This window comes from Euphorbia lathyris, chromosome 4 (assembly GCF_963576675.1).
Source record: "Euphorbia lathyris chromosome 4, ddEupLath1.1, whole genome shotgun sequence".
NCBI lineage: Eukaryota > Viridiplantae > Streptophyta > Magnoliopsida > Malpighiales > Euphorbiaceae > Euphorbia > Euphorbia lathyris.
This window is the reverse complement of record NC_088913.1, coordinates 18,406,867-18,478,955: the sequence shown is the minus strand read 5'-3', so window position 1 is coordinate 18,478,955 and position 72,089 is coordinate 18,406,867. Positions and strand designations below refer to the sequence as shown.

Below are 72,089 nucleotides of genomic sequence, written 5' to 3'. Positions count from 1 at the left end.
GATGGAAAGCTTGGTGTTCCTCGGGTATGTGGTCAGTGGGAGTGGTATCCGGGTTGATGAAGAGAAAGTTAGAGCAATTCGGGAGTGGCTGACTCCGAAGACCGTCGGGGACATTAGGAGCTTTCACAGGTTGGCTACTTTCTACAGACGGTTCATCCGGAATTTTAGCGCTATTGTGGCCCCCATGACCGAGTGTTTGAAGAAGGGTAGATGTTTCAAGTGGGGAGATGAGCAGGAGAGCAGCTTTGCCTTGATAAAGGAAAAGCTAAGTATCGCTCCGGTTTTAGCATTCCCAGATTTTGATAAGCTTTTCGAGGTTGAATGTGATGCAAGTGGAGTAGGAGTTGGGGGTGTGTTAATGCAAGAGAAGAGGTCTATAGCTTATTTCAGTGAGAAATTGTGTGAGTCAAGACAAAAATGGGCCACCTATGACAAGGAGTTTTATGCGGTAGTGCGGGCTCTCAAGACGTGGGAACACTACCTCATCGGGAAGGAGTTTATGTTGTACACCGACCACCAAGCCCTCAAGGACTTGGGAAGTTAAAAACAACTCCGGAGCTCCATGTATGCTAGATGGTCCGCTTTCGTGGATAAGTTTCCTTATCAACTTCTTCACAGGGCGGGTCAACAAAACAAAGTGGCGGATGCCTTGAGCCGTAGGATAGCCCTCTTGAAAACAGTGGCTTTGGAGTTAGTGGATTTTGAGCACATCAAGGAAGAATATGAGGAGGATCCGAACTTTGGGCTTGAATGGGAGAAATGTAGGAGAGGTACCGAAGAGAGTGGGTATCAATTAGTGGATGGGTTCCTCATGAGGGGCAGCCAATTGTGTCTTCCAAACACATCCATATGGGAAAGAGTGATCCGAAAGTTACACGGAGGGGTGTTGGGGGGACACTTTGGAAGAGACAAAACCTTTGAAACGGTTAACTCCCGTTACTATTGGCCTAGAGTAAGGAGGGATGTGGCGTACATCATGGAGCAATGTGAGGAGTGCCAATCTTCCAAGGGGCATGCTACTAATGCCGAATTACGCATGCATCTTCCAATACTGGAGACCATTTGGGAAGATCTCTCCATGGACTTTGTGTTAGGGTTACCGAGAACGCAACGAGGTATGGACTCCATCTTTGTGGTGGTAGATAGATTCTCGAAGATGACCCACTTCATCCCGTGTAGGAAGACTAATGACGCCACCGCCATCGCCAAGTTGTTTTTCCGTGAGGTAGTGAGGCTACATGGGGTTCCGAAGAGCATAGTGTCGGATAGGGATACGAAGTTTGTAAGCCACTTTTGGCGGACTCTTTGGGCCATTCTTGGAACCACATTGAAGTTTAGCACCACGGCCCACCCCCAAACGGATGGACAGACCGAAGCGGTAAACCGGACTTTGGGAAACTTATTGAGAACAAGTGTCGAGACAAACCCAAAATGTGGGATTATGTGCTTGCCCAAGCCGAGTTTGCCTACAACTCCGCCGTGAGTTCTACTACCGGGAAGTCCCCTTTCGAGATAGTATACACCAAGGCACCCAACCACTCACTTGATTTGAGCGAAGTTCCTAAGGGGGAGAAGAAGAGCGTAGCCGCACATAACTTGGCCAACGACTATCATAAAATGCACCAAGAAGTACGACATCGCATTAAGGAGAAGAATAGTCGGGTCAAAACCAAGGTGGATGAGCGCCGACGGGATGTATAGTTTGAGGTGGGGGATGAGGTGATGGTATACTTGGGCAAAGAACATCTTATGCATGCCCCAAGGAGTAAGCTGAGGCCGAGGAAGTATGGCCCCTACCGGATCACGAAGAAGATTAGTGCCAACGCGTATCAACTAACCCTTCCCAATTGGCTTGGGAAAATGTCTTCTTCTTTTAATGTGCAGGATCTTAGCTTGTGGAAGCTGGAGGGAACGTTGCCAACCAAGGAATCGGGGGCGGAGTCCGACTCTTTCAAAGAAGGGGAGAATGATGAGGGCATCCTTTCACTAAGCCCGAGCCCGGAGCCAAGAGACGAGAATAGTAAGAACTGGGAAAACCAGCCCAGTACGCGGGGCATACTCGCCAAGGAGCGGGGAGTGAAGGAACCAATTCTCGAAGATTTGCCCAGAAGCTTAGGAACGCGGGGCATCCGCCTAGGAGCGCGGGGCGTGGATTCGGCGTCGGAGGAGAAACCAACCCAGGAGGACAAGCACGCGGGGCGTAGTCCCGAAGACGCTCCGCGTGAAGTTCACCACCCCTGGTCACCAGAAGCAGAAGCTCCAATACGCGGGGCGTGACTCCAGGAACGCCACGCGTAAAGTCCTCCGCGAAGATTCTCCCGGATCAGGAGCCGAGTGACGCGGAGCGTACCAAGACCCACGCAGGGCGTGGACTGCTGAGAGAATACTTCTCCTGCAAGTTCTTACTAAGAGGGGACCAATACTGTTGGTGTTTATTTACTGTTTTGCCACCAACCCTTATTTACTAAACTACCATGGACTCTTTCCTTTCCCATCCTACCCTTAGGCACATACTTTGCCCAAAACCCTATTCATGGATTTTTGTTCTTTATCCTTGTTATTTTGGGGAGTATTTAAACCCTCCTCTTTGTAATGTTCCTTAATCTTGAATGAATTAAAACTAAAAGCCTCCATTGGAGCTTGGATTATCAATCTTTGGGTTTACTCAACCTTCTAGTTTAGCTAGAGAAGTTTGTATTCTTTGTTGGTTTACGATTAAAACCTTCAGTCGATTTCAATCTACATCAAATAAACATCGTATCAATTGCATTAGACGCTTACAATCTCTTTGTCTAGAGAACTGAGAAAAAATAACTTCTTGATAATAATAATAATATAACATAATTTATAATTGAAATATTGTAAGTATTTCAATACATCTTTAATATTTTATTCAATATGTCCCCAACTTCAATGAACAACTATTGTGTGAAACTTTATATATATTTGTACCAAAATGCATAAAAATAAAAATACAATCCATATCCGTTAGATAAACTCAAACTAAAAAATGAGTGGATTTCAACAGGTTCCGAATTAGAAAAATAAATCTAACTTCAATTAAAGCTAAAAAATTGAGTTCATATAAAACCGGAAATCTAAATTTTAGTTAGAGTTAACAATCGAAACGATAACACCTAGCAACATTGTTGAAAAACGAAGCTAAATAAAACAGAATTAATCAAGCAGAGATCGAACACAATGATTTGTTAACGAAAGTTAGGCAGTTTTGAATTGCTTACGTCTCGGGGAGCGATGAGCGGTTTATTTCTTATTGATCGTGTAAAAGAGATACAGTTTTACATGTATTTATAGTGTGTAATAAAATTACTCAAACAACAACTCCCTGAACTTGTCCATAAAACTAGATTAGCTCCTTGAACTTTATAAGTGTCTCGCCAACTCCTTAAACTTGTTTATTCCGCAACAACTAAATACAAAAACCTATTAAACCTAAATTCTTAAAATGTATCTTCATCTATTCGAGAGGTATTTTTTTCTTCTCCCATACATTTCAACCTATTATAAGAGTTAGTGTTGCAGGTTTGAGAGATCGAATGGATGAGGACTGAGAGTTAGTATTATATGGTTTTTGTATTTAGTTGTTACCGAATAAGCAAGTTTAAGGAGTTGGTGAGACACCTATAAAGTTTATAGGGCTAATATACTTTTATAAACAAGTTCAGGGAGTTGATGATACGAAATAATTAAGTTCAATGAGCTGGTGAAACACTTCAAGGAGCTAATCTACTTTTATGAACAAGTTCAGAGAGCTGGTGATGCCCCGTTAATCTGAGGAGAGCGTTACACATATACCAAGTCCAAGAGAGTTAGCTAGACATTTAATAGGATAATATTTGTTTTGAATTTTGAATTATAAATAGGTGTAACTACTTACAGCTTATTAATAGCTCTCGAACTTAATGTAAATTATTGAGATTGATTCCTATCCTTCTCATGATTAACTCAATTTTCACAACACATTTTCTAGGAAAGTCTATGTTATAATGTGGTTTAGTTAATTAATATCCCCTTGCAATTTACAATAATAATATTTCGTGGACCAAACCTATATTAAATAAATTTTCATAAAAAGATTCCATATAACTAATCAAGTCTTAACCTATGCATATGTCCAGCTAGGCTAAATATGTATTCTACTAATTATTTAGTTAATTAAACTGAATTAATCTGTACTTGATTGTCTGCATCCACATACTTGAAGCGTCATATTACATTAATCTGAAATTTCATTGAAGAAATGTCAATGGAGGAAATAAGCAGTGTCCATAACTGTAGTTGCTGCCAACATATACCTCCATTGGATTTCTTCTCTACTCATCCATTCCATTGCTGCCAATGCTGCCCTTCTTGCCCTTATTGCCAACAGAATAGACTTGCTTTTGGTTTCTGTGTCCCTACATGTTCTTCTTGCCCACAACAATATCCTCCATCTTCAACTAATATCACTGGAGGAACCCCGAACAGCGGCGGAAGTCAATCTTCAGGTAACACGGGAGGAACCCCAAAGGGCGGCGGAGGTCAACCTTCAGGTAACACTGGAGGTCAACCTTCCGGTAATGCTGGAGGAACAAACACCAACAAAGGTCAATCTTCAAGTAATATTGGAGGAACCGGTACTAGCGGAGGTCAATCTTCAGGTAATATTGTACGAACCATCATTAACAAAAGTGAATATTGATGTTGAGATATTTCAATTAATTCAGGTTATATGTAATAATCATATAATGTTAGAAGTATAAATAATATATATAAATGCAATAAAGAATGATAATTAGTTCAGTTGATACACCTTTGAATTGTTGTAGGTTTGAACTCATTCTTTTAAAAAAATAATTATGATATTATGTAATTATATTGGTATCAGAGCCAATCGAGCCTACGGGCAAGCCACTAAGATATGCGTTTAGGGTTTCTAAAAATTTAAGGGTCAACTCTTATTAAGTTTAATAATTATATTATTAAATTAAAAAAAGCTAATAATATTAGTGAAAATAAATAATAAAATTTTAAATACTATTTTCCCTCTGGGATTGTATAATTAATATTGTTTTGTTTTAAAATCTATTAATTATGGTTAAAGTTAAAAAAAAAACCTTCATTAGCTATATAAATTTATTAAATTGGTTAAATTGATGATATGGTTATATAATTAAGGCTATTCGTATTGGTCCTCATAGCATGTTACTAAGATTATGGTAAATTATTAGAAGCATCTGGTTCTCTATGTCATTCAGATGACTTTTCATACATATTTTGACACGTGTAACATGGATCCATACATATTATAAGATGTCCTACTATTTTAATTATTACGTGGGGTCACAATACACATGTCCAAATGTGAATTGGGGGATCCTCCGAGTGACATGGAAGACCAGGTGCTTAATATAAGAGCATCACCAATGGTTTATACTCTCAACCACTCAATGTACATGCCACATCATCAATTTAATAAACTTTATTTTATTAAATTATGTAACTCCAATGGTTAAACTCTATAACTACTCAATCATTATGGACCCACCAATCACAAAGGATTCACTAATTAATTAAACCAATCATAATTGATCCACCAATTAATTAAACCAATCATATTATTTTAAAAATAAAAAAAAAAATATATATATATAAATAAGTAAAAGCTCAATAGACATTGAGTGGTTGATAATCATTACTTTTTATCATACTCTCTCCAATGGAAGAGTATGATACAATGGAGTATATTGAGTGGTTTATTATACTCCATTGGAGATGCTCTAAGAACTCATCAGATTAGAGGCTCGTAATTTATAGTTAGAATAAACACCAAATTTAATCTAACATTTAAAAAAAATGTAGAATTTATCTTAATATATAAAATGATGTAAATTTAACATTTTCAAACAAGATTAATTTTAGTATTACGTTATCAAAAGTGAAAAAAAAAAACTGGTTTGACTAGTATTTAACTGTCACTGCAGACCTTCCAAATATCAATTATGTCTAAGATATTTAGTGTATTACTAACAAAACTAAAAAAATTATATTAACACGGTAAAACTAAATTTGCTAAGTACAAGTTAATCAAATTTGTTTTTGTCAAACTGTCTATGTTATTAATATAGTTAAAAGAAAACAACAACAAAAATGTATAAAATTGTTTCAATAATTTGAGAAAACTTGTTTGGAATGTTAAATATGATAGTTACATAACAGTCAAACTAGATTTTTCAAATTTTCGATAACAAATGGATAAAATTAATTTTACTTAAAAACGTTAGGATAAATGAAATGGACTAAATCTGTTCTTCAGTAAAAAAAATTAGAGTTAAATTTGTCCCTTTATAAGTTTCTTAAGTCCAAGATTAATACAAAGCTCAATTTTCAGGTGATAAAAAAACTGGTAGAGGTCAATTAACGTCTGGTGATGGAGGATCTGGAACGCCTGATAAAAAGGGTTCGAGTACTTTGGAGGGGAGGAATAAAATTCAATCGAAGCTGGAAATCAAAAATCCTATAGGAACAAATCGTTCTTGGAGTAATAAATCTCTCTCTCTCTCTCTCACTATACTTGAATAATATTGCATGCTGCTCTTTGTAAAATATGTGCACGTTTTTAGAATTAGAATGAAATTTACTTTATTTTTTTTCTTTAAAGTCTTTGTAAGATATTTTACCAAGCTTCAATTTGTAATAAAAGAAGTAAAGAATTTATTAAATCTATGTTTTTACATATATATTATATATACTAGCGAGTTTTTATGCTTTTAGATATAATTCGATGATGCTTTCTATGGTTACTTTGTTTTTTACAAAGTAAAGCTTACTTTGTTTTTTTAACTATTGGATGATGGTGGACTTTAACAAAGTAAGTTCATCCAATGGCGGTAAAAATAAAATAAAGCTTACTTTGTCAAAAATAAAGTAACCATAACCTAACCCATAATTCGAGTTAAATTAAATAAAATTTAAAATACAAAATTACATTATACTCTATTTTATAATGATAAAATATTTAGTTTTTCTATTTTATATTTTTTCCACGTATTCCTGACAATTTTCGAATAGTAGTACTCACATGGACCCTGACTATTAGATCCAAACTTATTAAATTTAAACTTTAGGATGATTTGCATTTCCACCACATGTTCATAATAAGTTTGGATCTAACGATGAATGACCAAAACTTAATAGTTAATTCATTAATTTTTATATAATTGTAAAAATTAATGTAGTAAAATATAATTTATTTATTAAAAATAAATAATATAAAATTAAAAGTAGAATTATATAAAATTGTAAGAGTGAAGCTTTTATTTTTAATAAAAGAATTGGATAAATAAATAAAATATGATTTTATAAAATTAACAAAACATTTATGATAATTTTTAATACTCTAATTGAAAAAAAAAATAGGCAAATGACAACCCTTGAAAATATATGTTTTAAAAAAAATTAAATGATTATATTAAATAATATAAAGAAAACAAATAATAGAATTTTGAGTTCAAAAATAATTTTGGAAGATAATATCTTGGATTACGAAGGTTAGACCAAAAGTATATAAAGAGCTTGGATTTGAACAGGTGATCCAAAACTTTATGCGTCCGGAGTTCAGACTCTGGTACCGACCTTCGCGGCGGCAGCGGCGGTTCCGTCCCTAATCGTACGCGCGGTGGGCGGAAGCAATGTAAGAAATGAATACTTCCACTTAGCAATGGCAGATGTTATATTACTGTAAATATAATTGAAATCAGGATCTGATATCAAATTTCGGAATCAGGTAGAAAAAGCTCAAGTGATTCAAGCTTCCCTCTTCACTATGGGGATAAGCACACTTCTCCAAGTTTGGTTTGGTACTCGCCTTCCTGTATTGATGAAACCATCCAGAAATTTCACTATTCCTGTTATTGTCATTGCTTTGTCATCAGCTAGCAGATACAGCACAGGAAGATATAGTAAAATTGATAACACGCTTGATTTTAATGCTCAGGTCGGTTGATTGCTTCCTTGTTTTTGTTTGTGTTTATCTATTTCGGCCTTTGATTTTCATTTCTGGTTTTGGTTTAGATTTTTAAAGAATCCATTAAACGCCTGCAAGGAGCAACCATAATTGGGGCAATTTTTCAAATCATCATTGGGTTCTCTTGTTTAGGGGAGATATTTGCGAGGTGAATTGATACTGCTAAGAGAATAATAAACTTTTAATTCACAATTAACTAATTAATGTGATGAATTGACAGGTATCTCAGCCCTTTATCTACTGTTCCTCTTCTAACCCTAACCGGAATTGGGCTCTTTACGAGTGCATTCTCAGTGGTAAAATTGCTATTGGCCCTAATTCAAATCCTTTTATGAGAATTCAGTGGAGCATTTTGTTTATTAACTTGTGATTGATTTGCTTGAAGCTTGCAAACTGTAATACTGGTCTTGGACTTCCAGCTTTGGTTGTTCTGGTTTTCTCAACTCAGGTCAGTATTATGCTGACTAGCAAATGGATTCTCTGTTGATTCAGTTAATATTTATTACAAGGGGAAAAAAATACAGAAATTTTGCATGATTCTATTAACTCAAATTCATCTTTATCATATTTAAATTTGAGAAAAAGAACTCTGTTAACTGATATTGTCTTGTTGGTTGCGAATCTAAATTCAGTATCTTCCCCAAATATGGAAATCAAAAAAGGAGTTCCTTGATCAATACTCAGTGTCATTCTCGGTTGCAATTTTATGGGGCTATGCAGAGATTTTGAATCGAGCTGGTGCATACAATAATGCTGCAAGTTATACAAGTCAAGGAATAGAATCTAGTTGTGCTAATAATTCTGGGGTAGTTGATGCTGCTCCTTGGTAGGCTTGTATTTATCAACTACAACTTAATATAGACTTCAGACTTTACATGTTTCATTGTGAATTTCATCATTTCCTCAAACTGAATATCATGTCCTGATTCATAATCTCAATTATCAATTTGCTGACAGACAGTTGTATGAAACTTATGTTTCACTGTGTGGGAATTGTCTGAATGATGAAAACCATCAATGATATTTTTATTTACTGTATACAGGTTTAAGATTCCGCTTCCATTTCCATATGGTGGTCCAACTTTTGAAGTTGGTGATGCCTTTCTAATCATGGCTGCTTGTTTTGTGGATGCTATTGAGGTTTGACTTATTAAGGATTCAATTGTGATGATGCTTCCCTTTCTTCCTTGTATTGATATGATTTTCTTTCCAGTCCGCTGGAACCTATATTGCAACTTCGAGATTAGCAGGTGCAGCTCCTATTCCACCCTTTGTGCTGAGTCGTGCGATTGGCTTGCAGGTAGCAAATGTTCCTATGATACTGTTTTATTTTCTTTTAGAATGTTTCACCTCTTGTAATTATTTGTTCTGGACTCTGAACATCCAGGGAATCGGAACTTTGGTAGATGCATTACTCGGTACAGGAGGTGGATCCACAGCTTCAGTGTAATGACCTTAAAAAAGTTTAGAATATTTAGGTATTATAATACTTGGTTTTGTGTCTTTTCAATACGGCAATTATGACTTTCGTGTGCTGATAGTGAACAAGCAGGTCTTGTGGGATTAACACAAATAGGAAGCAGGCGGGTCATTCAAGTATCGGCAATTGTGATGCTTTTATGTTCCATCATAGGTTTAGTATTCCATTTTGCAATATTTGTACTTCTGCAATATTATAATATGAATGCTATGTAGTTTGATTCAGTGATTGATATGGCTTCCAGGGAAACTCGGGGCTCTTCTTGCATCTATACCGTTGCCAATTGAGGTAGCTTTGCAAATGGTGCTATTACCCTACGTCGGTGCGTCTTCCTTTTCCTGCTTTTCCATTTAAGTACTCTTTATATGAAAAGCTAAATCGTAGTATTCTTAGCATATATCTTTAGTGGAAGGAGAAGTACTTCTTGTAGTGAGTATATGGTACCAACTAGTAAAATGATGTGCAGCTACGTATGTGAATTAAGATCTAGGATTTTTTGTCGTGCTCAAATGGTATTATGGTAGCATTAAATCTGCTGAGTTTTCCTATTATTCGTCTCTTCCGCAAATATTTATGTTATCGTTAACTTACGTCCATTACATGATTGTGCATTTACAGCTTCAACTGGTCTTGATTATCTTCAGTTCTGCAACATGAATAGCTTCAGATTAATATTCATCATAGGTTTTTCTGTCTTCATGGGCTTGTCTGTGCCTCAGTACTTTTACGAATATGTCGTACTTACAGGCCAGGGCCCTGTTCGATCCAGCTCCACCTGGGTGCGTAAATGTGATATGCTAGTGTAAGCATTGTTTACTATAACATATAAAAAGATTTCAAGTCCTAATGTAGTTCTTCTAAAAAATTCTTCACTTGCAGTTCAACGACACAGTGCGAGTGACTTTCTCATCAGCACCGACTGTCGGGGTTATTGTCGCATTCATTTTGGATCGCACTCATAGACCTAAAGACTGCTCAACTCAAAGGGATAGTGGCTGGGATTGGAAGGATATATGGGATGAGACTGGCCATATTGATTCAACCTATTCAATAATTTCCAGTGTAGATGATTTATGCTCCTAAATCTTCCATGGGAGATATTACGGGTCTGTTTCGTTCGTCTATTGTTGTTTTCTGTTTAGCATTTGTTTTTCAATTCTAATCAAACACTTTATATCTACTGTTTCGTGAAACAGCAAAAAGGAGTTACAAAAAGGAGAAACAAACGGGCAATATGTCTGTACGGATCATAACGATGCATTCGATAAGAAAAACAATTAGTGATGTGAGTATTTGTCCATTCTACATTATATTCAACAGTTCAATTTTGTAATTTATTTTATTTTATAGCTGTCTTTCCTTTTCACCCATTATTCTTTTGTCTTGCAGTTTGAAATGTCAGAATTTCCATGTTTTGATAGTAAATATTCATTCTTGTGTGGCTGTGGAGGGGAGGGTTCTGTGACTTGGCATGTGACTGATTTTGCAGCAATCTGGAAGGTTCAATTATTTATATTTCTACCATATACTATAAATGAATAATGTTAAATTTTTGTTTATATTTTTGGAACGTTATGGGATTTTTTATTGTACATGATTTGACTATGGAAGATCCACCTGATGGATGGTGTATTTATAACATCCATTAATAGGCCATGCCCCAAGTCTTGAATGAGTTTTGAGTATATTTTGACTATGGAAACCAAACCAGTCAATTTTGTTATAATTCAGCAGCTAATAGATCCTGGAACCATTTTGAAATGACATGTTGAATCTAGGACCCATTTGCATAGGAATTTAAAACAAAATAACTTTTTAACGTTTGTGGATGAAGCTTGTAATCTTTCAATTTGAGTCTTTGTTAGTGTGGGTTGCTAAATACGGCTCTCAAATTATTTATCACCGCCTCCATTTGGACTTTTTTGCCATTCTCATAATTTTGATCAAAAAACTGAAAATTCTCTCTCCAAAATCATAAACCCGAATAACAATGATTCAAATTATGAAAATAATTAATGTGTAACAACCCGAACCCCAGAAATGGATGATTATAAGTCTGAAACATAAAAATTTACATTTTTTTTTATCAAAGGACTCATGAAAATAATATAATCTGTGAATGCGGAACAGTGATCTGGATCTTCGTCGGGCAGGTCTGGCTTCTTCGGGGATCTGCTCTGCGCGGGGAACGGTCCCTGCGGATACTCCGAAGATTAAGACATTTAGTGGTTCAAGAGAGTATGGTAATCAAATGTGAGTGAGGTAGGAAATTAGTTACCCGATCCCTTCTTCTTCCTTCATTCTCATATTTATAGCGGATTGACTTGGGCCTGTGGGCCTCCTGTTGTCCTTGCCCATTTTGCTGGTCCAACAATATTGGGCCTCTTGGGCCTAAGTGTATTCCGAATCAAGTAGTCCCCCCCCCCCCCCCCCCCCCCGGCGAGGTTATCCGAGTATTGCATGCGAGGAGATGCGGATTTAATAAGATTATTCCCTTCTTATCAAGTGGTGGACAGCTGGATGGAAGGTGCTCGACTTCCTCATAGAGACCTTTCAGATGGATGCATGCGCTTGCGGGTTTTAGTGCACAATTTATTGCCCCTTCATTAAATGCTCCTGCACGCGCCGTAAAAAAGACTTTGAATATCGTGCCTTGCCGGCGCCTCCACTTTTGGTTAGGTATAAAATGCAGGGGGAGGCTCCATTGCTGTCTTATTTCGTCAAATTCTCCTCCCATTTTGGCCGTTTTGCTTTTGTTCTGGAGCCGCTGTTTTTCGTCGACCGTTTCTTCGGTGCTCCGTCGTTTGTTCGCGCTTGCTGAGCGCCGGGCATACTGATTTGACGGCGTTCTTCTGAAGATTCTCCACGACGCTTGTCGTAACTTTTTTCGAGGTCAGTCGAAACGCTTATCTCTTCTGTTTTTAGTTCCTTTGTCTAGTTTGTTTTCTTTCTAGGGAGGGGGAGTATGTCAGAGGGTTCTTCGCGAGGAGCCCTAAAGCGACTGCCGCCAGTGACACCGGGCGACTTTACACTCCGTGACGCTTCCCGAAAACGATCTGTAAAGCGAAAAAGGCGAGTAGGGACAGCGGAGGAGGGCGGTGCTGCTGCTGGAAAGAAAAGGAAAACCGTCGTTGTACGCGCGTCGCCCAGCGTTGAGCGCCCGCCCGGAGGGCCTGCGGCTGGTGTCCTTGAAGTAGTTGTGGTTGTACCAGAGGGAGTGATTACCGAAGAGCGACCTTTGGCCTCTATTTACGAACAAATGCGGGAAAAGGTATGGACAAGGTCGGCAGGTGTGACGAGTGTGGACGGTAAACGCTTTGAGGGGAGGCACCGTCCGAAGAGGCCGGAATCCTTTGCGGTGGACGATGCCTATAGTATCATTGTGTCCGCAGACTTGGCCGCTATTTCTGCCGTGTATCGACTAGGGCAGCCTTATGAGGTGGTGGCGCTGGAGGAAGATGATCGTGCCCATCACGTGGGCGGGGCAAACGAGCTGGTTGTCTATGAGGAGCAGTTGGAGTCGGGGATGCGGCTACCTCTGCTTCCCTTCTTTGTTGAGGTGTTAAAAGAGTATGACTTGTGTCCTGGCCAAATTCATCCGAACGGGTGGAGGATGATGGTGGCGTTTTATTCTTTGTGTCGGTCGGCCGGATACCGAGCTACTGGGCTAGTGTTTCGCGAGTTCTTTCGGCCGAATAAAGGACCCCGCTCTCAACACGTGACCTTCTCTCACCAGAAGTTCAAGGTACTTGGTGGCTTGAAGGATAAGATCCCCGAGTTTAGACATCGGTACTTTTTAGTGCGGAAACTGGATGGCGACTTTTCGTTCCGCGTGACATGGAATGACGATCCCATGGATTCGGATAGGTGGCTAAAAATGCGACAAAAGTTGCCATCGGAGGAGCTTCTTATAAAGTACTTAAAGGAGTTGCCGACGGACGAAGAAAGTAAGAAAGATGTCGATGAGCTCGTGGGACATTTTCTGGCCGCTGGATATTATATCTGGAAACAATGGCGAATGGCCCAGCTAGCTGGCTGGTCGCAAATGGATTTCGAAAAATGGAAACGCGGGTATAATTTCTCAGACGAAGAGCTAGCGGAGTTGGAGGCGATAACCGTAAATGTTGCCATCGTAGGTGGGGGGTCCGGGTTGTAACTTTTTCATTCCGTAGTTCTAACGTGCTTGTCTACTTTGAAATATGTATTTACCATGATGTTATCGATGCAGGTCCAGGTAATCCTCGTGTTAGCATGGATTTTGATCCGAACGAGTTTGGTGTTGGCCTTGAGACTGCGGAGGAAGCCTTCGCTATTCCATCCGGATCCTTGGCCTCGTTCTCTTCGCTTGAAGATGCGAACCAGGTGGTGCAGAGTATGGGGGGCGTGCTGGCCGTGCAAGCTGACACTGATGTTACTGGAGATATACCACAAGGGATGCCCGTTGAAGGGGGTGAGGCCGAAGAAAATGCGGAGGTGACTGCTACGGAGAAAGAGCAAAGCGAGCAGCAACTGCAAGGACCCGTTACCCGGAAACGGAAGAAAGATAAAGCTAAGGCTGTTGTGGGGATTGAGAATGAAAAGGTGCGCGCTGGAGAGGATGCCGTTGCGGGACACGAAGGCTCCAAGCGAGCGTGTACTGATGATGGAAACGAACTGGAGGCAGGGATGGTGGATCGGTTGGGCGATCACCCGGAGATGATGAAAAGAATGGATGCCAAAATTGCTAAGTTTCGGGAATATGTGATGGGCTTGTCGGTGCACTCCAATATGGTGACGTCCGACCTTGCGAGGGCGATGGCTCGCGTCGCAAAGGTGCCCGGAGAAGTGATGCAGATGGACGGTGTGTCCAAGATGAACCTTGGTGTGGAGACTCTGTCGGCGCTAGTTGTGGTAAGTTTTCCTGACCTTCTCGCCTAGATTTATTTCTAACAACCGTGTTCTGAATTGCCCAAATTTTGTGTAGGCCGTTCAAAATGCTAATAAGGTGTTTGACATGTACGTGAACGACGAAAACCTCTTCCGCAACATGGAGCAAGGTCTGCGTAACGCGGTGAAGGATTTGGAGACGGCGAATGGAAAAGTGGTCGCTGCTGGGGAACTGTTGGCGCGCCGAGAGAGCGAGATTGCCGTGCTTACCGAGAAGCTAAAAGTGGAGACGGGGTGCCGATTGGAGCAGTCGAAAAAGTTGGCATGCGCAGCCGAGGAACTTCACCTCTACAAAGTTTTGTTTAGGGCGGCCACACTATGGGTCCGCCGAGTGAAGGAGCAGGTGGATGAGAAGGCGAGGCGAGCAACTGTGTTATCTGCTGAGAATGAAAAACTTAGGCAGGATCTGGAGGCAGCTCGGAAGGAGGCCAGGGAGTTGCGGGCCCTCGCGGGAGATCGCGAGGAGAAATTGATCAAGATAGACCGGATGATGATTATCACTGCTGCCTATGCTGCTGGGCATGAAATTCCTCCGGAGGTCATCTTCTCTCCGAATGTCTACGACAAGGCTGCCCAGGCGAAGGCTGTAGAGTTTTGTGGTCGCTTTAAAAAGAAGTAGTTGAGATGGAGGTGTTGAGCGATTTCCGCAAGTGCACGGTATACGCTTGTAGTAATAAAAGATATCGAACCCACAGGGAACGCTTTTTAACTAAAACTTTATTTAATTCGGTTTTAATCACGTGTTTAGGTTTAATAAAAGAAATACGTTTAATTGATGGAATAGGTTTTGGTAAATTAGGATTAGATAGAAAGATTATATCGAGTTTAGAGAACAATTCCGTTTGGAATTTTGATTACAAAACAGATACTTCCGTAATCGGAATGAAATAGATCTTATTTTCATAAAGCAAAGTAATCAACTTTAACTTTGTGAGATTATGGACATGTAACAATATAATAATTTACTCAATTAAATGGCTTCGAACCATAGAAATCCCTCTAGCGTAGAGACGATTCCTACCTTAATCAAACTAGTGTTTTACTTCTGATAAGCCGCGATCAGCGATCATGTCATCCATAAAAACTAAATTTGTTAAGTGTTCAACAAAGTTCTTATAAGAATAAGATGGATCTTTGGAATAGAGATTGGTCCCGTCCACTATCAGAATGAAAACTAAACTAATACTGTGTTTATAACTAATCTAAATACAATTCGTGCACAACACGATTGCTTACAAAAATGAAATCTAACTTTCTGATTCTTTTCTGAATTAGAAACTCAACATAACAACTTTCTTCTCTAATTTCTCTAACTTTTCCAACTTAACCAACCTTGATTTCTGAAATGGATCACTTATTTATAGTTGTCGAAGGGTTGTAAATGACGGGTCGTGTCTGCTGGTGAAGGGTTGCTTTTATCCGAACGAACAGGCGCGTTTTTCTGAATTAAACATGTGTTTTGTGTGCACGAAGACTTGCTGTCGCGACTGAGATTCTGAAAATCTCAGTCGCGACAGGGGGTATAGGGGCAAGCTTGAATACGTTGTTTTCCCCCGGTCTGGCCTCCGTAAGTCGCGACTGAGATTTTGAGAATCTCAGTCGCGACAGAGAGTTTTCCTCCCTGGCGTTTGACTGTTTTTCGTCCTCCTCGAGCGTTCTTCTAACTGATATGCATTCTCGGTACGTTTTTAAGGTTTTTCCTCCATTTTAGCTCCGTTTTAGCTCCGTTTTCGCTCCTATTTGGATTTTACCAAATATTTAGGTACCTTGCATCAAAGAAGTAAATAAAGACGTAAAAGTATTCCAAATGAATATAATTAGCATGATTTTAATGTAAATTTATCGTATTTATATAGGATATTTTAGGTATATTTTGGGCTTAACAAACTCCCACACTTAAGCTTTTGCTAGTCCCGTGCAAAATTTCACTGAATTTATTCTTTACTCAATCTCTTTATAAATAGAACATATATCCATATATTCCTCTTTGAATTAGTTAAACCAAAAGATAAACTTTTCATGGTAAATTTATACGCAAAGTATCAAACTAGCTAATAAAAGAGATATATCATCCGTCTTGTATTTCAATTTGTATATTGAAGTATTCGGGACGGTGTAAGCACGCATGTTCTTGAATCTTTCGTCTCAAGGCATTTCTAAGCACAAAATTTCCTTTCCCAAACCTAAACTATTATAAATATGGATTTAAGGACTTAGGTTTAATATATTTGCTTTAGTTACGCCTAAGATAAGGGTGGTCTCGATCGTAACTTTATACGCATTAATTTGCTTTCGTGTTCGTTTAAGAGGTACCGACCATGCCATGGGTGGACGCAATCGTTACTTAAAACTGTAAACACGTTTAATTTTGCTTTAATTTTTTAACGTTCCTTTCATACCTCGACCGTGATAAGGGTGGTCGCAATCGTGGCCAAAAGTAAACGATACTTAATTTTCTTACCTTTCATACCTCGATTGTGATAAGGTTGGTCGCAATCGTGGCCAAAAGTTAAGAATACGACTACTTGATTTAATATGAAAATAAAATTGGGAAAGAAAAATAGCACATTCATCCTATATTGACTTGAAATTCAACATGTATTATGACTAAAGTTTCCTTAAAAACTTCAATTGGTTTTTAATGTAAGACGAAAAATAATATCGAGCTAAAAAGCTAAAGTTGTTAGTTCGATTTATGCCTATAAACCTAATTGAAAATTGAAAATAAGATTTATATTTATCATGAATTCATGATATAAAGTAGAGATTTGAAACTAAAGAAATTTTACTTATATACATTTAATCGAGACGTTTTTGATAAAATCGTATCGGAGACTAGTAAAAAATATTTGTAAAAATATAGCCCGTATAGAAATATTATTTCTATCAATAATGATAACCTTAAAATATGCTTAACATTATTTTGAAAGTTAAAGTGTTTGAAAACATATGAAATATTTTCTTTAACAAAAATTTATCCTTTATGAAAAATTGCTATTATTTGTGAAAAAGTGTTGCAAGTGAAAAAGTGTTGCAAAAAATGTTGCATTTGTTTCTGAAAAATTGTTGCATATTATACTTTACTTAAAATTGAATAACAACATGCATTTAAAAATATATAGCATTCATTCTCATTCGTTGCATTCATTCGTACTTAAAACTAAAATGGATATGAAATACCTCCTCCCACACTTAATTTGGACCATGTCCTCATTGGTGCAAAAAGCGATAAAACACGAAAAATAGTACGAAATAAATCATACGAATTAGAAATGAAAAATATAGTACCATAACATTCAAACATTAATAATAATAATTGTACCAAACATAATTTTAAATATTGTACCAAACCGAATAAAACATAATAATAATAACGAAAATGAGTTAAAGAGAGAAACGATAAAACCTATCAAGGTGATGGTGGTGGAGAAGGCGGAGTCTCAACTCCTTGGCGTCGGAAGAAAGAGAGCATCCGGCGACGAGTAGACTTGTGCTCACGACTTAATGTAGTGATCCTTGAACTCATTTCGGCATTATTGGCAACGACTTCATCTAACCGCAAATTCATGTGACGGTTATGCTCGTTTATTTGTGTCAAAACACGTTGCCATCCAACTTGTTCTTCTTCATTTGGTTCCATATTTTCTTGCTCGGTGGAATTAACATCAACATTCTCCTCTTCTTCTTCTTCTTCATCAAATTCCTCTTCATCCTCCTCATCATCATCTTGGGCACCTAAACCTTGAGAACCCGAGGCTTCACTACCCATGGTAGCAAAAACACGTCTTGTGCGATCCGCATAAGATATAAAAGCGGGTGGTCCCAAATTCTTCAATAAATTGGCCCTTTGAAGTGCCGTGAGATCCAATAAAGGTAAACCAACATGAGACATATTTTGATAATCCGCTAATTCACCTCGAGCGCCCAAAACAATGCCGGTAATCAAATTACCCATAGGCACTTGCTTATTGCAGGACTTGGAAGCTCGAACTAAGTTAGTAAATATCATCTCAATACTATCAATTGTCAAACCTTTAAAAATATCTCAAACACAACCAAATCATGAACTTGCACTTTTGAACTTTCAACCCGACCAAATAAGGAGAATGATAAAAACTTGTGAAAGAAGAATGCACAATCATCCTTAATTAGTTTACTAGATGTATTCTTTGGATTAAAAACATCTAAACCGGTTAAAGAATTCCAAACCGTGTGTGAATCAAAAGGCTTTAGCTTTGAATAAAAATTTCGAGTAGGAAAACCAAACCAACGGTTCATGGCCGCATAATTAACATCATAACGGACTCCATCACTCCGAAAAGAGATAACTCCTTTCTTCTTGTCATAGGTTAGAGTAACCAAAAACTCAATAATATGCGATTTAAGACTAGGAAAACGCATACTAGCAAATCGTTTCCAACCAAGAACGGTAAGAAATTCATCAATACGCTCGGTAAAAGAAAGAGTGTTTACCATGTCGGTGTCAAGAAAAGGCATGTCCACGAACTCTACGAGGACATTAGAAAACCGGCGATATTTGCGTCCTTCGACTTCCGACGTGATATCGAACGGTGCTCCATATTGAACTCGTAATCTATTGATCTCGGTGGCCTTGGCTTTGTTTGCAACGGTCTTTTGTCTAGGCATATTGTTTTGGTTTGTGAATTTTGGGTGAAAATAGATGAAAATATGAAAGGATGAAAGTTAGAATGAAAGATAATGGTGGTGAATTGGGGAAGAAGAAGATGAATAGGGTAACAATTTATGGGGAAGATGAGTGAATCTTGTTATTGGGAAGAGAAAAGATGATTGATTGGTGTAAAAATAGGTGATATATATAGGTGTAAGTAATAGGTATTGATTAGAATAGTTGAATAGAGTAGTAAATAGAGTAGGAATAGGAAAAGAGGGTGAAATTTCGCCCAATCCCGTGACTGGAAGTTGCAAGTCGCGACTGAGATTTTCAAAATCTCAGTCGCGACAGCAAGTAGGGAAGGGGCGAAATTTTTGCCTAAAAATTTTCCTTCGCTGTCTCAACTGAGAATTCGAAATCTCAACTGAGATTCTGAAAAATCTAGGTAAAATTGGGACTGTTTTTTATGATTTTAACACTTCTAAACCAATTCCTCTTAAAATTAAGTACCAAAATGTGAACATTAATCCCTGAAACTGAGATAAACAAAACTAAAACATTAAATTAAAGGAAACCCAAAGGTTGTTCCTTAAGATAAAAGAAATAAACTAAAGAATTAATGCACTTTTATTTATCTTTTGACAAAATATAAACAATACCATATACATCTATATAGAAACATTATAAAAACATAATTTACAATCAAGCACTCATATATATATATTAAAAACAACAAACAGAAACACATAAAATATATATATCCCTAACTAAATGACAGACGACGTGCATTGGCCCTGTTAATCTTCGTTTGAACGAAGACTTGCCTCTCTGGTGCAGAAAGGAATGTTGGACCAGAACGGAAAACTCGTTTAACAAGTCCCTCGTTCTCCAAGAACTCGTAGTCTAAAATCGGGTATGGTTCTGTATCAGTCCAAGGAACAGAAATGGTTCCCTTGGCTCCTAAAATTATTCCACATATGATGTTGGTCAACCCAATCTTCCGTTTCTTAGAACGGGAAGCAGCAACTAACCCCTCTATCAAAATCTTTGAGGAGTTAACTGAGTTGTCTTGGAAAATGTCGCCCAACACATAAAGATCAGTATCTTTCACAACATTGCTACTGACTCGACCAAAAAGGTTGTGACAGAGGAACTTATGCAGATACAGCATGGAATTAGAATTAATGGATTTGTTGAAGGCAAGACGTGGATTGAATCGCCTAAATCCTGTTAGCATCCTCCATATGTCTCTAGAAGTCATATCCCTTCCAGGATGGTGTTGAGTTGTGTCTCGGGGTGGAAATCCAAACCAATTGTGAAGTTCTGGATAGCCAAAAGTAAATACCTTCCCCTCACAACGAAAACTGAGACAAACACGTCTCTTGTTGATGAACCTAACTGTGGAGAAAAATTCCAGAACCCAATTTCCAATAATAGGAAATTTCATATGAACAAATTTGGTCCAACCCAAATTAGTCAGATAGCGATCAATTGCTTCGCTTATCCCGAGTTCCTCGTTCAGAAACTCGTCCAGATACATCATGCCAAAGAATTGAGCATATCTGAATTGCATAAAACGTTTCCCCTCGTCATGGTTATAAATGGGAAACCATGCTCCATATCTATCGGAGATATCAACTTTCTCCTTTCGAGAAGGATTTTGTTTTTGAATGTTCTTCAAAGACTTAGTCATGTTTGTGATAGAAAAGAAAAATGAAGTCTGTAGGATTTGAGAACTTGAGAAAGAAATTTAGAAAGATGAAGTGAAATGGAAGAAGTCTGATCCTACATGAATATATAAGAACTATAAGTGAAAGGTTATGTCTGTTAGAAAGAAATAGGTGTCAGAATGATACCTCTTCGATTCAACTGACAGAAAATTTTAAAGAAAGAAGACTGTAATCACTTACAGTTATTTCAAATGTAAAAAGACAGAAAATTTCTCAACTGAGATTTTCGGAATCTCAACTGAGATTTCCAAATCCTGGAACATAGAAAATCTCAACTGAGATTTCTGCATATATAATTTCTAAATAACACTTAACACTTAATGAAAATTTCAAAACATAACTAAATTAAAATTTTAATGTGAATAAAACTCATTTGTACTTAATGATAAAAAAAATAAAAATTAAAGTAAATAAATTAAAAAAAACAATAAATTAAAAAGAAAAAGAATGAAAATAAGAAAAGCTATAAATTAAAAACATAAAAATCAAAGAAATTAATTTTTATAAAATTTATCCACGGATTCAATTGCTTGAATAGGAGCTCCGTCGAAATAAATTTTGCAACGATTACCATTGACCTTAAATCGGTCGCCATTAGACTTTTCTAGCTCCAATGTTCCATAATCAAATGTTTGAACAACCAAAAATGGTCCAGCCCATCTAGATTTTAGCTTACCTGGAAATAATTTTAATCTAGAATTAAAAAGTAAGACCTTATCCCCAACATTAAAGTTTTTAATTTTGATTTTGGCATCATGCCACTTTTTAATTTTCTCCTTATAAATGCTCGCATTTTCGTAGGACAAATAGCGTAATTCATCCAACTCGTTTAAGTCAAACAAACGCTTTTTCCATGCGCTCTGCAAATCATAATTAAGGGTTTTTATAGCCCAATATGCTTTATGTTCTAATTCAACCGACAAATGACAAGCTTTACCATAGACTAATCTATAAGGTGTCATCCCGAGAGGTGTTTTAAATGCAGTACGGTATGCCCATAGTGCATCGTCAAGTTTATGTGCCCAGTCTCTTCTAGAAGACGAAACTGTTTTCTCAAGTATCCATTTGAGTTCTCTATTTGAAATTTCTGCTTGACCATTCGTTTGAGGATGGTACGGTGTAGAGATACGATGGTGTACTCTATATTTTTTCATAAGTGACTCAAAAGCTCTATTTACGAAGTGAGTACCACCGCCGCTTACCATAACCCTAGGAACTCCAAATTGACAGAATATTGAATTTAAAAACTTAACAACTACTTTAGAATCATTTGTCGGGGTTGCAATTGCTTCAACCCACTTTGAAACATAATCTACGGCTACTAATATATAATTTTTGCCAAAAGAAAGAGGAAAAGGACCCATGAAATCAATTCCCCATACGTCGAAGATTTCAACTTCCAATATGTTCGTAAGAGGCATCTCATCTCTCCTTCCTATATTCCCCGTTCTTTGACATTTATCACAGCGGAGAATAAATGAACGGACATCTTTGAACAGAGTAGGCCAAAAGAATCCGCATTCAAGTATTCTAGCTGCTGTTTTGCTTACGCTATTATGACCTCCGTAAGCGCTAGCATGACATTCTATCATTATAGACTCATGTTCAAACTCACTAACGCATCTCCTAAATATTCCATCGCCGCATGTTTTGAACAAGAATGGATCTTCCCAAAAAGATTTCTTAACTTCTGAAAAGAATTTCTTCTTTTGCTGGTAAGTCAATCCATTTGGCACAACATGTGCAGCTAAGTAATTGGCTATATCTGCATACCATGGAGTTATGACACTTTGTAATTGCATGAGATGTTCATCGGGGAAATCATCTCGAATGCCTAATGTTTTACCGATGGGACCGTTTTCATCCTCAAGTCTTGATAGATGATCGGCGACCAGGTTTTCAACTCCCTTTTTGTCTTTAATCTCAATGTCAAATTCTTGCAATAGTAAAACCCATCTAATAAGACGTGGTTTTGCATCTTTCTTAGCAAATAAATATCGTAAAGCTGCATGATCAGTATAAATGATAACTTTAGATCCTAACAAATAAGATCGGAACTTATCACATGCAAAAACTACTGCTAACATTTATTTTTCAGTTGTGGTGTAATTTAGTTGTGCACCGGACAATGTGTGACTCGCATAATATATAACATGAAGTTTCTTATCCTTCCTTTGACCTAATACACATCCTACAGCTAAGTCACTCGCATCACACATAATTTCGAAAGGTAGATTCCAATCGGGTTTTGATATTATAGGCGTACTGACTAAAGCCGTTTTCAAAGTATTGAAAGCTTGTAAACAATCTTTATTAAAATCAAAAGTTGAATCCTTCATAAGAAAATTAGTAAGTGGTTTGGAAATTACAGAAAAGTTCTTTATAAACCGTCTGTAAAAACCTGCATGACCTAAAAATGATCTTACTCCCTTAACAGTGGTTGGTGGGGGTAATTTTTCTATAACTGAAGTCTTTGCTCTGTCCACTTCTAAACCTTTTTCAGAAATTTTATGACCTAAAACAATTCCTTCGTCTACCATGAAATGACATTTTTCCCAATTTAAAACTAAATTCGTTTCCTCACATCTAGACAATACTTTATCTAAGTTCTGTAAACATGCATTGAAAGAATCTCCATAAACTGAAAAGTCATCCATGAAAACTTCCATAATGTCTTCAATGAAGTCATTAAATATTGCTGTCATACATCGTTGAAAAGTTGCGGGTGCATTACATAGACCAAAAGGCATTCTCCTATATGCAAAAGTTCCGTAAGGACATGTGAAGGTTGTTTTGTCTTGGTCATCCGGGTAAATGTAAATTTGAAAGAATCCGGAATAACCGTCTAGAAAACAGTAAAATGCATGACCGGCTATCCTTTCGATCATTTGATCAATGAAAGGTAGAGGAAAATGATCTTTCCTGGTTGCTTTGTTTAGGTTCCTATAGTCTATACAAACCCTCCAACCGGTGGTGGTTCGTGTAGGTATAAGTTCACCTTCAACATTTCTTACAACAGTTATGCCTCCCTTTTTAGGTACACAATGGATTGGACTAACCCACTCACTATCCGAGATCGGATAAATGATTCCATTGTCTAAAAGTTTAGTAATCTCATTTTTGACTACTTCCTTCATGTTCGGATTTAAGCGTCTTTGCCTATCCGCTTTAGGTGGCTTATCTTCTTCTAAATGAATTCTATGTATTACTATACTAGGATTAATTCCTTTTAAGTTTGAAATTTGCCATCCCATACTTCCTATCCTATTTCTAACAACTTGCTTCAATTTTTCTTCTTGATCGCTTGTTAATTTGTTAGAAATAATTATAGGTAGAGAATCGCCTTCGCCTAAGAAAGCGTACCTCAAATGACTGGGTAACTCTTTAAGTTCTAATTTAGGGGGTGTTACAATTGAAGGTGGAACTGGTCCATCTTCTCGAATCAAAGGCTCTGGGTCCTTATCATCTAATTCCTCGTCTACTATAGGTTCAATTATTTCTTCACTTTGAATTACATCATTGACACATTCCTCGACTAAATCAAGTTTCATACAAGCGAATTCCTCCATAGGGTATTTCATCGCTTTGTTCATGTTAAACTCGACCTTATCTTCTCCTATCCTTAAAACTATCTTCCCTTCCGACACATCTACTAGAGCGCGTCCCGTGTTCATAAACGGTCTGCCAAAAATTAAAGGGCAATTTACATCATATGCAAAGTCTAAGATAACAAAATCGGTAGGAAAAATAAATTTATCGACTTTGACTAAAACATCTTCAATTATACCATACGGCCTTTTAGTGGTTTGATCCGCTAATTGCAAAACCATATTGGTACGTTTGATATATTCTTCTAAACCTAACTTGTTAAAAATAGACAATGGCATTAAGTTTATACTTGCTCCTAAATCACAAAGACAACTTGGGAATTCAATATCTCCCAACTTACACGGAATAGTAAAACATCCGGGATCCTTGAGTTTAGTGGGAAAATTACTTGATACTATTGAACTACAGTCTTCAGTTAACGAAATGGATGAAATTCCTTCCCAACTGATTTTCTTTGAAATCAAATCCTTTAAAAACTTACCATAGTTAGGAATTTGTGTTATTGCATCCATAAACGTCAAATTGATATGTAAATTTTTAAGTTTATCCAAGAACGTTAGAAGTTGTTTATCATAGTCCTTATTTCGAACTTTGTGCGGAAAAGGTGGTTTGGGTACAAAAGTTTTAGTACCTATGTCAAATGGTGAAATATTTGTGTTTAAGATATCTTCTTTGGACTTCGGTAAATCAGTTCCTTGTAATGTTGCATCTTTGGGCATTTCAGGCCCTTGATAATTTTTTCCTGAACGAAGAGTAATAGCCTTCACCTGCTCTTTCGGATTTTCTTCCGTATGGCTGGGAAGACTTCCCTCTTTTCGGGATGGAATTGATTTAGCAAGTTGACCAATTTGAACCTCCAAATTATGGATGCTAGATGAGTGGTTTTTAATAAGCTGATCGAATTTATTTTCGATCCGTTTAAAACCATCGTCGTGATTACTTATTTTTCCACTGATAGCATCTATAAACTTGTCGATTTTAGAAGATAAAGTGCTAATCATATCTCTTGACTGATTTTAATAATTAGTGGTACGATTTTGATTAGCACTAATATTATTGTTACTGTTATCTTTCCAGTTAAAGTTAGGATGATTCCTCCATCCAAAATTTACCTGTTCAATCTCACTCATATTTTCGTAATCCACATCCGTTTGGATTGGATTACCATTGGTATCGCGGTGCCATAAACTGGTCAATTTTATGCGATAAAGCAGAAAATTGGGCTTGTAGCATCGCGACTGGATCAAGTTCAACTATACCTTTAACTGACGATGAGGTTGAGGATGATGGTTTTGCCACCGGCATATGTCCACGTTACGCGGGCCACATACTGCTGTTGATTGCCATTTCCTCCAAAAGTTCTCTCGCTTGGGCTGATGTTTTCTTCATAAATAGCCCTCCCGACATAACATCTAATGAACCCCTAGTTGTAGGATTCAGTCCATTGTAAAATGTTTGCATTAAAAGTTCAGTGGGTAATTGGTGGTGTGGGCATAAACGTTGAAGTTCTTTAAAACGTTCCCAAGTTTCATAAAGGGTCTCATTATCATTTTGAGAAAAAGATGTTAACTCCTTTATGACTCTTGCGGTTTTTGCTAAAGGAAAATTTAGATAAAAACGCTTGGGCTAATTGTTCCCAAGTGGCAAAAGTTGCGGCTAGCATAGAAGTTAACCATTCTTTGGCTCTATCCTTCAAAGTGAAAGGAAAGAGGCGAAGTTTGATTGCTTCTGCAGTCACATCTGGAATTTTAAATGTGTCACAAATTTCTAGGAAATTTGTTAAATGGGTGTTAGGATTTTCGTTAGGTAACCCGTAAAATGTTACATTATTTTGCAACATATTAAGCAAAGCTGACTTACTTTCAAATTGATTTGCGGTGATTCTGGGTCTAACGATACTATTGGTTACACCGGCCACACCTGGCCTAGCGTATTCCATAAGTGTTAGTGGGTATGCCATTTTTCCTGGCTCGGTATGTGTTTTTACTGGGGTCTTATTTTTGTTTTTCTTATTTTTCTTGTTCTTCCTAATGGTTTTCTCAATTTCTAGGTCTATAGGGTCTGGTGCAATGCCTGAACTTCGAGAACTGCGCATGAACCTGAAATCTTGCACGAACCGAAACTACCTACAAAACAGAATTTGATAAATAAATAAATTAGTATAGGAAAACTTTTAAATTATAAAAGTTAGAATAAATATGCTTAAACCTAGATTCGAAATAAAACACGAAAAATTTAAAATTTTGTCAAAAATTTTGGCGTTCCCCGGCAACGGCGCCAAAAAACTTGTTGAGCGATTTCCGCAAGTGCACGGTATACGCTTGTAGTAATAAAAGATATCGAACCCACAGGGAACGCTTTTTAACTAAAACTTTATTTAATTCGGTTTTAATCACGTGTTTAGGTTTAATAAAAGAAATACATTTAATTGATGGAATAGGTTTTGGTAAATTAGGATTAGATAGAAAGATTATATCGAGTTTAGAGAACAATTCCATTTGGAATTTTGATTACAAAACAGATACTTCCGTAATCGGAATGAAATAGATCTTATTTTCATAAAGCAATGTAAACAACTTTAACTTTGTGAGATTATGGACATGTAACAATATAATAATTTACTCAATTAAATGGCTTCGAACCATAGAAATCCCTCTAGCGTAGAGACGATTCCTACCTTAATCAAACTAGTGTTTTACTTCTGATAAGCCGCGATCAGTGATCATGTCATCCATAAAAACTAAATTTGTTAAGTGTTCAACAAAGTTCTTATAAGAATAAGATGGAATAGAACGTTTTAATAAAAACACCAATATATCATTTTGAAAATCATTTTGTCAGAACAATATCAAAATAACAACAGTAAGAATATATTGAATAAATAAGTATATCATTAATTGAAATGTGAATTTTCACAAGTTAACAGAGAAGTAGAAACTTGGATAGCATTGTAACGAAGACTTTGAGATCCGGGTCGTCAATCTTTCTCTCAAACTTCGTAGGCTCGTCAAACCATATGCGCTTCAGCCGTCAATTCTTCTCGCTGGATCTTTGGAATAAAGACTGGTCCCGTCCACTATCAGAATGAAAACTAAACTAATACTGTGTTTATAACTAATCTAAATACAATTCGTGCACAACACGATTGCTTACAGAAATGAAATCTAACTTTCTGATTCTTTTCTGAATCAGAAACTCAACATAACAACTTTCTTCTCTAATTTCTCTAACTTTTCCAACTTAACCAACCTTGATTTCTGAAATGGATCACTTATTTATAGTTGTTGAAGGGTTGTAAATGACGGGTCGTGTCTGCTGGTGAAGGGTTGCTTTTATCCGAACGAACAGGCACGTTTTCTGAATTAAACATGTGTTTTGTGTGCAGGAAGACTTGCTGTCGCGACTGAGATTCTGAAAATCTCAGTCACGACAGGGGGTATAGGGGCGAGCTTGAATATTTTGTTTTCCCCCGGTCTGGCCTCCATAAGTCGCGACTGAGATTTTGAGAATCTCAGTCGCGACAGAGAGTTTTCCTCCCTGTCGTTCGACTGTTTTTCGTCCTCCTCGAGCGTTCTTCTGACTGATATGCATTCTCGGTACGTTTTTAAGGTTTTTCCTCCATTTTAGCTTCGTTTTAGCTCCGTTTTTGCTCCTATTTGGATTTTACCAAATATTTAGGTACCTTGCATCAAAGAAGTAAATAAAGACGTAAAAGTATTCCAAATGAATATAATTAGCATGATTTTAATGTAAATTTATCGTATTTATATAGGATATTTTAGGTATATTTTGGGCTTAACAGGAGGCGTCTTCCTCCATATGACGCCTTGTTTTTCAAATATGTAATAATGTTATCGTACGGTTTATATCTTGAAGGATCTTTTGGCAGTTTTATTTTGATCATTATTTTGCACTTGTGATTTGATTTGAGTCTTCATGATGTATTTGTCAAGTCTTTTCCATTCTCACTATAAACAGGAGTCGGTTTTTTGCTTATGCTTCTCGTTCAAAACTCTGTTCTTGCCTTTAGTACTCGTATCTTTTCGCTATTTGCTTGCACCTGTCTTTGTGATGTCGCTTCGGGATGTGGTGGATTCTGCCAAGGTGCTTGAAGTGCAAAAGGCCATCTCTGCGATGCCTCATCCCTACATGTATTATCTCCCAATGGATGACCATGAGTTGGATAGGAAAGTACGGTACGCCTCCCCGGTGTGGATGAATCGGGGTTTCTCGCGGAGAAGCCAAAATGGGGAGAGTGAGAGTTCCGCGCCCTATACTGGATCTGCGACGGACTCATGTGACGTCGTAATCAGTGCCTTTTCTTCTACTGAGAAGAAAGCATGGTCGCAGGATGGGATTGGGTACCTGAATCCCGATGAGACAGTGGTTCCCGTGACGAATCTGCATCCTGCCTGGGTAAGGAGACTTCTTACCGACGAACTAGACAGGGTTATCAACCTTCCTCCTGTGCTGGAGAACCGCCGGTCTGGGCGCCATGCTTCGCCGAGCCGTCCCCACGGGGCGACAATCGTCGATCCGCTGAAACCTCGTAGTGTGGTTTTCCTTGAATTTTCGAGACAAGGGTTTCTGGGGCCTATTCCGGCCGATCCGGCACATCGAGTGACGCATGTCGGGAAGGCATGTCTATACCATAGGCAGAACGGGCATAACACCGACGAATGTATTGATTGGCGAGCAGTTCACCAGGCCCTCATGGATGCGGAGGCTATTCCGAACCCTGACAGTGTCCGTGCTTCTCTTGAGTGATTGTGATGTGTTTTACCTGTAGTGTTTTGTGTTGTGGACGTGATTGTGGCTCTTTTTCTGTAATGAATTTTGGTACGCTTATTGTTATAAAATTTATGCGCTTATGCAGACTTGCTATGTATCCATTTTTGCTCTGGATTCCGTGAAAAATTCCTTCTTCAGCGAACGTTTTAGGTGCTCGTCTAGTGTTGCTTTGTGGAGCATGCATCGAAGTATTCACTTATGAACAATTGTTTGATAATACGAGATTGTTTAGGTGACTATGAAACGTCTTTAGGTGCATGATTAGCTTCCAGATAGCACTTTGATGCTTTGGTAGCGAAGAAAGCAATGTGGTGTCCACTAGTAAGCAATCGATAATAATATGGGATTATTATGTGATTACGAAGGCAGTCGAGATGCTCGATAAGCCTTTGGGTAGCATTTTGATGCTTTTGTAGCGGAGAACGTATTGTGGTGCCCGCTTGTGAGCAATCGATAACAATATGGGATTGTTAGGCGATTGCGAAGGCAGTCGAGATGCTCGATAACCCTTTGGGTAGCATATTGATGCTTTTGTAGCGGAGAACGCATTGTGGTGCCCACTTGTGAGCAATCGATAATAATATGGGATTGTTAGGCGATTGCAAAGGCAGTCCAGGTGCTCGATAAGCCTTTGGGTAGCATATTGATGCTTTTGTAGCGGAGAACGCATTGCGGTGCCCGCTTGTGAGCAATCGATAACAATATGGGATTGTTAGGCGATTACGAAGGCAGTCGAGATGCTCGATAAGCCTTTGGGTGGCATATTGATGCTTTTGTAGCGGAGAACGCATTGTGGTACCCGCTTGTGAGCAATCGATAACAATATGGGATTGTTAGGCGATTACAAAGGCAGTCGAGATGCTCGATAAGCCTTTGGGTAGCATATTGATGCTTTTGTAGCGGAGAACGCATTGTGGTGCCCGCTTGTGAGCAATCGATAACAATATGGGATTGTTAGGCGATTACGAAGGCAGTCAAGATGCTCGATAAGCCTTTGGGTAGCATATTGATGCTTTTGTAGCGAAGAACGCATTGTGGTGCCCGCTTGTGAGCAACCGATAACAATATGGGATTGTTAGGCGATTACGAAGGCAGTCCAGGTGCTCGATAAGCCTTTGGGTAAAACGCATGGAGTAATGCACTGCGAGGACCGGACCGGGTAGCTTGCTTCGTGCTTAATCGCCAACAACATGGGGTTATTTGACAAAAGAAAAAAAAAAGAACGAAAAAAAAAGAACGAAACCCTTTATTCATGATTTTCCTTACAAGAAGCTATTGATAATACTTCTTCAACATCTGGATGTTCCAGCTATTGTCATAGACCAAGCCGTCTAAAGAGGCGATTTTGTAAGCTCCATTGTGGAGGACAGTATCGATCTTGTATGGTCCCTCCCATGATTGGCCGAGCTTGCCTTGAGCTAACGGGGACTGTGCAGCTGCGGCGTCTCTGAGCACAAGATCTCCGACTTGAAAAGTGCGGGGACAAACCCTCCTATCGTGGTAACGCGCTATGCTCTGCTTATGGGCCGTGATGTGTAATAAAGCATTAAGGCGCTCTTCTTCAAGCCGCTCACTAGCTTCCGTAAGCTCCGCGTTGTTGTTGGTCTCTTCGAAAGTGGTCTGTCGATGGGAACGAAGGATGACTTCAGATGGTGCCATTGCTTCTGCCCCATAAGTGAGGAAAAAAGGAGTGCGCCCTGTACCCGAATGAGGGGTTGTGCGGTATGACCATAATATTGCCGCGATATGGTCAGGCCATGCTCGGCCTTGGTCGGATAGGCGCGTTTTAATTCCGCACAGGAGTGTTCGGTTGCTTACCTCAGTGAGGCCGTTGCTTTGAGGGTGCGCCACCGAGGTGTATCGCCCTTTGATACCCCATTCTACGGAAAACTCGCGGAATTGACTGCAGTCGAACTGCCTCCCGTTATCAGTGATGAAAGAGTGAGGGACCCCGAAGCGGTATATGATTGTTCGCTTGAAGAAACCGATTACATTATCGGCGGTTATCTTGGCGATTGCCTCCGCCTCGATCCACTTGGTAAAGTGATCGACTGCCACTACTACAAAGTGCTTTTGTGCTAAAGCCATCGGAAAAGGGCCGAGCAAGTCAATGCCCCATACTGCAAATGGCCAAGGTGTGATAATGCCCTTGAACAGAGCCGTCGGGGCGTGATGAGTATTGGCGTGTAGCTGACATGCCTGACAACTGCGAACTAGACGCACCGCATCAGAATCCATAGTCTTCCAGTAAAGCCCCTAGAGCCGGGCTTTCTTCGCAATTGTCCGGGCACCCTGATGCGAGCTACAGACGCCCTGGTGTATTTCCTTTAGACAGTGATCCCCTTCCTCCTCGGATATATAGCGCAACCAGGGATGCGTGGCAGACTTTCAATAGAGTAAGCCACCATGCAGTGCATAACGCCAGGAACGTCGAACCACGAGGGATGCTTGCATCCGATCTGCGGGCAGTGATCCATCCTGAAGATATCTAATTATTGGACTTCTCCACCCGCTAGCAGCAGCGTCCGCTGAGTTGATCCGTAGCGAGTTCTCCGCGCGAATGGCTGGGGCCACAGCGATTTCGATGAGGGTATGCGGGTCACTGGACTGTTCGCCTACTGTAAGGGCGGCAATAGCATCTGCCTCTTCGTTCTCCTCTCGCGGCACCAATATGAGGTCGAGGGTTATTCCTTTTGCTTTGAGGTCATCGAGCAAGGAGGTGGCGAGGGCCAGGTATTGGCACATCGTCGGATCTTTTACCTTGTAAGTACCACTAACGTGGCTAACGACGACCTTTGAGTCCGAGTATATCGTCAGCTGTCCGTTCCCTATTGTTTTTTATAATCGAAGAGCTGCGATTAAGGCCTCATACTCTGCCTGATTATTTGTGGTAGGAAAATCGAGCCGGACGGCATACCGTATGCGGAGATTATCGGGTCCCTGTATGGCTACGCCTGCGCCTACCCGCCCGGGAGCGCAGGAGCCATCAATACTCATGGTCCAGACATCGCTATTGCGAGCTTTTGTTGTCGTGGGGTTGGCAGTAGACAATCCGGTGAATTCTACGATGAAGTCGGACAGTACCTGAGCCTTGATTGTCGTGCGGGGCTCAAATCGTACGTCGAACTAGGATAGTCGAATGGACTAGTTGGTGATTCGACCGGAGACCTCTGGTTTCTGGACGGCCTTTTTCATAGGGTAATTGGTTCTGACCACAACCGTATGCGCTTGGAAGTACGGTCTTAGCCGCTCGGATGCTTGAGTTATGGCGAACAGAGCCTTCTCAACCTCGGAGTATCGGGTTTCGGCTCCCTTCAGCACTTTGCTCAGAAAGTAGATTGGGTAAAGCTCCGTCCCCTCTTCTTGAGTTAACACGACTCCTACCGTTTCATCGGTGATGGTGAAGTACAAGTGAATGTCCCATCCTGGCTTTGGCACCGACAGCAGTGGGGGTGTGGCGAGGAAGATTTTGATGGCGTTGAATGCGGCCTGGCAGTTTGTAGACCACTTAAAGGGGTGCTCCTTCTTGATTGCTTTGTAAAAAGGCAAACACCGTGATAACAAGTAGAGAAATTCTGATCAACTTTCTTCCCTGTGGGGGGCGTCGTTGGGTTCGACGGGGGGAAGCTCCGATGCCAAAGTCAGTAAGGAAGAACAAGAGAGCAAACTGAATTGACAAAGGGTAAGTGAATGTGTACCTTGATAGCCTGATGTATAGGCTATATATATAGTCATGAAGTTGTAACTTGCAGTAACTAGAAAGTCTCCATTAATGTCCCATTAATGGCGGTTACTGGTTACCTTTAAGCTGGCGGTTAGCTAATTGATAGCTTATTAATGGTCTTTACTGCCGGGGCGGCCCAGCCGTTTCTAATGGCGAATCGAGGGTTCATGGAGATTCGCCTCATAGGTTCGCCCGCGGGTCTCTTGTGGTAGGTCCTTAGCGAATATCCCTTTTGATCCTTGGGATAATATCACAATGTTATCAGAAGCCCCCCTAAAATGTCGAGAATGCCCTTTAGGGCGTTTGATCTCCCAGGCGTGCTTTTATCACCTTGAATCAGGAGATTTTGATGATGTGTCTAAGGAGGCGAGTGACAAAGCTGATACTGCTGTGATTGACAGCACGGTCCCTGCTATGGTAACCTCGACTAAGGAGAATGAAGCTCTTCCAGAAGGCGTATCTAAGAATGTGAACCTTTGATGAAGGTTTGAACCTTTGTGAAGGCTTGAACCTTGGTGAAGGTTTGAACCTTGGTGAAGGTTTGTATGCTTGGTATTCCTTTTGAGGGAATCAAGCTACCGTAAGCGTTTGATCTGCTTCCTATCTTTGAGGTGGATCAATTTGCCATAGGTATAGAAAACTCCTCTTTTTGAGACAAGTTCTGAGGGATGTAAAGATCTCACGTCTGAGAAATATTTTAATCCTGGCGGTGATCAGGGCTTGATCCGCCGTGTTTTTGAAGGATGTAAAGATCTCACATCTGAGAAATGTTTTAATCCTGGCGGTGATCAGGGCTTGATCCGCCGTGTTTTTGAAGGATGTAAAGATCTCACGTCTGAGAAATGTTTTAATCCTTATGGTTTGCTATTTATTTTACTTTTACGTTTGCGTAAGTAAATATATAAGCGTCTAGGATTTATTTTGGAGTAGGTGGCCAGCCATACTCCATTGTGCGAACCTTTGTGAAGGTTAGAAGCTGTTTTATTCCGTTAGAGGAAGTAAAGCTGCCTTAGGGATCAACTTGCTACCTATTTTTGAGGTGAAGTGATCCGCCTTTAGGACTTGTGAACCCTTCTTTGGGAAGGGTGTAAGAGAGTGTAAAGACCTTGCGTCCAAGGAATGTTTTAACTCTATCTCGAATGGGGATCATCTAGAGATGGATCCGCCCATGAGATTGTTCTCCTATTTTGGAGATGAAGACGAGGCTTCATTGTTTGGAGATGAAGACGAGGCTTCATTACTTGGAGATGAAGACGAGGCTTCATTACTTGGAGTTGAAGACGAGGCTTCATTACTTGGAGATGAATTTCTTCGGAATAGATTTGTTGCATTAATTGAGCCAAGGTTTGAGGTCGGGATTCCTATTCCGTTGACTCCATTGTTTTGTTCTTTGTGAAACTCTATACAATCAAGATTTTGTGATCTCCTGTTTGTTAGAGATCCACCTTCACCGCACCAATTGATAACAAGTAGAGAAATTCTGATCAACTTTCGTCCCTGTGGGGGGCGTCGTTGGGTTCGACGGGGGGAAGCTCCGATGCCAAAGTCAGTAAGGAAGAACAAGAGAGCAAACTGAATTGACAAAGGGTAAGTGAATGTGTACCTTGATAGCCTGATGTATAGGCTATATATATAGTCATGAAGTTGTAACTTGCAATAACTAGAAAGTCTCCATTAATGTCCCATTAATGGCGGTTACTGGTTACCTTTAAGCTGGCGGTTAGCTAATTGATAGCTCATTAATGGTCTTTACTGCCGGGGCGGCCCAGCCGTTTCTAATGGCGAACCGAGGGTTCATGGAGATTCGCCTCATAGGTTCGCCCGCGGGTCTCTTGTGGTAGGTCCTTGGCGAATATCCCTTTTGATCCTTGGGATAATATCACAATGTTATCACACCGCTGTGCCGAGCAAGAGATGAAACGTCCCAAGGCGATGATCCTTCCATTGAGCCTTTGAACCCCCTGCAAGTCGCGCGGTGGCTCCATTACCAAGATTGCCTCGATCTTCGCGGGGTTGGGCTCGATGCCCTTCTCTGACACCACGCATCCCAGGAATTTGCCGCTGCAAATTCCGAAGAAACATTTCTCCGGATTCAGCTTAAGGTTGTAGGTTCTGAAAATCTGAAACACCTCCGCCAAATCTCGCGGGTGGTCGCCCTCTTCAGCGCTTAGGACCACCATATCATCGATGTACACCTGTACTGTCTTGCCGATGAGATGGGCAAACATCTTATCTACTAACCGCTGGTGTGTGGCCCCTGCATTCTTTAACCCGAAGGGCATGACATTGTAGCAATAAGTGCCTTCATGCGTATTGAAGGAGGTTTTCTCGGCGTCGGCTGGGTCCAGAGGGATTTGCTGAAACCCAGCGATGACATCAAACTGAGACAGGATTTTGCGACCAGCAGTTTGGTCGAGGAGCTGATCTATATTAGGCAGCGGGTAAGAATCCTTGGGGCACGCTTTATTAACATTTGTAAAATCTACACACATGCGGTACTTTCCGCTGGCTTTCTTTACAAGTACAACGTTAGAAAGCCAGTCCGGATAGTGGAACTCGCGAATAAACTTTACAGCTAGGAGCTTGTCAACCTCTGCCTTCACTGCGGCTTGCTTGTCCTTCGCCTGTACTCGCATCTTCTGCTTCAAGGGCTCCACGGAGGGGTCGATGCTCAGTTTGTGCACTGCTTGATCAGGTGAGACCCCCGTGATGTCTTCGGTGCACCAGGCGAACACATCCGAATGCTCTGATAGGACAGCCTTGATTTCGTCGGCCAAAGGGGATGCGAGCCTAGTCCCAATTTTTAGTGTCTTGGTGTCCCCGAGAACACAGTCACTGACCGGCTCGATTGGTACGGGATTGTAACCCCTCATATCCATCATGCCATCCTCCAGGTAAAGCGCTGTCCGAGGCTGAGTCGCTTCCCACTGCAATCTTTTGGCCAGCATGCGATCTCCTTGGATGGTGATCCTTCCGTGTTGAAGCGGCAAGGTCAAGCATAATCCGGAGATATCAACCGTGGCCTTTAAGGTAGCCAGCAGAGGCCTTCCGATGATGGCATTGTAGGCCAGGGGGATATCAACCACCACCCATTCTACGGTATCCTCGATCTCCTCGACACCTTCAGCGAAGATAGTCGACAGTGCGATAACTCCCTTCACTGGGACTTCAATTTCCGACAGGCCAACTAGGGGGAAAGTCCCGGCTCGGAGGGCAGCGTGAGTATTCTTCATTGTGCGGAGTGCCGTCCAGTTGAGCAAGTTCACCGAACTTCCTGTGTCTACTAGCACTCGGTGCGTTTTAAAGCCTGCGATGTTGATGGTGACAACAAGAGCCTCCAAATGGCTGGTCCGGAGCGGTGGTTGCACCGTCAGGGTCTGTCCGATTGCCTTCCTTTTATGGGAGCTCTCCGGAGGCGCGCAGAGTGCTGGTGCCCCCTCCCTAAGGACGTGGATTTCCCCGTGGTACCTTGGCCGTTTTGGCTCATCTGCTCGGCCTGCTTCCTGCTGCTTCAGGCTCTGCTCCTTCTGCCTGATCGCCTTTGGTGGCGCACCCTGCTCCGTGATCTGCTCAATTTCCTTCTGCAGCTGATAGCAGTTCTCCGTGGAGTGTCCGGAGGATTTGTGATATTTGCAGTATTCTTTCTCGGCACGGGTCTTGCTCTTGTCCGCGGATGATAGCTGATGCGTGAATCGGCGAGGCTGGCTCTGACCAGCGTAAGGCACTTCCTTCCCGCGGGATCGGTCTCCCCTTCGCTCCAGGTTTGCTCGCTCGGCCCGAGCCGGAAAAGGCATTGGGGCCTCCCTGCGGGCTCGGCCCTCCTCACGTGCTTCCGCGACCGGTCTGCCTTTTTCCTGCTTGTGCGCGTCTCCTCTGGCCTTGTCCCTGTCTGATTCCTCGTATCCTGCGGGCCGGTCGCAGTCGTCGTATCTGATAAAGGTTTGTGCCATGGTCATGAGCTCTTCGAAATATCTTGGCATCTTTCGGAAACATTTCTGCTTTAGGGGCTCGCATGAGGTTCCTTTTGCCAGAGCGTCATGAGCCACCTCTAGGTTGAGGCCTTTAACCTGTGAGGCCATATGGTGAAACCTTGAAAGAAAATTGCGCAGCGGTTCAGTTGCTCGTTGCTTGAGCCCATTGAGGTCCGAGCTGATCTTCCTTACTTTTGCTGCTGCGGCAAAACGGGAGAGGAAAATATCCTTTAGGAGATCAAATGAGTCGATTGACTCTGGAGCAAGTCCTCGATACCACTCTTGCGTACTCGACGAGAGTGTGGTTGGAAAAACCTTGCACATGATGTCCTCGTCTTTCGAGTATAAGTTGATGGTGCTCATGAACGATGCCACATGGTCGTTCAGGTCCTCGGTCCCTGAATACTGGGATAATCGAGGAGCTTTCCAGTCCCGTGGAAACCACGTCTCGATGATCCTTTGTACTAGTGGCATTTTGCCGGAGGTGATGCTTCCTCCCATGACACCACCGAGGGCCCTCTTATCAAGAAAACGCTGGATCTTCAGCTCCAACAAGTCTTCACTATTCGCGGCCGTTGCCTCCTCGCGCCGCGCACCGCCCTCACCGGCCAAGGCGGCCCCGGCCCCTCTTCCTGCGAGGACCCCGGTTCCTGCGGGCTCTCCTGGCAACACCCCTTCTCTTTGCATTTCTGCTGCTTCTTTAAGGTATTGCTAGATTTTGGCGTTCTCCTCCTGCAGGCTCCTTTGTTGATCTATGATCTTCGTCTGAGCCGCCGTATGAATAGCCTGGGTTGTTTGAAAACCTTGGATTGCACTAAGGAGTTGAGTGGTATTGTAAGTTTCTTCTTCTTCTGGGCTCACCTCCTCCATCAGTGGCCCCAGGTTTCTAGGAGAAATTGGAATGCTCGGAGTGGAACGCTCGACGTTAGTCATGGAGCTAGTTGCTCCTACTTCCGGTACTATCGTCGGGACAGAGTCAGTCGGGGTCTGCATTTCGCTTGAAGCTCCGAAGTCACTTGTATTCCACGTTCACCGCACCAAATAATCTGGGAATGCAGAACAGTGATCTGGATCTTCGTCGGGCAGGTCTGGCTTCTTCGGGGATCTGCTCTGCGCGGGGAACGGTCCCTGCGGATACTCCGAAGATTAAGACAGTTAGTGGTTCAAGAGAGTATGGTAATCAAATGTGAGTGAGGTAGGAAATTAGTTACCCGATCCCTTCTTCTTCCTTCATTCTCATATTTATAGCGGATTGACTTGGGCCTGTGGGCCTCCAGTTGTCCTTGCCCATTTTACTGGTCCAACAATATTGGGCCTCTTGGGCCTAAGTGATATTCTGAATCATAATATATATTTTTTATGATGATTTTGCATTTTTCGTCATAAAAAATTAGAGAATTTTGCATTTTTTTGTCACAAAAAATTGAACGATTTAGTATTTTTCGTCACTAAAAATTTTACGATTTTGCACTGGCCAAAATTTGGCCTAAACGGATGCGACATCCGCCCTCGTCAAGGATGCCGCATTCGTTCCCGCCATGGGCCGGCGGATGCCGCATCCGTTTGGACTAAATTTTGGCCGATTCTCTCAAAAAAAAATTCCAATTTTGAAAAAAAAAACTATGAAAAGAGTAAAATTGTCCAAATGGGGAAAGTGATAAGTAATTTGGAAGCGGTAAATAGCAATACCTTGTTAGTTGTGAACCTAACACTCGGATTAAAAAAAAAATTACATTTGAAATTCCCTAGTTTGTTATGAGATGTTTAGTGTTTCTCTATGTAATTTTAAGGTGTCTTCTATGCTTACTTTGTTTTTGACAAAGTGAGCCTTACTTGGTCAAAAACAAAGTAAGCATAGCCTACCGTAATTTTAAATGATGATGTAATGAATAATGCTTTTTTTTTAAATGAGATATATGTTCACAACTAACATTCTGTGTATTAGGGACTTAATACAGTAAAACCTCTATAAATTAATAACGTTGGGACCATGGAATTTTATTAATTTAGAGAGTTATTAATTAATCGATAAATTAATAATTATTAATTTATAGAGTGATTTTAAATTTTTTTTAAAATAAATTTTAAATTACTAATTTAAATAAAGTATTTGTCTATAATCAATGAACAAATAAAATAAAATGTGCATTATATAAGTTAATAGAAAGTTCATTGTATTTATGTTAAAAATATTCAATATATCATAGTTAATGAATTACTATATAAATTCACATGGAGTGTTGATTCAAATCATACAAAAAATGGCTTCTTATCTAAAAGGTGTCAATAAATCAACCATGACCGATCAAATCAGAAAAGCATTGTGTGAATACAAGAGAAATCACCCTGCAAACACTCAAAGGGGTTTACAATATTGACTAAATGAAACATATCATTTGAAAGTTAGTCAAGATACAATATCTAACACTCTTAAGAGATCATCTGAATATCTTTCTGCTGATTTTGGAAAGGGAACAAATATCAAACGACACAAATCAGCCAAGTATCAAGACATGGAGAAAGTTGTTTATGAGTGGTTTCTCCAATAGATTTAACTACATTTAAATTTCAAGAAAAAATAAAATACTATAGATTCATAATTTGCTAAGTATGTATATCTATATATATTTTGCATATGTATTTGAGAAATTATTAATTTATAGAGGTAATAATACAAGGTATTTATAAAGGGTTGTTCTAGAAAATTATTATCTTATTAATTTATTAAAATTGATCATTTTTTGAACTGGCCCAAGTCGGGACCAGAAGAAATTATTATTTTAAAGAGTTTATTAATTTATCGAGTATTAATTTATAGAGGTTTTATTGTACGTGTGATTCTCATTGATAGAGGATTCAATGTGTAAAATTGAAAGGTCAAAAACGTATATATTGTTTGGTAAACTAATTACTAAGAAAATAGTAATTGAATTTTAAGTGTTCAATATTATAAAAGTTGAAAGTATTAAAATAATATAATTGTTCGATAAATACTAAAAATAAATACTTGATTTAAAAATATTAGTCGATAATGTTGAATTCAAAATTAATTTACCAAAATAAATAATTTTTTGACTTAATTGAATTAATTTCCCTTCTCACCCTATCACTCTCTATTATGATAACTCTAGTTAGGGCTTTTGGTCTTCTTACATTTTGTTTTGAAGTGCTGTATAAGCCTCATTCTTTGTAAAGATATTCAATTTTTATGAAATAAAAAAACCATTATCTCCTTTATGTAAAGTTTTAACCTACAACAATGGGGAATTGCTATTTTTAAATCAAGTATTTATTTTTAGTATTTATCAAACAATTATATTATTTTAATACTTTCAACTTTTATAATATTGAACACTTAAAATTCAATACTTATTTTCTTAGTAATTAGTTTACCAAACAATATATACGTTTTTGACCTTTCAATTAAAGTTTTAACCTACAACAATGGGGAATTGCTATTTCCTATAGATTTAGTCCGTGAAATCTGGGATTGACTCCTGCTAGTTTAGCTATAGAAGATCCCCTCTTTGTGGATTTAAGATCAAAATCAACTCGTCTGAAAGCGATCCATGTCAATTGGTATCCGAGTCGATCATTTTTCTAATGGAGACTTCTTCGACAACAATTCAATCGAGTTTTTCACAAGCCTTAATGGAGTTTGCAAACAAGAGCCTTGAAGAATGGCAAGCAGAGTTTGAAGAGATGGATTTCAAGCTTGTCGAAGCAAGGAGAAAGACAATAGAAAACATGGAGCAAGAACAGATGGAGAAGCTACAAAAAGGAACCCGAAGTAGCCGGAGACGACAACGTCAAGCCCAATAAAAAAAGATGAAGAGACCTCTATCTTACCTCCTAAAGAATCATCCAAAATTTGTCCTCCATTACACAAGGAAGAGTTAAATCCAAAACTTTCAATTCTTAACGTGGAAGTTATGGGTAAGCCTACTGCTAGTAAGGATTTGGTTGTTTGTGATGTTGTTGGTGATTTAAGTTCTCATTGTGGGTTTGTTGATAATGAAATTGTTAATGAGGATTTAAATGCATGTGTGAATGAGGAGAAAGAGGGGTTAGTAGGTGGAAACATTGAGGGAGCTCAAGCAGAAAAGGGTGCATACTATGCCCCCGTTTGGTACGTTGTAATGGACGTTGTAATGGAATGACCATTACAATGGAGGTTCATTACCATGTTTGGTTAGTCATATCATTTTTATCGTAATGGAATCACCATTACATCATTCAATTTTTCTTCACAAATTTATGTAATGGGCATTACAAACAAAATAGACATGAATTTCCATTACGATTAGCCCTTGTATTTTTATTACTAACGGCGAAATACGAAAAAACAATGAAAACATAAAAACAGAAAAATGCGAAAATGTGAAAAAACCGAAAACGAAAAAAAATGCAAAAAACAAAAAACATGAAAACGAGAAAAAATATGAAAAACACGGAAATGGTAAAATGAGAAAAAACACGAAAATGTGAAAAATCGAAAAACGAGAAAAAATATGAAAAACACGAAAATGGTAAAACGAGAAAAAACACGAAAAAATGTGAGATGGAAAAACGGAAAAAATGAGAAAAACAACGAAAAATGAAAAAAGAAATTGAAGAAAACATGAAAATCTGAAAAATGCAAAAAAAAAAAACATGAAAATTGTATTTAACTAATATAAACATACATATTGCAATGATAATTGCATTTTATGGATTTTATTAAAATTTGCCAACCAAACATGGTAATGTAATCATGATTCCATTACATTACACATTTGATTACATTACAACTTTGATTAGATTACATTGCATTTACAACGTACCAAACGGACCCTATGTGTTTGATGAAATTCCCCTTAGGAAAACTTTCACTTGTATACTTAAGGAAGGTGAGAGCCTTAATCTTGAAGAAGTGGAAAGTGATTTTTGGGCTTGATAATCTCTTTAAGGAGCATTATGAAATTAGTTTGTGTGGAAATTGATGGCTATGGTGATGGAAGAGATGTAGGGGGTTCAACCATGTTGGAATGTAGCATGTCTTATGAGTGGGGCAACTTAGTAAGTGAAATAACTAATTTGAATTATGAGGAAGGGCGAATGGGAACGAGAGGTCATGCGAAAGAATGGATTGTGGATGAAAAGGGAAACGAATTTGAATATGATCATGAAGAAGATGAGTTGGAAGAGGAGAATGATGAAGAGGAGAACCAATCCGAGAATGAGCTAGAAAGAAATGATGAGCTTGGCTATTATGATAATGAATTCGAGGATGGGGTTGAAGAGAGAGAGCATGCTTCCGAGAATGAGATATGTGAGGATGGTGAATTCTATCACCATGTGAATGAAAATGATTATGATGAAGATGATAGAGTTTACCGTGATGAGAATAAGCGTCGGAAAGTTGGGTGGGACTAACACGAGATCATTTATGAAGATGATGAAGATAGGGTCTATGATGATGAGAGTGAGAATCAGATCATTGAGTGGAACCAAAGAGGGGCTACCTATAAAGATAAGGAAAATAGATTCCATTGCGATGATGAGTTGGAGGATGTCGAATGGAACCAAAATGAAGATACTTATGAGGATGATGAAGATCCATTCCATTATGAATATGAGTCAGGAAGCATTGAGTGGAGCCAAAATGAAGATACCTATGAAGGTGAGGGTGATGGCGATGAGCATAATGTGTATTTGGTGATGAGGATGCTATTGTCTAACGAAGAAGAGCATAGCCCACGACATCAATTATTTAGAACTCCGTGCTTAGTTCTTAGGAAGAAATATGAGGTGGTAATCGACAGAGGAAGCCAAGTGAATATCATTAGTCGGTCCGCCTTGAGTGAGTTTGGCTTGGTTCCCAAACCACATCTTAGACCTTACCGTATTGGTTGGGTTAATAAAGTGGAAAAGCTTCAAGTTACTTACCGGTGTAAGGTTACTTTCACCATTGGGGCTTATCGGGATGAAGCTATGTGTGATGTTGTGGAGATGGATGCTTACCACGTGCTCTTAAGAAGGCCATGGCAATTTGATTATGATGCCTCACATGCGGAAAGAAGCAACACATACACCATACGCAAGGGTGGAATCCAGTACACCCTTACACCTATGAAGAGTTTGCCTAGTGAGAAAGGGAAATCCACCTTGAGAGCTTGCCCAACTCAAGAGTTGAGTGTGAATGGGTGCATCGTTAGAACAGGAGAAACGTCGCTTCAAATTAACTTGGGTTCCGTGGATGATTTATCTAGCCTTTCTCATAATAAAGTCTGATGCAAAGGGAAAAATAAGGGTGAGAAGGGAAAGAGCTATGTTGAAAGTGGGGAAGTTGAGAAAATGTCTGAAGATGGCAAGTACGTGTCTTTCAACAAGCAACCTAAAGGGCTTCCACCTTTGGAGAAATTACCACGTGACATAGCATAGGATCCAGGAGGTGGATGAAGGTTACCTTATGTGCACCTAGTCTTAAACATGGTGACTTGGGCTTTAAGGAGGTGGATGAAGGTCACCTTATGACGTTTCTTGATAGAATTGAGATTCCTAGCACATGCATGATGCAAAGGAATCGAGTCGCCCACTTTGTAAAATATGAACTTATTCTTTTGTGCCTTGTTGAAATATATGTGTTGGGATCTATGTTGTGTTTGTTGAGGAAGAACCTACACTATGAGGAGTCTATGAGGGTTTATCTTGTGGTAAAGAATGTGAGCTTCATGGAGTATTTTATGAATGGGAATTGCTTCCCAGGTCATATAGAGAAGATGGAAAAAATTCAAGATTTGCGGGATAGTCTTGAAGTCCCGAGATTGTTAATCCAAGGTAAGGAGGGAACTAATACAAGTGTTATTGGGCTCACTATGAAGTGGGTAGACAAGTGTCATTAGGATATCTCATTTGATGTCGGCTATGAGCGAGTAGAGGTGGAGCATAGCATCCAGGATAATGATATGAGGTATAGAGAAGTCTGGAAATATTTAACTCAAAGTCATGTTGGGGTTTTGAAGAGTGCTCAAGGGATCGCTCCAAATTGGATTTTTATGTTTCATCGGGACATTCCATTCGAGGTAGGCTATGAGTAAGAGCAGGTTATGGCGACTCCTCGAGTTAGTGACATGGAGAGCGAGAGGATCTGAAGGTGGTCCGTTCGACGTGCCATGGGAAGTTGGAAGAGAATGCAAGATACCGCTGATAAATGGTTTGATAAGCTTCGCCGAGATATACCATTTGATGTTGGTAGAAAGTGGGAGACGATTGTCACGGAGGATGAGAACCGGGATGAGACACAAGTTAAAATGTGGGCAGAAGTTCGTTTAAAGATGGAAAATCCAGAAATATGTGGAATGAGCTTCTTGAATTCATTTCGAACAACCCCTTGGTTCGAGTTGAGAGTTTGGAGTCCACTCAAGAATAACAAGCTTCATCCATACGTCACGAGTAACTTGAGGTCAAGTTCTTTTCAAGAAAGAGTGAATGATGTGGGGCATCTCCGCCAAGGGTTCGAGTCCGGGCGAAGGGAATCGAGTGAGACACAAAGCACGGACGAACACGCGAATTCCCCACACGACATGTCGACCCTCCCACACCCCGTGTGGAGTGGGTTCGGGTTCTGGCTCGAGTGGAGATGGCACGAGCAACTAAGAAGAACGAGATCACGCGCCAAAATGACAGAGTCCCAGCCACATGCCGTGTGGAGTGACCCACACGCTGTGTGGGGTGATTTCCTGCACAAATAATTTTGAGACAATTCTGTCAGTTTTCTACCCTTTCCCATAATTTATTGTTTTTCTACTCATGTATATATATTGTCTTGTCATTTAGGGTTAATAAACTAAAGGCCATTTGTACACTTCCTTCCATTCCTACCCCTTATCACTCTCTATTATGTGTAACCCTAGTTAGATCTTTTGGTCTTTTTACGTTTTGTTTTGGAGTGCTATATAAGCCTCCTTCTTTATAAGGATATTCAATTTTTTATCAAATAAAAAACCATTATCTTTTTTTATAAAATTTTTGTTAAGGTTTTAACCTTCAATAATGGGGAATTGCTATTTTCTATGGATTTAGTTCGTGAAACCCGGGATTAACTCATTCTAATTTAGCTAGAATAGAAACCTCTTTGTAGATCAAAATCAATTCGTCCGAAACCGATCCGCATAAAAAAAAAACAACATTAAATAAATAAATGTAGATGTACCATTACACAACAATAATTAAATGTATTTTAACATATAACAACTAATATAATAAAGGTGCCAAATTAGAAGATAGGTTTTGTGTTGGGGACATAATTAGTAGCAAAAAGTTTCAGAAATGTAATGACCATTTTGAGGAAAAATGTAAATTATATCTGCAAATTAGGCCAATTAAAAATTGACACATATAGGCAAATTCCAAAATTTGGAAATTAGCTATTTTGATAAACCTGATCATCAGCTAGGCCAGATCCTGCATCATCAATAATCAACTATATGATGCTGCTGTGCATTTAAAGCTATATAAATTATTGCTGCATCACTACCCAAAACTGCCACATAATATTATTAGACTTAATAATACCTTAATTAATATTATTCAACTTCAAATAAATAAAAAATCCATAATTATAATTTGTATCATAGAACTTATGTCTTTTTTATATATAATAAAAACTCCAAATACTATATGATTACATTTATCTTATGGTTATCTAAGATGATTAACCAGTGAAAACTCTTAATTTATAATTATTATCTACTTTTTTTTTTTAGTATTTTTTAAAATTAATTGGGTCAACTCCATATCATGATTATTAAAGTTGCAAATTGTAAAGTCAGGCAGAGTATTTATTGGCTTATAATTTCAAAACTTTGTGTAATAAAAAAATAAAATACAAAAATACATTTAATGTTTACGGTTATGAACAATTTTACTTCTGATATTTATAAGTTTGGTCGACATTAGTATAAAACATATATATTTTATTTCTTATTTTGCACCAATCGCATATCAATTGATTCTAAAGAAAGATTTATTTTTTTTTATTTAATAATGAAATTGGAGATTAATATTTTATAAGTTCGACGAAATATTTGAATTTTTTTTTATGTAACTCGTACAAAAGATATTATATTCTTTTAATTTTATTTTTATTTTTTCATATCTAATCATATGTTTGTGATCTGTTGCTAATTATTGATAAAATGATGCACATGCGGAGTGTAGATGATAAGATTCACGACCGATAAGATAGTTTCATGAATTAATTCTCACATTGACTCAACTTATCGACGTTAGGGGTAAAATTGTTCTTGGCTGCCAACGTTAAAAATAAAATTATGCCATTTTAGATGTTAGTAAAATTACTTATGACTGTACACATATTATTTTTACACTTTATCCCTAAAAAAATTTAAAACTTGTACTTTGAAATTTAAATTTATATCATATGGTTGTCACATATTAAAATGTGTTTTATTCGGCTTTTCGGAATTGTTTATTTATTTTTATTTCGAATAGTATAAAATATAATATTTTGTGAGATTTTAACTACAATTTTTAACTTTTTTTTATATATAGAAATGGCAACTTTTTATAGCTTTTTACCAAGTTTTTGGTATTTATTTAATTTTATCAAAATTATCTTTTATCTTTTATACTATTTTTTGACGTTATCATGATCTCTATAATACTATAGTTAAAGGAACAAGATTTTATTCCGCTCAAAAAGTTATGGTTTTATTTTTATTTAATTGTTTTTATCAATTTTTGTATTACATCTTTTATTTTTATAATTAATTTAAAACATATTCATATTACATATTTTACATATTAGCCACAATAGTTCATTATGATTTTATTAAACACTAATTATCAATTAATTAATAGCAAACATCTAACAACAACGGCAAACAATTGGACCATTTATCTCATAAGAGTTTGTATGGGATATCTATTGTTTATTATTTATTATTTATTGTTAGTTGTTTGTTATAGTTGGTTATCGTCTAGTTTTCTTTCCAAATAGATCGAGCATTAATTTTATATCTATTGTTTAAAGTAAAAAAAAATGTATAAAAAGTGTCGGGATAAGCATATATTCACAACATATATATTTATCCGAATAAGTAAACGAGTTTACGGGCTACCTCTTGTAGCGCGGATCCCGTTCTTGATTTGCAGCGGAAGGATTCGGATCAATCACCCGATCTAGTATCACCGGTCAAGCCTTCAACCACGCCAATAGAATTGGGAGAGGAAGACAATTGGTTCACGAACTAAAGCGACAACGAATCCCAAAAATAGAGAGGGGCGACGGCTTAGGGAAAAAGAGGAGAGAAAAAATTCTCTGGAGATCCTGTATCTCAAAACCTAATTTCTGACTCTCTTCTAATTCTCTTAGAATTATGATAGATTAGGGTTTCTATTTATACTGAATAAATAGATCACTTAACCCTAATTCTTATTGGGTTTGGGCCCGTTCCATTTCGGGCGGGCCTAATTGGATCCATATCCAATTAATTCCAACATCTCCCACTCGCACGCATTGGAACTTATTCCAAACTTTCTCAATCTCGGTCTCTATCATACTCTTGCAAATAGTTCGTGCGACCGGCATACTATCGAGAGCTCTAGTGCTATATACTCGTTAGAACATATAGCTGCTCGATTTTCATGTAACAAACTTGGAACTATGTACTCGTTAGAGATATATAGATCTTAGATTTGAACACGGATCGTCGGTGGTGTATGCTTTTATCCTAGACTCCATATCATATCCACTGTAGTCTTCGGATCTCTACAGTACATCTATTTTTCACAAATATGCACATATGCATAAGTGTCCGGACGGTGAAGAATAGAAACACTTAGATATGATTCAAATGGATGTCTTTCCCTCTTAACATTATTCTGTCCATTATAATTTGATTTGCTTATCCAGTCAGGGTCTCTTTGGTTGGTATTATCTCATCAACCTCGAGATATCCCTTTCCAAGGTAGCTACATCAGACTAAACTTCTTAGAATAAGTCTAGGGTCTATAAGGATAAACAATAGTCAAGAAGTGCATCTTCATGAGATGAGTCTCATATTAGGAAAAGGCGAGATCAATCTACTTTTCCATCTCGTGGTCGCTAAAACACACATGGTATGGGTCATGTGTTATGGTGTTCAATTCTTTTTCTGAAGAAGAGCATGTTATTAACACCATACAGAAGCACAGGTCTAGATGTGCCTGAACATCTAACTTTAGTTCATCACTTATGATGATCACTTCTGGCTATGACAGAAGGCTATAAGTTATCGCAAACTTGCCCTTTTGGATTACTTGTTAATCTTTTTCATGTATTTGTAACACATGTTATCTTGCACCGTAATGGAAACACTTTTCCATGTCTATAGCAAGATGACTTCTATCATTGAACAAGCTCTCGAAATTGCTCAAAGACAGCCTCATCCTTCATTTATCATCACATTGATGAAATAGGGGAAACTGCTCATGTGAGTGAGCTACATTCTGTCTAAACATGCATTTTGATTTCATAACAGCAAATATTTACAATTAAATACTCGCACTCGTGTATTGATGAAAAATCATAAAACCTTTATTAATAATTCATGTCTTACAAATAAAACAATGAAGAATGAGAAGTATACTTAGATCCTAAACAATCCTTGGGATCTAACATGTTTTACATAAACATCTCTCTTGACTGGTTTGGTGAGGGGATCTGCCACCATGTCATGAGTAGATATATACTTCACATTAACTTCTTTGCGTGAAATTAAGTCCTTGATAAAATGACACTTAATCTCTATGTGCTTTGATTTGCTGTAGAACCTCTGGTCCTTAGCGAAAGCTATAGCAGATTGACTGTCACTGTTAACTATGACTTGGGTTTGACAATTGGTTACATTCAAGTTGTTTAGGAACCGATTCAGCCAAACAGCCTCTTGAACTGCTGATGAATACGACACGTATTCATCTTCCATGGTGGATAGGGCTACACAAGTTTGTTTCTTGCTACTCCAGGAAATCGCGCCATTTCCTAGCAAGAACATATAGCCTGACATGGACTTTCTTTCATCCAAGTCTCCTGCCCAATCAGCATCCGTGTATCCTCTCAAATTTAGGTCTTTACATTGATAGCATAGAGAATAATATGTTGTTCCTTTGAGGTACCTCAGTATCCTCTTCACAGCTGCCCAATGTGCTAGTCCTGGGTTGGACTGATATCTACTCACCATCCCAACGGCATGACAGATATCAGGTCTTGTACACAACATGGCGTATATTAGACTACCTACGGCACTTGCATATGGAACTTTTTCCATCCTTTTCTTTTCGTTTGGATTCTTTGGACACATTTTGGTACTTACGGTGATGTCCTTAGTCATCGGGCTATCTGCAGGCCTACTTCCACGCATACCAAAACGATCAATGACTTTGTTAACATAAGTCTCTTGAGACAGTGCTAATAGTTTCTTTGATCGATCCCTTGAAATCTTAACCCCAAGTATGTATCTGGCTTCGCCCATATCTTTCATTTCAAAACTTGAGTTTAGCCAAGCTTTGATTTGGTTTACAAATTCTATGTCATTTCCTGATATCAGTATGTCATCTACATACAGAGATAAAATGACAAAATTTCTGCCCGACCGTTTCGTGTAGACACAATGGTCCTCTTCAAGCATCTTGAAGCCATTCGAAATCATTTGATTGTGAAAACGAAGGTACCATTGCCTAGAGGACTGTTTAAGGCCATAAATTGACTTTTTCAATTTGCAGACCTTATGCTCGGAGCCTTTTACCACGAAGCCCTCTGGCTGTGACATATAGATCTCTTCGCTCAATTCTCCATTGAGAAAAGTAGTCTTAACATCCATCTGATGTAGCTCTAGGTCTAAATTTGCTACAATAGCTAAGATTAGTCTAATAGATGTAAACCTTACAACAGGTGAGAATGTCTCCTCGAAGTCTATTCCTTCCTGTTGTGTGTAGCCTTTAGCGACAAGGCGAGCTTTGTACCTTTCGATACTATTGTCAGCCCTTCGATTCACTTTGAGAACCCATCTGCTCCCAACAGCTTTTCTACCCTTTGGCAGATCAACCAGTTCCCAAACATGGTTGGATCTCATAGAATCTAGTTCCTCTTGCATTGATATAGTCCATTTGTCTTTTTCCGGAGAAGTGAAAGCTTCTTTAGCAATTCTAGGTTCCGCGTCATCATTTGGAGTTACTAAAAGAGCTGTGCCTTCGATACCAAATCGTCGACTATCAACTCTTTGCCTTTTAGTACGGCGCGGTTCCGAGTTTTGATAAACTTCTCTCATGTATTCATCATAACCCGGAATCCTATCTCTTAGACTTTGTCCCAAATTCTCACAAGAATCAGGAATCAAACTCCCACTTAAATAAGGATCTGTCACATTCGAAACATTTTGAGGTTCGGAACTTTGACCTTGTTCTTGTTCCTTGTAGTGATCGGTATCATTACCTTGATCCTCAAAATTCCTCCCACTCGAATGGAGAGGTCCGTTTGAATCTATTTCCTCAAACAGAGTGAGATCAGTGTCAGCTTCTCCTAGCTTAGGAAACTCATTCTCTAAGAAGACGAAGTCTCATGATTCAAATTTTGTCACTCGGCCTTCACTATTTTCTCCCATTAGGACATATCCCTATGATATGTCAGGGTATCTTATAAAGAAACACTTTCTACCTCTTGGGCCTAATTTCCCAAATTTGCTAGAGGTATCATGGGCAAAAACAGTACAACCCCAAGGTCTGAGCATACTCAAATCGGGTTTTCTACCAGTCCACAGCTCATAAGGAGTGGAAGTGACAGTCTTGGAGGGCACTCGGTTTAGAACATATGTAGCTGTTAGCAAAGCATCTCCCCAATAGAAAATATGCAAGTTTGCTTCAGCCATCATAGATCGAACCATATCAAGGAGAGTTCTATTTCTCCTCTCAGCAACACCATTTTGCTGCGGAGTGTATGGGATAGATAACTGATGCTCTATCCCTTTCTCATCACATAAAGCTTTGAATTCATCTGAAAGATATTCTCGACCTCGGTCAGTTCTCAAAACTTTGATCTTCTTATCTAGTTGATTTTCAACAAGGTGCATTGTAACGACCCGGTCCGGAGTGGGTGGCATCGAGGGCAAGAAGGCCTGAGCAAGGAGCGGCCCTAAGGGATGGCAATGGGGGCAGGAATGAACTGAATCCCACATCAGAAATGGAGAGGGAGTGATTGGGGCTTATTAGTAAGATGAGAATCCAATACATGCAAACGCGTTTTAAAGCCGTGAGGCCCAACGTGTTGGAATTGGGCCAAAACGGACAATATCTACATGGTATTGGACTTAGGTGTTACAATTGGTATCAGAGCCGACTCTCCACGTACGATGTGTGGTTCGGGGATGAACCAGGCGGAAGCTGGTGGGCCTGTAACGACCCGGTCCGGAGTGGGTGGCGCCGGGACAAGAAGGCCTGAGCAAGGAGCGGCCCTAAGGGATGGCGATGGGGGCAGGAATGAACTGAATCCCACACCGGAAATGGAGAGGGAGTGATTGGGGCTTATTAGTAAGATGAGAATCCAATACATGCAGACGCGTTTTAAAGCCGTGAGGCCCAATGTGTTGGAATTGGGCCAGAGCGGACAATATCTACATGGTATTGGACTTGGGTGTTACATGCATAAACTTTCTGAAACAACTCAAAGCTTCCGACTTGTGAGACATCAAGTACTTATGACCATACCTTGTATAGTCATCTATGAATGTGATGAAGTAGTAGGCCCCATGCCTAGCCCTCACATTCATTGGACCACAAACAATAGAATGAATTAATTGTAGATGAAATTCTGCCCTAGTACCCTTCCTGAATGGTTTTCTATGCATTTTTCCTTTAAGACATGGTTCGCATGGAGGTAATTCAACTTTTCTTAAACTACCTAGTAAGCCCTCTTTGGCTAAACGATTCATGCGATCTTGGCCAATGTGATTTAACCTATCATGCCATAAACTAACATCTTTATCCACAGAAGAAGAAGTAGTAACAGAAAAATTATTGGAGTCATATAATTCAACATCCAAAATAGTCAAACCATTCAGTACATATCCTGAACCATAGAATTCATTATCCAAACTTAAATGCAAACTGTTATTAGCAAAAACAAAGGCAACTCCAATTCTTAACAAAGAATTCACAGAAATAAGGTTTCTCCGAATATTCGGAGCATAGAGAACATCTTGTAGGAGGCGAGTTTGACCGCCACGTAGACTCAATCTACATGTGCCAATCCCTTCGACTGCAACTCTCGAGTTGTCTCCCACATAGATCCATCTTGAACCGACTGGAATTCGTCGGAACTCGACAAAGGTCTCTCTTTCCTTCGTCACATGGTCCGTTGCACCTGAATCAACAACCCACAAAGGATCATGTTCAGCTATGAGAACATGCTAGATACATTTATTTCACTCACACATGAGTTAGTGTAGTGTACCTTAGGAACTTTGCAATCATTTGCATAGTGTCCTTTTTCTTGGCAGTTGAAACATTTCACACGTGAAAGCTTCGGTTTCTTTTTGTTCTTTGTTCTCTTTCCCTTTCTATTTTATGTATTCACATGCTCTTTGGCTTGCTCTTTGCCCTGGCCATAGAAGCGCTTACGCTTTTGCCTTGGAGGATTGGAACGCCTCGCACTTGAGTGGGCTCCCACATAATGGGCTTCAGCATTGATCTTAATCGATGCCATACGATCCTCCTCTAGCTCAAGGTGGCGACAAACAGCATCGAAGGTTTGAATTGCTTCGGTGTGGGTTAGGTGCACCTTCATGTGCTCCCAACTGTTTGGCAAAAAGTGGATAACAGCTTGCACTTTCTGCTCATTGGTCAACTGATGACCTGCTTCATTTAGCTCACTGATCATGTTGGACATTTCTCTTAAATGCTTTTCCATTGTATGATCAGGCCTCTTCTTGTAAGTGTCAAACTTAATTGTCAATGAGCGGAGCCTAGTCAGAGACACACCTCCGAATTTCTCCTTCAAGGCATCCCATAGGCCCTTGGCTGACTCAATCTTACAGAATTTCCTAGTGAACTCATCATCCATGGCACTCAGCATGATGATGTGGGCAGTGGAATCCTTTTTCTTCCATGCTGTATAATCTCGGCGAAGCTGAGCAGTTGCACCATCCTCAGGTTTGACCATAATCGTATCCAAGTGAGCAAGCACATCTTGCTCTTCAAGCACATACTTTATTTTTATTGACCAAACCTCATAGTTATCCCCATTTAATTTCAGGTCTTTGTTGAGTTCAGCAACTATAGACTTTCTAGCTGCTGCCATTGATGACTGATCTACAATGGTATTGCACGACTTAGTAAGAATTTATTAAAAGTTCAATACACGCATTAATTCTCTAGACAACTTATATCTAATTAATCAAATTTTTATTCTAAATTTCGATTCGAAAATGAGACCGAAGTGGCTCAAATTACCCTTTACACTTTAGTATTAGATCCAACTAATTAGATACATTAATGCTTAGAGAATTTTGTTACTCACAAGTAACGATTTTGCAACTTATTGCAAAAATATGGTTGTTGTAAGGAATTAAGATGACTTTTGATTTATTATTTCGATCTTAATGTTGACTAATCTTAACTACTAAGGTCGAAGATAATCATTAAATCAATAATAACTAATCACTGATTTAATAAATCACAATTAAATTCTCACATAAAATTATTCAAGCTCATGAATTCCAATCCAACATACCAAAAATTATCCAATCAAAATCGAATAATAATTAAATTAGGATCCCAATGGTTATCCAAACATATTTGAATAATCACACCATAAATAAAAAATTATCCAAACATATTTGAAAAAAAATTATTAAAAAATCCATTAGAAAACAACAATTCCAATAGAAATCCTAATAAAAATTATAACACTGGAATAATAAACCCCAAAGAAAAAATTTGTTCCAAAAATTAAATCCACAACCACACCAAAAACAAAAATGGTTCATTTAACCAACATAAAAATCTTCCATCTCTTCCATGTAGGGAATTTCTCCTACACGGAACGGGCGGGGGAAGGAACGAATCACAGATCTCCTTAACATTTCAAACATCTCCCCGAAAATCCTCATTAAAAGAGATTGTATAAACTGCTCATCCAAAAATTTTGAAAAAATACCCAAAAAATCAGAAAAATTCAGAAACGCGTTTTTGTAAAAAAAATGGGAAAAATTGGTCAGAGGAAGAGGCCCCACGCGCCTGGCACGTGTGGAGGGGCCTCTGCCACGTGGCATGCGTTGGTTGGTCCAGCTGGCGCCAGTGCGGCACCGGCTGGCCAACCAGTGCCTGCCGCGTGACGGGCTGGGGGGAGACACGCGTTTTCTCCCCCCTAGGTGGCGCGTGAAGGCCACGCGCCGCCTTCCCGGCCGATTCCGGTGATGAAAAATATATGGAACCTAGGGTTTTCGGGTTCTCTAGACTCGATGGTGCGGTCGGTTTTTCGATTTGACGAGCGGAATAAAAAATTAGAAGGTAACAGAAACCTAAAACGGGTTTAATTGAGTAAAAAACGTTTAAATCGAACCCTAATTCAATTTAATCACGCAATCAATCAATTCCAGTGTATAATCATAAAAAATAATAACAATGAATTATTTTTAATCTTTCAAAAAAGATTCAAACGCAAACGGATTCGCGGTAAAGACGGAATACTAGATCCAATGGCTCTGATACCAATGTTGGGATAAGCATATATTCACAACATATATATTTATGCGAATAAGTAAACGGGTTTACGGGTTACCTCTTGTAGCGCGGATCCCGTTCTTGATTTGCAGCGGAAGGATTCAGATCAATCACCCGATCTAGTATCACCGGTCAAGCCTTCAACCACGCCAATAGAATTGGGAGAGGAAGACAATTGGTTCACGAACTAAAGCGATGACGAATCCTAAAAATAGAGAGGGGCGGCGGCTTAGGGAAAAAGAGGAGAGAAAAAATTCTCTGGAGATCCTGTATCTCAAAAACCTAATTTCTGACTCTCTTCTAATTCTCTTAGAATTATGATAGATTAGGGTTTCTATTTATACTGAATAAATAGATCACCTAACTCTAATTCTTATTGGGTTTGGGTCCGTTCCATTTCGGGCGGGCCTAATTGGATCCATATCCAATTAATTCCAACAAAAAGGAAAATTAAATCGACACTAAATATTAATACTTATTTGTTTAATAATGTGATAAAATATTACTCCATCTGTCTCAAAATAAATATCACACGGAGAAAAAATTCTTTAGAAAATGTAGCAAATTGAGTTAAATAGTATTTTAATTCATTTTTATAAATATAATGCAAATTAATTATTTGTCAAATGTGGCAAATTAGGTGAAATTATTTTGGGAAATTTAATTAACTTTTGATGTTTTGTTGCACCAATTGAAATTATGTGAATTACTCTAAAAAATTGGAGATGAAATATCACATTATAATACATATACTATATATTATTCATAATTATATAGGCAGATGGTGGTTGACAGCTTGTATAGGTAGACAGAAATTGACATTATTATCACAACAACAAACAAAATAATATTAATTTCAATGTTCTAATAGTGCTAATAAAACATTGACATTTCACTTATTTTGGTAAAATTTCTACAATTTGCTTGTAATTAGTAGAATAGGGGTTTCCCACTACCCTCATTAATTTTTATTCAAGTGCAAACATTATAACCATCAAAATAGTACATGCATGCCCCCTCTCCTCTAACACACTAATCAATTATTTATTAATAATTTAATTCCCTCATCTCTCTAGCTACTTATTATAATAATAACTACTATTATTGTTGTATGGGGTAAAATACATAATGTATGGTCTTCAAGGCCGGTACTCAGATTTCGCGTATAGTGTCATATAAATAATATCAGTGTATATGTGCCATCATGTTAACAGGGACATTTGGATCATCAGATTAAACTAAACAGGAATGAAATTTCTCCTCGGACACGTAAACCAATGGGAAGACATACAAATCTGTCTGAAATTAGCATCTGCCAATCTCGCCTAAGATTAAAGAATCCCTAGTCAGGTAGGTCGCCAGGTTAGACATCAGAGTGGAGTCGCCAGTTAATAGCCTCGCACTGATCATCTCTATATCTTACCTGAGACATCAGAGAACTCTCATTCTGATGATAGAGTATTTTCATATAGTTTCTCGTATCAAAATGGTGTGGTAAGTGTGGGCCCGCATGTCCATGTTAGTCTAAAATGAGGATATGTGTATACTGATATTATTATATTATATGAATATATGTAACGCTTAAGTAAAGTGTCTAATTAATAAAATGAAAATACATTATTTTAGAATTTAAATATAAAAAATAGTTCTTCTTTGCATTTTTTTTAAAAAGTAAAATCACTAATGAGCCTTTTATAATTAATATTTTCAAGTAAATTATGTTCAATTGATAATAAAGCTAATATGCTCGATCTTTCGTGTAACATGGTTGATTGTAAATATAATTTAAGTAACTTTATTTTTTTTTAAATTGCAAATAATATCTTAAAAATAATAAATACATTTAAAAAATTCAAATTGTTCCAAATAACTCAATATCTCAATAGCCTTTTTTTTTTGTTATCTTTTTTAGTGAAACAATTTAACTTTTTAAACAAATCTTCACTATCAATATCATAAAAATCTTTATAATCTCTTACTATTTAAAGGTCATATATAGTCGCATTTCCTGCCCATCTTCTGAGACTGTCCTGGTGGTCCCTATATTATAACCTTTAAACTTCATTTCATAGTATAGAAGTCTTTGAATTTTATTTTATATTAATATAAATGAAAGAAAATTTGTTTAAAAATTTAACGAAATGATAACATTAATAAGTTTGATTATATTATTGGCTCTCTTTTACTATGTCGCTATAAACTATGGTCAAATACTTATTTTCATATCGTCATTTATTTCGTTTATGATGATGTGGATAGGTTTGACTCTTGTTTTTATTCATGTCACTATAAACTATCATTAAACACATATTTTCATGTCATTATTTCGTTATTCTTTTAACATATTTTTTTATTTGAATTAGTATAAAATTGAAAGACTTTTATATCACAAAATAAAGTTAAAAACTATAATGTTTTTTTTAAATGTAATGGTTTCATTCATAGAAAAAATAATACATCTCGATATAAATAATTAAAAAATTATAATATAGAAGTACATCAGATAAGCTTGAATCTGCATCTTCAATACTATAGATCGTGATAAAGCAATGATAATAATGCTTAAAACTGTTTTTAGTACAACAGCGGGTAACAAACTCCACCCAGAATCGACTTCAGAGTCTTTTTCTTCAGAAATGACTTTATAAATTTTCAATGAGTCAGATCTATGTGATAACAAAATTCTTCTATTTTTTTATGAAGAAAACATGATAACACATATATAGGGAGAAAACCCACAACTACTCATGTAGGGAGAAAGGCCACCAACATGACCACCCATGTTGGGAGAAATACAAGAAAGAACAAAAAATAGTAACTATCAAACCTATCGTAGTAGTAGATTGATAAAAAAAATTATTTAATAAAGGAAAATAATCAAAGTAAAATAAAAAATGAGTTTATCTTCCGATTAAAAGCTGGAAGAAAACCCTAAAACCTGAACGAAGAATTTAAAAGTTTTTTAATTGTTAGAATTCTTTTACAAGCTAACCTATTTACCTTATATAGTTGATTATTATAATGGTTTTTTAGAATTAAAAACTATAATGTTAATAGTGTTAATAGTTAAGATGGTATGAATATATATATTTTATTTTCTAATCTCTCTTGCATTGAATGTCTTTTTTTTTTTTCTTCTACAAAATCACTAAAGTCCTAGTCATGCATGTGCCTAGATTATGAAAATTGATGGGTTCATATTTTATTTTTATCACAAAAGAAGGGGGAAAAATCAATTATACGTATTTATACTCCTTTTTTGACATTCCTATTTTGGCTTTGGTTTTATTATATACATAATCAATCATAATTTGTCCTTAACTAACAATTAGAATTATATATGCTTTCTCCTGAAAGTTTACAACTACACAATCACACTCTAAAATTAACTTTGAACAACATGATTTAATAGAATACTAAATTTAGATAATCTCCAACAATTTACAAGATAAAAGGTATGAATTTTTTTGACAATGAATGGTGACAATTAACCATATTAAATTTTGAATACTTACAAAGTAAAATGCATTGAGGTTTTGTATATTTAGTTTTGAACTTTATATGTTTAATTTGGCAAATTATTATTATTATTTATAGAAATAGCACTTCATTGAAAAAAAAAATGGAAAATATCCTTTCTCACATGAATGTAATCACATAATGCATGAATATAGGGACTAAGCATATTTTTCACCCTTAGAAGGATGTTTTTACGCCTCCGCTAAAAGGAAGATATGAATTTTTGAAGTCAAGTTAACCTTCCAAAATTTTTACGAGTCTATAAGAGAGGACGAAGATGTTGGAAGAACGAAGAATGATTCAATGTAAACGTAAAGTAGGCTTGATGAATAGATTATGCAAAGATACAAATGAAAGCAGAAGATTGCACCTAGAAGAATGTAATTCGTGTGAAGGAGTTTAGACGGGAAACTTAGTTAGTTGTTTAGTTGATATGTCATTTAGACAATTTGTATTTTGCTTCGTTATTGTTTTGTATAAATAACATCATTTGATCAATAAGAAGAGATATTTTATCATTTCTATTTTATCTCTTCCCTAGATGGTATCAGAGCTTTATGGTAGTGTAACTATTTTTTGAGAGGTGAATCTCAAAACCATGCCCAAACCTAGCTATCTTCATATTACAATGACTTCTCATGAAAATAATGAGAAGAACAATGAAGAACAGTCTACAACTTCGCGTTTGCATCACAAAAACAATAATCACAACGATATGCACGATCCAACAAATGGAGAAAGAGAGAAGTTACGCCTTAAAATCATTGATCAACATTGATACGGTATTAAATAGTGTTATGGGCTTAACCGAATAAATCCAAACCCGTTAAATGATATATCAGGTCAGCCCATCCATGAAGAAGACCTTACCGAAATAAATAAGGGAAAGGAGCTTTAGATCTCAATTTACACACTCAATTCAGTATATTATGGAATTATAGGCTCCGAACCAATCATACGTTGACACATGCACGAAGGCACAAACCAAGATGTAAATGATTATCTATAAATAACATGGAACTCATCACCACAGGTACACAATTCTTAACTACACATTCATATAAAACTGCTTTCAAGTTACATATTCCACTACTGACTTAAGCATCGGAGAGGGTTTGCCAGGCCTCGACCCTTGTCTAATAGTTTTCTTCCTTCTCAAGTGACTTGAGGCTAGAAAACATAAAGTAATTGGATATTCCAATATCAATTGGTGTGTTGAACGTCGATTGAATCTCGTAGCAAGATGGTCTATGTTCACTCTTCTATTATTCGTCCCCCAATTGAGCCTGTTCTTCAGCAGGTTACTCCACAAATCATTCAGCCTGTTGTTCATTCTCCAGCTCCATTCAGTTAGAGAATGGAGGACCTGCCTAGTTCTTCAGCTACTCACAACCGTGGCTTTCTTGATTCCAGCAATCATCTGATTCCGCCCAGCTCTGGATTAGCGAATTGAGGCTTATTTGGGGTCATTAGATCCAGAGAAATGTTGTTTCATGGACAACCTTACGAAGCAGATGATTTATAACATGGGCTCAGTACAAGAGTCAATGAATATTCTTCGCATTGAGCATGCTTCATAGATGGAGGTTATGCGTTTGGAGCTGTTGAAGGCAAAGAAGACTGTGAGATATGAAGAAGGAGGCAGTTTTGTTGCCGTTCCTACTAGACGTCACACAATGAAAACATGTCCTAAGAAGAGAGATCTTTCCAAAGAATCTCATCCAGAGGTTGGAAGAGGCAGGTCTAGAGAAAGGTCTGGTGGCCCTCAATATCGAGGACGTCATCACACACCTTCTCCGGTCAGGCCAAAGCTAGTATCAAGAAGAGGAGATTCAAGGTGCCTAAAGTGGCGAAGGAATGGTCATCATGATTCTACTGAATCTTTGATTCGGCACTATGAGGTACACAAAAGAAACTTAAGAGTATCTAAATCTCCTAATCATCGTGGCTTAGAGCGACCGAAGAAAAAAGAAAAGGAGTTTTCGCTGAAGGAGGAGTTGTTGAGTCTTATTAAAGGAGAGCTTCAACAAGCAATAAAGGATGAAGGATTTTAGACTAAAGGTTCGGCAACAATAGAAACCGAAACTCCATTGAGTGCTGACATCATTGGCCAACCAATGCCTATGGGGTTTAAATATCTCTTGTTGAATGATTATAATGGTATGACCGATCCTACTCTTCACATCAAGAATTTCCAAAGGGCACTCTAGACCACTACTACTACTGATGCACTCATGTGCAGACTCTTTTCAACAACCTTGAGAGATTCAACTGCTTATTGGTATGATCAGCTCTTGCTTGGGTCTATTCGGTCCTTTAAGCAAATGTCTCAAGAATTCTATGATCATTTCATCACTTCCATTCTCGAAAGCAAAACCATGCAAGATTTGAACTATTTAGTTCAAGAGCCAAGTGAGTTACTGAAGGAATGGGTGGAGCATTTTTAGAGAGTAGCAATTCAAATAAAAAATCTTAATATGGATGGAGCAGTTGAAGCTATGACAGGTAACTGCCAAAGGAAAGATTTATCTAAAGAGTTAACTACTCGAAGGCCTCAGACATTTCATGATCTGATGAGAAGGGCTAGAGATTTTGTCAAGTGGGATGGCCATCGTCTAAATCCTTTGTTGAAAGAAAGGTTGAGTTTAGTGCATCAACCGAAGGAAGGGAAGAACGATAAGGGTAAGGAGGAACATAAGCGGCCCAAGGAACATATGGATCGCAACTATGTACCATTAAATGCCCCTAGAAAGGAGGTTTTATATTGGGTAGAGGCCAATAGGAAACACATTCAGTATCCACCGAAGCTCAAAACTTCAGGTCGAAGACACAATGGCCTATTTTGTGAATTCCACAAGAGTGAAGGGCATGATACTGAAGATTGTAGGTAGTTGGATACCGAATTAAACAAAATGGCCGAAGCAGTCAAGCTGGATAGATTTCTAAAAAATGCCATCAAGACTAAGAAGCCCAAAAACAAGCAACATATTGAGCGTGCTCCTAGGGGAGTCATAAATGTTATAGCAAGAGGATTAGGGGAGGATTGTTCTGTTAAAAGACGAAGGGTGGAGAATGGCAAAGAAAGAATCTCCAGTTCCAATGTTGAGTTTTCATTCGGCAGTTTTAATCGACAAGCACATAACGATGCTTTTGTAATTAAGATCACTATTAAATAATACAATGTAATACCCTAGACGTATAATTTTTTTTAACTAAAGCTATTCATTAGATAAAAGCATATATTATCAAATTATACTCGTAGGTATATCAAACATATACACGTTAATATATACATATATATATATCTTTATACATACAGTCTACAAACTTATATAGTCCAAAAGTTTACTTATTCTACATGCTTATAATGAGAGGAGAGAGTGTGAGACGAAACCCAGCAGACCGACCTTTCATCCATGGAATCTACAGTTCTTTAAGCGTCTAAAGTCCCAGTCTAACCTTCACTTCAACTAGCTAGAAAATTTAGCGATTTATATGAGTCGCAACTCAGTGAATATAAACAATCAATGAATACCAATCACACACAATCACGTAAACAAGTCTCACACCCAAGTCATACAAATGCAAATGAATGAACCGTTTTATTAATGTTGTGACACCACCAGCCAATCACTACTCGGGATCAAATAACAGGTAACAGGTATAACATTATCTTGTTTCGGTCCATGTAATTAAGTAGTCCACGTATTGACCCTTTAGGTCCAAGTAGTCCAAATATTGACCGTATTGGTCCAAGTAGTCCAAATATTGACCGTATAAGTCCATGTAGTCCATATATTGACCGTATAGGTCCATGTAGTCCATATAAATTCAAATAGTCATAACAGTGACTGAACTGGTATGTCACAACGCCATCCATTTATGTTTCATGCAATCGTGTACATATGTTCTATATCAATGAAATCACATTTAACATATACACATACTCCTCATTCCAATCCAACTATCACAAATAATATTCAACACGTATCACATTTAACATATACACATATTCGTTTAAATCCAACTATCACAAATAATGTTCAACACGTATCACATCTAACTTATACACATAGTCATTTAAATCTAACTATCACAATAATGTTCAACAAGTATCAATTCATATCTATTCAAGTTAATTACAATAATTCACATCAATATGTATCCAATCAAACACCACAATTCTCAAATCACAAACACAATTAAGAATTAACTTCACATCATGTTTATACTCACTTATAAGCCGCTAATTTTATCGATGACGGCTTGTACCCTCCTCCAGAATATCTTCAATATTACGAACACCTTTCTCTTCTTCTCCTACTTCTTCTTCTTCTCTTTTTTTTCACTTTCTCACTCTAAAAGGAGTTTCTCTCTCTAAAGTTCTGGAGAATTTCATATGATCATCCATCATATGATCTATCTACAAACTTATCTTTGTGGTTTGGACAAATTTCCTCATTTACCCATACATATATCTAGTTATTACCCTTTTATTATTATTATTATTATTATTATTATTATTATTATTATTAGATCTCAAATTATATATATATATGATTTAAATTATAAATTTAGTAAATTACACTTTTGTCCTTATACTTTTAAGATCATTCAATTTAGTCCCTATACTTTAAAACACAATTGCACATCTATTTCATATACTTTCACTGTTGGAAATTAGGCTAAGGTATAGCAGCGGAAATATAAAATTTTAATCTATTTCCATTTAACCACAAGATCCGTTAACCGTTATTTCATATAAAGAATGATAAGAAGAAATACCTTTTAGAAGTTCTATCTACCGTTGCAAACGAAGTGCCCACAACTTCAAAAGAGATAGAAACTGTCTACCAATCTTCCCCTATCCGAAACAGACCTTCAAGACCTCCGAACGACAATCCCTTCGGTGGAAACGTGGAAGAATATGTCTAGAAGCTCCTGTCCAAAAACCGCGACGATCCGACGGTTCAATCTTCGGGAATCCGCGAAATCGTGAACTGACCTAATGTAGGAGTAGTAAAACGAATTTCTCCCTTTTGTTTGCTTTTCTTCTTCGAGTTCCCAAACACGAAATAAAACACGGGAATATTAATTTAGTATCAACCGTTGAATAGCAACCAAAGTAGATTGCCTCTAATTAATCAACACAAGATCAAGGATAAAAGAAATAGATGAAATCAATTGATCAAACGAAGCCGTAGAGAAATCTCGTCCTCAAACTAGGGGTGTCGAATTTTCTCTCTCTTGGACTAGGTGAATTTCGAAAATCACAAGTAGGGTATGGCTTGCTTGGATTTCGAAAATCTCAAGGAAGGGGTATTTATAATCTCTTGTATCTAATCCCTAGTTAGATAGGATTAGGTTACTGAATAGGAATTCCATTCGGAATAGAATTCCTAATTATTATCTCACTATATATCTAATATATTAAGGATAATAATAATAACCTTATTGGATAATAATAATAGGAGTATATTAATCTAATTAAAACTCCTAACTTAATTATCTCTTAATTAATTTAATTCATATTCCTAATCTAATTAGGATTAACAAAATCAAATTAATTATTCATGTGTATCACTACATGAATTTCGACCCCCTTATGTCCATGGGCCTTATTGGGCTCAATTGGGCTTCTATCAATTAATTAACATCTATCTCTCTTTTAGGTTCCAAGTCTTATGTGTGATCCATTAGGTTCTTATTGCTTCTAGCCGTATGCAACGTTATTAAATTAATTTTCAAAGAATTATATTTAATCTTTGCATAACGGAATGATGTACAGAGTATGTGATTAGCAAGTCCGTAATCATTCCCCCAAAGCTATAAGAAGACATGTTGATTCTGTCGTTAACCTTTTCGTATTAGTTACAGTATAATTCGATCCTTTATCAACTACATCCTTGAACTGAATCTTATGACTATGGGTGATGTCAAGTCACATATAGCGAGACGTTCGTTTTACTTGTACAGGCCGAGTCAACTCAAAAAGATAGGTTAAGTGAAATCTGTATTTCTTACTCTTAAGCTATCACCTTGCAAGGATTTAGAGTCGAGTCTTCCACAAGCGATCCATGGATGTATCTCCCATTTATCGGGAGTGATAAATGCTCAATCCAATATATAACGACTCCGCAATTACTTCCTGCGATACCCAACGTCTACTGTTCACACCCCAGAGTCATCTCTGTTAAGGATCGTGTTACACCAGAGTCAAAGCATCACATTCCGTAATCCAGAATACCAATTAATATTCCTTTGAGTCTGAGGATTAGTTATACCTATTAATACCAATGAGATGAACAGGTGACAAGGATCAATCTACCCATCCTGTTATCTCAAATCGGATCCCCAATCCTAATGAACAACGTTTCATCGGATCTATGTAACTGTCCAGATATCTGTATATATGAAGCTTGTGAGATCAGCTTTCTGTCGGACAGAAGACATTGTTACATACAAGTCTCAATAGTGATATGTCAATCCCAAACATATCACTTGACTTGGGGTGGTTTTAAGTTTATCAGTTTACTATTTTTTGTCTCACTTCATGCTTGTATGAACACTTTATAATCACTTTAAATAAACTTACGGATTTCCTTTTATTAGACTTTATTTAGTGCTTAAAAGGGATTGCCTTTATATAGTTATAAAACATATATCTCATTAAACAAATGATATAAAGAACAATTCATTTACATTAAGTTTGTATCCTAGAACAATTGTCTATAGGACACTAAACCCCAACATACTCCCACTTGGACTAAAGCCAATTGTTTCTAAAACTTATCCCAGTAGAAGTTAAATGACGGTCATGTATTCTCTGGGTTAAATGCTTTGTCAACGGATCTGCAACGTTGTCCTCTGTAGGTACTCTTTCTATTCTCACATCTCCTCTAGCCACAATCTCTCTAATGATGTGGTATCGCTTAAGGTAATGCTTGGATACATTATGAGACCGTGGTTCCTTTGCTTACGTAATGGCTCTATTGTTATCACAGTACAGTGTAATGGGATTGACAATGTCAGACACCACACCTAGTTCTGCAATGAACTTTCTAATCCAAACTGCTTCCTTTGCTGCTTCCGCAGCTGCGATATACTCTGACTCGGTCGTAGAGAAAGCTACACTTCCCTGCTTGGAACTCTTCCAACTGACCGCGCCCCCATTCAAGATAAACAGGTATCCTGATTGGGATTTATAATCATTCTCATCTGTGAGATGACTTGCGTCTGAAAATCCTTCTATTTTCAGATCACCTTCTCCGTACACTAGGAACATATCTTTAGTTCTTCTCAAGTACTTAAGAATGTTCTTGACGTCAATCCAATGCTCGTCTCCCGGATTCCCTTGGTAACGACTCGTTACAGATAACGCGAACGCTACGTCAGGTCTAGTGCATAGCATAGCATACATAATCGAACCGATTGCGCTGGCGTACGGGACTACAGCCATGCGTCGTTTATCATCATCGGTTTTAGGACATTGATGATTGTTTAACTTTACTCCATGCAACATGGGTAAGTTACCTCGTTTCGATTCAAGCATGCTAAACCGATTTAGCACCTTTTCAATGTATGTAGACTGTGAAAGACCAAGCAGTCTTCTCGATCTATCTCTATAGATCTTTATACTAAGTATATAAGCTGCTTCACCAAGGTCTTTCATTGAGAAGTTACCAGATAACCATACTTTCACTGACTGTAAGAGAGCAACGTCATTTCCCATTAATAATATAGCTCCCACTTGCTTTCTTGTAAATGCAAGCTTCTTCGCAATTTTGTTCAAAACCAAATTGTTTTATGGTTTCGTCAAAACGCTTATTCCAGCTTCTAGATGCTTGCTTGAGTCCATAAATGGATCTCTGAAGTTTGCAAACTTTATTTGCATCCTTCGATATGAAACCTTCAGGCTGCATCATATATACATCCTCAAGCAGGTTTCCGTTTAGGAAAGCTGTTTTCACATCCATTTGCCAAATCTCATCATCGTAGTGAGCGGCAATTGCAAGAATGATTCTGATTGATTTGGACATAGCCACAGGAGAGAAAGTTTTGTCATAATCAATTCCTTGCTTCTGATGATATCCTTTCGCTACTAACCTAGCTTTGTAGGTGCTAACCTTTCCATCCATGTCTGTCTTCTTTTTGAAGATCCACCTGCACCCAATGGGTATTATCCCTTCGGGTGGATCAACCAAAGTCCACACTTGGTTAGTATACATGGAATCCATTTCAGAATCCATGGCCTCAAGCCATGCTTTAGAATCTGGACTAGTAAGAGCCTCTTCGTAGTTTTCGGGTTCGTCGTCTAACACGGGAACCTCATTATCATCTCCCACTAGAAAACCATATCTAACTGGGAGTTCACGAATTGTGATCTATGAATAGGTGGCACTGGAGTCTCATTTAATGGGACTCCTTCGGGTACCTCAACCGCCTCTATTGTTTCAGTCGGTGTTTCTTCTTCTTGAACTTCGTCAAGTTCAATCATGCTTCCCTTTTGTGTTTCTTCGAGAAACTCTTTCTCTAAGAAGGTCGCGTGATTGGATACGATTACTTTCTGATCATCTGGATGATAGAAGTAATATCCCATAGTTTCCTTAGGGTATCCAATGAAGAAACATTTATCAGATTTCGAATCTAGTTTGTCGGACGCAATGCGTTTGACAAATGCTGAACAACCCCATACTCTCATAAATGAAAACACGGGTTTCCTACCAACGAACAATTCATATGGTGTGGAACTAGCGGATTTAGTTGGTACTCGATTTAGGGTGAAGAGGGCAGTTTCTAAGGCATAGCCCCAGAACGTCTTTGGAAGTAAGGCCATGCTCATCATGGATCGTACCATATCTAATAGGGTACGGTTTCTCCTCTCGGACACACCATTGTGTTGTGGTGTATAGGGAGGTGTCCATTGTGAGCATATCCCACATTCAGTTAGATAATTCAGAAAATCATCTGAAAGATATTCGCCACCTCGATCAGATCGAAGCGTCTTTATTTTCTTTCCTAATTGATTTTCTACTTCATTCTTGAAGCATTTGAATTTCTCAAAAGCTTCTGACTTGTGCTTCATCAAGTAGATGTAACCATATCGGGTATGGTCATCTATGAAGCTTATGAAGAATTTGAATCCTCCTCTTGCTTGGACTGACATAGGACCACATACATCTGAATGAATGAGTCCTAGAATGTCTGATACACGCTCACCTTTATTGCTAAAGGGTGTCTTTGTCATTTTACCTTTTAAACATGATTCGCATGTTTCCAATGATTCGGGATCGATTGGATCTATAAGCCCATCTGAATGTAGCTTTAGCATGCGTCTCTTGTTTATGTGGCCTAAACGACAATGCCACAAGTAAGTTGAATTATCTAGCTTATATCTTTTGGTATCAATTGCAAAAGCAGGAATATTTTTATCTAACACATAAATCCCATTTTGTGAAATTCCTGAAAAATAAAAGATCGAATCTTTATAAAAATTGCAACTCTTGTCTTTTATTGAAATATGAAAACCGTCGTCAAGAAGACGGCTAATAGAAATAATGTTGCGAGACATTTGAGGAACGTATAAACAATTCCTTAATTCTATTACAAGCCCAGAGGGCAAATTTAAAACATGATCTCCAATTGCGAGGGCGGCAACTCTTGCTCCATTTCCTACTCGCAAGTTTATGCTTTCTTTCTTTAGTTCCCTAGTCTGATTTAGCTCCTGCATATTTGTACAAATATGAGATCCACATCCGGTATCTAATACCCAAGATTCAGACAGTGAAACTGTATTTATTTCAATATAAAACATACCAGATGTTGAAGTACCGTCATTTTCCTTCTTGTGGAAGGTCAGGTACTCCACGCAGTTTCTCTTCCAATGCCCCAAGTCACCACAATAGTAGCACTTTCCTTTGGGCCTCTTTAATTCCTTTCCCTTCGTTTCGGTGAGCTCAGCCCCCTTGCCTTTATCAAGATGGTTTGGATTGGGAGAGATCCCTTTCCTTTTTCTCGATCCTTCAATAGTAAGGGCTAGTATCTCCTCGTTTTCTTTTATAATGGGCTCGACTGACTCGAGCATATGCGCAAGCTCTACAAGAGAGGTTTGCAAGCCACTCATTTGGTAGTTCATGATTAACTGTGAGTAACTCTCGGGGAGGGACTGAAGAAGTAAGTTTTCACTTAGTTCATGGTACATCGCATCTCCAATACTAGAAAACTTGGTGATAAGGCTGATCATCTTTGCACAATGTGCCATTACAGATGTGCCCACATGCATCTTGCTTTTATATAACTCCTTGGTTATTTCGAAGCGCTCGCACCGAGTTTCATTCACAAATAACTCTTTTAGGTGCTTGACCATGGAATAGGCATCCATATCTGAATGTAGTTGCCTTTTTACTTCCGGTGTCAAAGATGCAAATATGATGTCTCCTGTTTGATCGTCATCAGATTTATGTTTCAAGTAAGCATAAAATTCTTGGTAGGGAGCATCATCCGTTGGGTAAGGGGGTATCGGTGTATCAAGTACATACCCTTTCCTCTTGAACTTCAAAACAATTTTGAGGTTGCGATACCAGTCGCTGAAGTTTGAACCATTCAATTTGTTATCGGTAATAATGTTTTGCAGATCGGTGTTAGTCATGATTATAAGAGTGGGTTTAATTTAAACCTGAGAGTGAGAAAGAGTAAACGTATGTCATTCATTTGCTTAAAGTATATCAATCTAAAATTATAGGCCTTTTAGTTTATTTTAGATTGCTCCCACTATTTTGCCAAAGTAATAGCCCTCCATATTAATTCGAAGAATTTCACAAATCCTTTAGTGAGCTAGGATCCTAACTCCTGAGATTTCACCTTGAGTTTACTCAACAAGCTAGTCTCATTCATTAGGTAGATTCATGTAATCAATCACATCTTTAATGTGATTCCTAGGTTATTGGGTTACTAACCACATTAGTAACTAATATGCTATTCATATTAATCCCAACCGTCTTGCCCATTAGTTTATGACAACATGAGTTTACTCATCCAATTATCATAATCTAATTTAAGTATTACCCCATATTCATGAAAAATGATTTTCGATCATTCAGGTGTTACCGAAAGGACCCCGAGCTTGAGTTTACTCAACAACCCAAAGGCCCTCAGCACTTATATTATTAGGGAGGGGCAACCGATTTTAATAACTTGTTTATTTACTTAACTTTTTAATGAGGGATTTTATTTTAGGTCTCATAATCTAACTTAGTCTTGATTTGCTTTAGCATACATCAGACACATACATTCACATACATTGGCGTTATGGGCATATCATCTAAATTATTCCGTCGAGCCAGAGACGGAATAAAAGGGCAAACCTAAGGAAATACTAACTATTACATATTTCTCTTTAGGTCCTCCGTCTTCTCCATGGCGCCTTGAACTTACATATTAATTTCTATACTACTAAGGAAAACTTCAATTGAATTCAAGGGAATTAGATGAGAGGAGAAATTACAATAGATAGTAGAAAGGCAGGACTCGCAGGCCCTATTTCAAAAATACCAAAAGACTAAAAGAGGGTCCAAATATGTCCATAACTCCAAACATGCACAGACTCAATTAAATAAATTTAATTGGTTGATTACATAACTATCTTATGCAATATTTATGTTAATCAAATTAACTTATCAAATTAACTTCCATCCAATTTTACTTCTAATAGTTTCGTATCTTTTATATTAATTTTTTAGATTAATATAACTATACAAAACTTTAATTATGCACGTCCCAATTATTTTGATTTTAATTCATTTAACATTTTGATTTACAAATTGGTAAAACAAACTTTTAAACAAATTTTCATTCGATAATCAAAACAGAAAACTATCAATTTCTGAAACATATATATTTAAATATAAAAACGATTTTAAATATATATATATATCAGTTCTAAAACGGTTTTAAAACGATTTTCAGAAAATAGGAAAAACTACTATAGATTTCTGTTTTATCTTTAGAATTAATAAGACTGATTTTATCAATCTAACTATAAAACTAATAGATTTCGTTATCATGATTATCAACCAAAATAATTAGGAACATAAGCATAGTCTATTTTAATTAACAATTAATTAAAACTTATTTATCCTTAGAATTAATTAATCAAAACAATTTGTTAATTAATCCTAACTATAAATATTTATTCAATCCTATTGAAAAACTTCTAAATTTTCATATATGAAATAACGGATTTAACGATGGCTCTGATACCACTATTGGAAATTAGGCTAAGGTATAGCAGCGGAAATATAAAATTTTAACCTATTTCCATTTAACCACAAGATCCGTTAACCGTTATTTCATATAAAGAAGGATAAGAAGAAATACCTTTTAGAAGTTCTATCTACCGTTGCAAACGAAGTGCCCACAACTTCAAAAGAGATAGAAACTGTCTACCAATCTCCCCCTATCCGAAACAGACCTTCAAGACCTCCGAACGATAATCCCTTCGGTGGAAACGTGGAAGAATATGTCTAGAAGCTCCTGTCCAAAAATCGCGACGATCCGACGGTTCAATCTCCAGGAATCCGCGAAATCGTGAACTGACCTAATGTAGGAGTAGTAAAACGAATTTCTCCCTTTTGTTTGTTTTTCTTCTTCGAGTTCCCAAACACGAAATAAAACACGGGAAGATTAATTTAGTATCAACCGTTGAATAGCAACCAAAGTAGATTGTCTCTAATTAATCAACACAAGATCAAGGATAAAAGAAATAGATGAAATCAATTGATCAAACGAAGCCGTAGAGAAATCTCGTCCTCGAACTAGGGGTGTCGAATTTTCTCTCTCTTGGACTAGGTGAATTTCGAAAATCACAAGTAGGGTATGGCTTGCTTGGATTTCGAAAATCTCAAGGAAGGGGTATTTATAATCTCTTGTATCTAATCCCTAGTTAGATAGAATTAGGTTACTGAATAGGAATTCCATTCGGAATAGAATTCCTAATTATTATCTCACTATATATCTAATATATTAAGGATAATAATAATAACCTTATTGGATAATAATAGGAGTATATTAATCTAATTAAAACTCCTAACTTAATTATCTCTTAATTAATTTAATTCATATTCCTAATCTAATTAGGATTAACAAAATCAAATTAATTATTCATGTATATCATTACATGAATTTCGACCCCCTTATGTCCATGGGCCTTATTGGGCTCAATTGGGCTTCTATCAATTAATTAATATCTATCTCTCTTTTAGGTTCCAAGTCTTATGTGTGATCCATTAGGTTCTTATTGCTTCTAGCCGTATGCAACGTTATTAAATTAATTTTCAAAGAATTATATTTAATCTTTTCATAACGGAATGATGTACAGAGTATGTGATTAGCAAGTCCGTAATCATTCCCCTAAAGCTATGAGAAGACAGGTTGATTCTGTCGTTAACCTTTCCGTATTAGTTACAATATAATTCGATCCTTTATCAACTACATCCTTGAACTGAATCTTATGACTATGGGTGATGTCAAGTCACATATAGCGAGACGTTCGTTTTACTTGTACAGGCCGAGTCAACTCAAAAAGATAGGTTAAGTGAAATCTGTATTTCTTACTCTTAAGCTATCACCTTGCAAGGATTTAGAGTCGAGTCTTCCACAAGCGATCCATGGATGTATCTCCCATTTATCGGGAGTGATAAATGCTCAATCCAATATATAACAACTCCGCAATTACTTCCTGTGATACCCAACGTCTACTGTTCACACCCCAGAGTCATCTCTGTTAAGGATCGTGTTACACCAGAGTCAAAGCATCACATTCCGTAATCCAGAATACCAATTAATATTCCTTTGAGTCTGAGGATTAGTTATACCTATTAATACCAATGAGATGAACAGGTGACAAGGATGAATCTACCCATCCTG

General features: G+C 38.0%; 1 protein-coding gene and 1 non-coding gene across 2 annotated transcripts; both read left to right on the top strand.

Moving 5' to 3' along the window:
• Positions 1-562: 562 nt before the first annotated feature.
• LOC136227075 (uncharacterized) lies at positions 563-11,216 on the top strand. The gene is made up of 19 exons (XM_066015793.1): positions 563-1,282; positions 1,885-2,044; positions 4,260-4,661; positions 6,392-6,541; positions 7,590-7,693; positions 7,787-7,996; positions 8,074-8,174; positions 8,247-8,322; positions 8,412-8,474; positions 8,659-8,852; positions 9,070-9,166; positions 9,240-9,326; positions 9,414-9,472; positions 9,568-9,659; positions 9,751-9,828; positions 10,125-10,285; positions 10,386-10,612; positions 10,703-10,791; positions 10,896-11,216. The coding sequence occupies exons 1-17, from the start codon at positions 563-565 to the stop codon at positions 10,587-10,589; spliced, it is 2,958 nt and encodes a 985-aa protein (XP_065871865.1). The 3' UTR covers positions 10,590-10,612; positions 10,703-10,791; positions 10,896-11,216.
• Positions 11,217-25,881: 14,665 nt separating this feature from the next.
• On the top strand, positions 25,882-25,988 carry LOC136228112 (small nucleolar RNA R71). The gene has a single exon (XR_010688446.1). It is a non-coding gene; the product is annotated as a small nucleolar RNA R71 (small nucleolar RNA).
• Positions 25,989-72,089: the final 46,101 nt, after the last annotated feature.

Bases quoted from the DNA above. Each gene is read 5' to 3' on its own strand.
- LOC136227075 (XM_066015793.1), top strand. From the start codon at position 563: ATGTATGCTAGATGGTCCGCTTTCGTGGATAAGTTTCCTTATCAACTT. The intron at 7,694-7,786 runs GTAAGAAATGAA...TTTCGGAATCAG, and splicing joins GCGCGGTGGGCGGAAGCAAT to GTAGAAAAAGCTCAAGTGAT. The intron at 8,853-9,069 runs GTAGGCTTGTAT...TACTGTATACAG, and splicing joins GTAGTTGATGCTGCTCCTTG to GTTTAAGATTCCGCTTCCAT.